The sequence below is a fragment of the Marmota monax genome, unplaced genomic scaffold (genome assembly GCF_021218885.2).
Source record: "Marmota monax isolate L192 unplaced genomic scaffold, Marmota_monax_Labrador192_F-V1.1 WCK01_AAM20220418_F8-fsc00442, whole genome shotgun sequence".
Taxonomy (NCBI): Eukaryota; Metazoa; Chordata; class Mammalia; order Rodentia; family Sciuridae; genus Marmota; species Marmota monax.
Genome location: NW_026692662.1, coordinates 290,703 through 362,791, shown reverse-complemented (window position 1 = coordinate 362,791; position 72,089 = coordinate 290,703). Strand labels below are relative to the sequence as shown.

The 72,089-nt window shown below is 44.9% G+C and overlaps 2 protein-coding genes and 1 pseudogene across 2 annotated transcripts; 2 read left to right on the top strand and 1 right to left on the bottom strand.

Moving 5' to 3' along the window:
* Window positions 1-46,540: 46,540 nt before the first annotated feature.
* Window positions 46,541-47,496, bottom strand: LOC124093895 (olfactory receptor 5AR1-like; annotated as a pseudogene).
* A 3,455-nt stretch (window positions 47,497-50,951) lies between these two features.
* LOC124093894 (olfactory receptor 14A16-like) lies at window positions 50,952-53,758 on the top strand. Its single transcript, XM_046446422.1, has 2 exons — window positions 50,952-51,045; window positions 52,893-53,758. The coding sequence occupies exons 1-2, from the start codon at window positions 50,952-50,954 to the stop codon at window positions 53,756-53,758; spliced, it is 960 nt and encodes a 319-aa protein (XP_046302378.1).
* A 1,212-nt stretch (window positions 53,759-54,970) lies between these two features.
* Window positions 54,971-67,728, top strand: LOC124093893 (ras-related protein Rab-12-like). Its single transcript, XM_046446421.2, has 3 exons — window positions 54,971-55,106; window positions 65,418-65,952; window positions 66,148-67,728. Exons 1-3 carry the CDS (start codon window positions 54,971-54,973, stop codon window positions 66,590-66,592), a joined length of 1,116 nt encoding a protein of 371 aa, XP_046302377.1. The 3' UTR covers window positions 66,593-67,728.
* The last annotated feature ends 4,361 nt before the right edge of the window (window positions 67,729-72,089 follow it).

Sequence of the window (72,089 nt, the reverse complement as noted above, 5' to 3'; positions counted from 1 at the left end):
TTTGCTAAGTCCAAATCTGCAAATTCTATCGAATCTCAGGAATGTTACAGGACAGAGCATGGTGTGGAGTCTGTCCTGCAGAGATGGAGGAAGCGGTGGGTTGGAATCAGGTGTGAGGAAGCAGTTGCCCTTCAAGGAGGCGAGTTCTCATACACACATCCTTGTCTGTCTGTCTGTCTCTCTCTCTCTCTCTCTCTCTCTCTCTCTATCTCTCTCTCATCTCTGCTGTTTAATTGACAAGTGATGCAAGGATTTGTCAGTCAAAAGGAAGGTTATTTATTATTGAAAATCCATGTGACAGTAGCCCTGGAATGGAATGTCCTGAAGTCTGAGCCTTCTGGTCCCTGAATGTGGTCACCTGGTCCCTGAATGTGGTCACTGATCACCCTGAGCACTCACTGAGAGGAAGCTGCCAATGTGCAGACAATGGTGGAGGATTGTCACACATTTGCACATCTTGGGGCAGGTGGTGGAAATGGAGAGGAAAGGGAATGGCAGGTGAGGGGTGCTAGGGCCCATTCCCCTAGAGGAGGAGCAACCACTGAGAGGGGGAGCCACATTCCTTACAGAGTTAGGGACCCAGGGGCCCATCCCTCTAGAGAAGGGGCAACCCCTGAGAAGTTGACCCATCCCTCAGGAAGGCAGAGAGCAGGCTCCCATCCCCACGAGGTGGGTCTCCCCCGGAGGAGAACCACATGCTAGAGAAGGGCTGTCCAAATGCCACAAAGCAGAACACCCCAAGGGATGCACCACATCTCTAGAGAAAGAGGGGTACTTGAATCTCCTAGAGATGGGGCACCCCTGGCAATAGGAAACCCATCCCTAGAGAAAAGGCTTTCAAAAATAGGAAGGCAGAGGGAAAGGTGACCACGCACAGAGCAGGCCCAGCGGCCTGCTGAGGGGCAGAGCCACCCCCCACCCCCCGCGCCTGCCAGGTGACCACCGACAGAAAAGGCCCAGTGGCCCGCGGCGGGACAGAGCTTCCAATCACTCCTGCAAGGTAGGCGGGCCTGCGACCCACCGGCAGAAGAGGAGCAGCGACCTGCTGAGAGGCAGAGCCGCCCCCCTCCCCCTGCACCGGCAAGGTAGAGGGAATTGTGACCACGCACAGAGCAGGCCCAGCGGCCTGCTGAGGGGCAGAGCCGCCCCCCACCCCCCGCGCCTGCCAGGTAGGCGGAACTGTGACCACCGACAGAAAAGGCCTAGTGGCCCGCGGAGGGACAGAGCTTCCAATCACTCCTGCAAGGTAGGTGGGCCTGCGACCCACTGGCAGAAGAGGAGCAGCGGCCTGCTGAGAGGCAGAGCCGCCCCCTCCCCCTGCACCGGCAAGGTAGACAGAACTGTGACCACCCACAGAGCAGGCCCAGCGGCCTGCTGAGGGGCAGAGCCGCCCCCCACCCCCCGCACCTGCCAGGTAGGTGGAACTGTGACCACGGACAGGAAAGGCCCAGTGACCCACGGCGGGACAGAGCTTCCAATCACTCCTGCAAGGTAGGCGGGCCTGCGACCCACCGGCAGAAGAGGAGCAGCGGCCTGCTGAGAGGCAGAGCCGCCCCCTCCCCCCAGCGCCTGCAAGGTAGACGGAACTGTGACCACCATCAGAACAGGCCAGACCTGCAACCGAGAGACAGAACAGGCCCAGTGGCCTGAGGAAGGGTAGAGCCGCCCCCCCCCCGCGCCTGCAAGGTAGGCGCACCTGCGACCCACTGGCAGTACAGCCCCAGAGGCCTGCAGAGGGGCAGTGCCGCTGCCTGCGCCTGCAAAGTAGACAGAACTGTGACCACGGACAGAACAAGCCTAGCGGCCCGCAGAGGGACAGAGCAGCCGCCCGCGCCTGCGAGGGCGACTTTGCAACTATACAAGACCAATATAAATATATAGGGGGAAAATTCAATAGCACAACAGTTTCACCAAGTAGAAAGGAACGCGAACAGTATGAAGAGACAAGGAAAGAAAGGACCACAAGCATTGCAGGTCAACTCAACGTTAGAAGAGGTAATAGCTGCAGCAGATGGAATGTCAGATAAAGAATTCAGGATATACATGCTTCAGATGATCTGGAGTCTCAAGGAAGACATCAGACAGCAAAATCAGACAATGAAAGATCACTTCAACAATGAATTACATAAACAAATCCAAGAAGCAAAAGATCAACTATACAGAGAAATAGAGGTTATAAAAAACAAACAAACAGAAATCCTAGAAATGCAGGAAGCAATAAGCCAACTTAAAAACTCAATTGAGAATACTACCAGCAGAGTAGAACACTTAGAAGACAGAACATCAGACAATGAAGATAAAGTATTTCAACTTGAAAAGAACATAGACAGCTCAGCAAGACTGTTAAGAAACCATGAGCAGAACATCCAAGAAATATGGGATAACATCAAGAGACCAAATTTAAGAGTCATTGGGATACAGGAAGGGACAGAGTTTCAAACCAAAGGAATGAGCAATCTATTCAATGAAATAATACGAGAAAACTTCCCAGACTTGAAGAATGAGACAGAACCCCAAATCCTAGAAGCCTACAGGACGCCGAATGTGCAAAATCATAAGAGACCCACACCTAGACACATTATAATGAAGATGCCCAACATACAGAATAAGGAGAGAATTTTAAAAGCTACAAGAGAAAGGAAGCAGATCACATTTAGGGGTAAGCCAATCAGGATAACAGCTGATCTTTCAACACAGACTCTGAAAGCTAGAAGATCCTGGAATAACATATTTCAAACACTGAAAGAAAATGGGTTCCAACCAAGAATTGTGTTTCCAGCGAAATTAAGCTTCAGGATGGAAGATGAAATTAAAACCTTCCACGATAAACAAAAGTTAAAAGAATTTGCAGCTAGAAAACCATCTCTTCAAAACATCCTTGGCAAAACATTACAGGAAGAGGAAATGGAAAATAACAATGAAAACCAATAGTGGGAGGTAGGACACTAAAGGGGGGAAAATAATCAAAGAGGAAAACAAACCATGTTTAGTAACATAAATAAACAAATATGGCTGGAAGAACAACCCATATCTCAATAATAACCCTAAATGTTAATGGCTTAAACTCAACAATCAAGAGACACAGGCTAGTAGAATGGATCACAAAACAAGACCCAACAATATGCTGCCTACAGGAGACGCATTTGATAGGAAAAGACATACATAGGCTGAAGGTGAAAGGTTGGGAAAAATCATATCACTCATATGGACTTCGGAAACAACCAGGAGTATCCATAATCATATCAAATAAAATAGATTTCAAGCCAAAGTTAATCAAAAGGGATAAAGAGGGACACTACATACTGCTTAAGGGAACCATACACCAACAAGACATAACAATCATAAATATATATGCCCCAAACAATGGTGCAGCTATGTTCATCAAACAAACTCTTCTCAAGTTCAAGAGTCTAATAGACCACCATACAATAATCATGGGAGACTTCAACACACCTCTATCACCACTGGACAGATCTTCCAAACAAAAGTTGAATAAGGAAACTATAGAACTCAATAACACAATTAATAACCTATACTTAATTGACATATATAGAATATACCACCCAACATTAAGCAGTTACACTTTTTTCTCAGCAGCACATGGATCCTTCTCAAAAATAGATCATATATTATGTCACAGGGCAACTCTTAGACAATATAAAGGAGTAGAGATAATACCATGCATCCTATCTGATCATAATGGAATGGAACTGAAAATCAATGATAAAAGAAGGAAGGGAAAAGAATACATCACTTGGAAAATGAACAATAGGTTACTGAACGATCAATGGGTTATAGAAGACATCAAGGAAGAAATTAAAAAATTCTTAGAGATTAATGAAAACACAGACACAACATATCGGAATCTATGGGACACATTGAAAGCAGTTCTAAGAGGAAAATTCATTGCTTGGAGTTCATTCCTTAAAAAAAGAAAAAACCAACAAATAAATGATCTCATACTTCATCTCAAAATCCTAGAAAAAGAAGAGCAAAACAACAGCAAAAGAAGTAGAAGGCAAGAAATAATTAAAATCAGAGCTGAAATTAATGAAATCGAAACAAAAGAAACAATTGAAAAAATTGACAAAACTAAAAGTTGGTTCTTTGAAAAAATAAACAAAATCGACAGACCCTTAGCCATGCTAGCGAAGAGAAGAAGAGAGAGAACTCAAATTACTAACATACGGGATGAAAGAGGCAATATCACAACAGACACTTCAGAAATACAGAAGATAATCAAAAATTATTTTGAATCCTTATACTCCAATAAATTAGAAGATAGTGAAGGCATAGATAAATTTCTTAAGTCATATGATCTGCCCAGATTGAGTCAGGAGGATATAGAAAACCTAAACAGACCAATATCAATTGAGGAAATAGAAGAAACCATCAAAAGACTACCAACGAAGAAAAGCCCAGGACCGGATGGGTATACAGCAGAGTTTTACAAAACCTTTAAAGAGGAACTAATACCAATACTTTTCAAGCTACTTCGGGAAATAGAAAAAGAGGGAGAACTTCCAAATTCATTCTACGAGGCCAACATCACCCTGATACCTAAACCAGACAAAGACACTTCAAAGAAAGAAAACTACAGACCAATATCTCTAATGAACCTAGATGCAAAAATCCTCAATAAAATTCTGGCCACTCGGATACAAAAACTTATCAAAAACATTGTGCACCATGATCAAGTAGGATTCATCCCTGGGATGCAAGGCTGGTTCAATATACGGAAATCAATAAATGTTATTCACCACATCAATAGACTTAAAAATAAGAATCATATGATCATCTCGATAGATGCGGAAAAAGCATTCGACAAAGTACAGCATCCCTTTATGTTCAAAACTCTAGAAAAACTAGGGATAACAGGAACATTCCTCAATATTGTAAAAGCAATCTATGCTAAGCCTCAGGCTAGCATCATTCTGAATGGAGAAAAATTGAAGGCATTCCCTCTAAAATCTGGAACAAGACAGGGATGCCCTCTCTCACCACTTCTGTTCAACATAGTTCTCGAAACACTGGCCAGAGCAATTAGACAGACGAAAGAAATTAAAGGCATCAAAATAGGAAAAGAAGAACTTAAATTATCACTATTTGCAGATGACATGATTCTATACCTAGCAGACCCAAAAGGGTCTACAAAGAAACTATTAGAGCTAATAAATGAATTCAGCAAAGTGGCAGGATATAAAATCAACACGCATAAATCAAAGGCATTCCTGTATATCAGCGACAAATCCTCTGAAATGGAAATGAGGACAACCACTCCATTCACAATATCTTCAAAAAAAATAAAATACTTGGGAATCAACCTAACAAAAGAGGTGAAAGACTTATACAATGAAAACTACAGAACCCTAAAGAGAGAAATAGAAGAAGATCTTAGAAGATGGAAAAATATACCCTGTTCATGGATAGGCAAAACTAACATCATCAAAATGGCGATATTACCAAAAGTTCTCTATAGGTTTAATGCAATGCCAATCAAAATCCCAACTGCATTTCTTGTAGAAATAGAGAAAGCAATCATGAAATTCATATGGAAAAACAAAAGACCCAGAATAGCAAAAACAATGCTAAGCAGGAAGTGTGAATCAGGTGGTATAGCGATACCAGACTTCAAACTATACTACAGAGCAATAGTAACAAAAACAGCATGGTACTGGTACCAAAACAGGCGGGTGGACCAATGGTACAGAATAGAGGACACAGAAACCAATCCACAAAACTACAACTACCTTATATTTGATAAAGGGGCTAAAAGCATGCAATGGAGGAAGGATAGCATCTTCAACAAATGGTGCTGGGAAAACTGGAAATCCATATGCAACAAAATGAAACTGAATCCCTTTCTCTCGCCATGCACAAAAGTTAATTCAAAATGGATCAAGGAGCTTGATATCAAATCAGAGACACGCCGTCTGATAGAAGAAAAAGTTGGCTACGATCTACATACTGTGGGGTCGGGCTCCAAATTCCTCAATAGGACACCCATAGCACAAAAGTTAATAACTAGAATCAACAAATGGGACTTACTCAAACTAAAAAGTTTTTTCTCAGCAAAAGATACAATAAGAGAGGTAAATAGAGAGCCTACATCCTGGGAACAAATCTTTACTCCTCACACTTCAGATAGAGCCCTAATATCCAGAGTATACAAAGAACTCCAAAAATTAGACAATAAGAGAACAAACAACCCAATCAACAAATGAGCCAAGGACCTGAACAGACACTTCTCAGAGGAGGACATACAATCAATCAACAAGTACATGAAAAAATGCTCACCATCTCTAGCAGTCAGAGAAATGCAAATCAAAACCACCCTAAGATACCATCTCACTCCAGTTAGATTGGCAGCCATTATGAAGTCAAACAACAACAAGTGCTGGCGAGGATGTGGGGAAAAGGGTACACTTGTACATTGCTGGTGGGACTGCAAATTGGTGCAGCCAATTTGGAAAGCAGTATGGAGATTTCTTGGAAAGCTGGGAATGGAGCCACCATTTGACCCAGCTATTCCCCTTCTCGGTCTATTCCCTAAAGACCTAAAAAGAGCATGCTACAGGGACACTGCTACATCGATGTTCATAGCAGCACAATTCACAATAGCTAGACTGTGGAACCAACCTAGATGCCCTTCAATGGATGAATGGATAAAAAAAATGTGGCATTTATACACAATGGAGTATTACTCTGCATTAAAAAATGATAAAATCATAGAATTTACAGGGAAATGGATGGCATTAGAGCAGATTATGCTAAGTGAAGCTAGCCAATCCCTAAAAAACAAATGCCAAATGTCTTCTTTGATATAAGGAGAGTAACTAAGAACAGAGTAGGGTCGAAGAGCATGAGAAGAAGATTAACATTAAACAGGGATGAGAGGTGGGAGGGAAAGGGAGAGAGAAGGGAAAATGCATGGAAATGGAAAGAGACCCTCAGAGTTATACAAAAGTACATACAAGAGGAAGTGAGGGGAAGGGGAAAAATAATATAAGGGGGACAAACGAAAGTCAGTAGAGGGAGCAGAGAGAGAAGAGGGGAGGGGAGGGGAGGGGAGGGGAGGGGGGATAGTAGAGGATAGGAAAGACAGCAGAATAGAACAGACACTAGTATGGCAATATGTAAATCAATGGATGTGTAACTGATGTGATTCTGCAATCTGTATATGGGGTAAAAATGGGAGCTCATAACCCACTTGAATCAAATTGTGAAATATGATATATCAAGAACTATGTAATGTTTTGAACAGCCAACAATAAAAAATTAAAAAAAAAATAGGGGGACCCTGATGATAGAAGAGCAGCAACCATCCAGTAAAAGAGAGATAACCCCAGAGAGCGGGAGACCTATCCCTCGGGGGGTCAGGGGTGCCAGGACCCATCCCCCTATAGGAGGGGCAACCCCCTGAGAGTTTCTGATTTGGGCCAGCCTGACATTACCTCATCTTGTACATCAGCTCTGGCCTTCCAGTAGCCTTGGGACATGAGATGTAAAATGGCATGCAGGAAGTCCTAGCACCAGGGATCAGGACATGATCTGGAGGCCTCGGCTACTCAGGAGCCCTGTCCTCAGGATCTAAGGACTTCCATCCTCCCCGGTCCCTCACTCAGCAGTGCTGTGATTCTGCAAGTCAGCTGCCATCTGTGGGTGTCCACACCCGCAGGAGAAGAACAGGAGGCCACCGGTCCCCAGGCCACCTCACTGGGCTGCTGTCAGACTCAGGAGATGAGGCCCGACTTTCTACACCAGCTATGAAGGACCAGACTCGGGTGGGATGGAAAAGCAAATCCGTTCTCCACTGCCCTGGCGCCGCCCACACCTTGCTCTGGGTCCCCAACCCCCAAGGGTCTCCCTCAGTCCTTTTATACTTAGTGGGCAGGCAGAGCGCCTCTGAAGGACCTGCCTTCCTCTCCGGTCATCATCTGCATTCACCTATTTACAGGCATACAACATAATTATTATAAGTAGTGCATATTCAGAATTTAATATGGAAGTGTGATAAACCCAGCCTAATTCTTAAGATCAGGAGCCATCTTGTCACAAGTTTTAAAGGATTCATTTCTGTTTTCTGTAAAATATTAGGATTTCTGTATAGAAAATAAATTTTGGCCTTCCTCATAAATCTTGGCCTTCCCTGGCCAGGTAACGACCCTCTCTGAGGCTCTAATGACCTTCGTAAATTTGACCTTCATAAATTCTGATGTTGGGACCAGTAAAAATATGAACTAGCCTTTGTGTTACACTTGTCAAAATCTTGTTATCCTAAGTTCTCAAACCCCCTTTGTGTAACTTTCTGTGCTATAAAGCTGTACTCCTGGAGAAGTAGGGGGCTGTCTCCAGTTCCTGTGGTTTTTAGGAGACAGCCTGGCAGTTTGAAATTATAAGCTTCCTTTAATTTGATTTCAATTGGAGTCGGTGGTCTTTTCTTTGCATCGTGGTCTAACAAGTGCAGGGAACTGAGGAGTGAGGGATTATGTGAGCTTTCCAGGTCTCTGTGGTTCTCAGTGAGATCCTGACCAAGTGCATCAGGCCCTGGTACCTGCCTGTCATTCCCCTGCCCCACGAACTCTCTCTGTTGTCCCCCCTGCATAAAGACAGGGGAGTCCTGAAGCTATTCTGTGCAGCTTGTAAGTAATAGAACAAAAGTTGAAAGTTGAAACTCAGCAACAATTTCATCTTGGATTGAAGATTTTGTAATTTCCAACCAAAATGAATGTGACAAACATTTCCTTGAGGAAAATCTTCTATATTCTCCACAAGTGCCACATATGGTTGATTTGTGCAGAAGTGCTGCACAACAATGTTTCAGTTTGGATCTGGAATTCCACCTGAAGGCCCCTGTGCTGAAGACCTAGTCCACCTGCAGCACTTTTCAGAGGTGTGGATGCTGGGGAATGATGGGGTCATGTGAGTGCTCATCAGTGGATGGATCCATTGATGGGGCCATATTTGAAAGGACTGTTAGGGGTGCAAACTGTAGGGGGTGGGGCTTGCTGGAGGAGGTAGATCATGGGGGGGAGGCAGGGAATGAGCTAGAAGGTTCAGTCTTGTCCCTGGCCCTTTCCTCTCTCTATCTTTCTTTATCTCCCTGCCCCCGATACCATGATGAGATGAGCATCACTCTGCCCCTTTTACCACCATGTCCAGAAACAATGGACTTGAATCAACATGGACTGGAATCTCTGGAACCATGAGCAGAATAGACCTTTCCTCCCTTTAAGTTGGTCATGTGAGGCTTTTTGCCACTGGAATGAAAAGCTGAGCAACACAAACACGACCTGACCCTCCCAGTGTTCACTGCAGTCCCAGGTGGACACCAAACAGGAGAAAATGGCCTGCATTCTGGGATCACTCACTTGCTTAGGAAAAAAATCTAGATGAAGAGAAAGTTGGACTTCCCTGCTGGCATCAGCATAGAGAGCCACCCAGAGACTGAGTCTGGAGTGAGGACGGGGTGCGGGGTAAGGAGCCATTTTCCAGGTAAAGACCTTTGGCCCCCACTGCACACAAATACTGGTATCATTAAATCATAACTCTGTGTGGAACCCTCCTTTACTGGAAATCATCTATCCCTAGACTCAGGGGGCCTCCAGACTTGTTATCCCACCCATGTTGAGCAATGGTTCAGTGTTCTTGGCATTGAAGACAACACAGAACTTTCTAGAAATGTTCCTGTGATAATGAAAGCTATGTTCAGACTCCAGACCTCAAACAAGGAAGGTGCATTTCAACATCATTCCAACCAAAGAACCAGAGGGTGCTGAGGGTAGCCAGCTTCAGGAAAGTCCTGTCCCTGTGACAAGGTCACCCCACTTTCCGGGAGCAGCCTAAACACATTCACACTGTGCCCCAAAGAGCATAAGAGAGGTGCCCAGCAGGCAGTGTGGGTCCTCTGAGGCTGAAATGGTCATGAGAAATCGAAAAGACTGTGGCCACTTAGCTGGAGCTCAGCACATTCAGGAGGACACAGGCTCCTGTCATTGAATAGTCACACAGATGTGCTGTGAGTTAGGGAGCAAACTGTGAGACCACAGACAAACCACAGAAGTAAAGCCCCGAGCCCAGCAGTCCTACCAGACCCTGACCAAAAATATGAGAGGGTCAGGCTGCCCTTGGGAGCTCGGTGTCCTTGTGTGCTGCTCCTGCGTACCCTCCTTGTGCCTGGCTCTGGTCCCACCTGCTCTGACCCCACTGCCTGCCCATGGCAGCCCCCTCCCTAGTCTCCAGTGTCCTCCTCTTTGCATAATAGATACTTCTTCTCCCCTCTCACTACCTCTGTTCATGCAGGGAGTTAGATGATAAGAAAGGGCTCTGGGAAATGCAGTGAGTTAATCCACTGGGACACTGATTCCACTTTCCCATCCCACTTCTGAACTGGCACCTAGGACCCAGGCACAGAGGTGTCCCCTAGCCCTCTGATCAGTCACTGCCTGAGGAGGGCAGTCTGAAGTCCCCTAAGGACATGGACTCCTAGTGCAGCATCTCTCTCTCTGCTGTGTCCCATGACCACTCTTGAACCTAGACATGGGACCAGTCCCTGGATGGTGGGGACTGTCAGTGCCTTACAGGGTGGGGCTGTGCCTGTCACAAAGGGCCTTCCATCATGGAATCTGAGGAGAGAACTGTGGGAGGCCCTCTGGCAAGGGTCAGTCACTGGTTGGCCAGTGAGTAGCTAGGACTGTCCAAAGACATGACTAAGAAGCTTCCTCCCGTGGATAAAGCTCGACGCCCGCGCCCCCCTCGGGCGCCCCCACCCTCCAGCCCCATCACCCGCCTCCCTCCCCTGACCCGCCAGGCTGCCAGCCCTCAGCCTGCTCTCCAGCTCAAGCCCTCCCCTTCTGGCCTCTGCCCCACCACTTTCCCTCCTCTGCCTTACATGGTCCCTTCCCAACACCCTGCCTTGAGGGGCCCCGTGCCCAGCTCTTCCTCTCTTGCTCCCAGACCACCCACTCGCCTCCCCCCTGTTCGTCTGGCTCTCCTTTCCCGTCACTCCCCCATCTTTACCCCCTCTCCTCCCAGCTCTCCTTTCTAGGTCCCCATAATCCAGTCCCACCCACAATCCAGCCTCCCCAACCAGGCAGCAGGGTTGACACACTCATCCAGGGGAGATGGATTCCCCACTGTGGGTGCAGGTCACAGTCCCTGGGGCTGTCTTCCCAGCAGCCTGAGCAGGTGGACCCAGGGGACACAGAAGGATGACAGCCCTACACTCAGCCTGGAGCATTTCTGAGGTCAGTTGCCAGACCCCTGGCTCCCCGACCAGATCCTGGCTGTCCTACCGCTGTCTGTGCTCTCCCTCACTCTGTCTTGGCACCATGGCAGAAAGAGCTTCAGCAGGGCCCTTTTTCCAGAGTCCTTCCTTCCCTCTCCTGCTGAGCAGCCAGCTGCCGGAGCCTGCAGGAGCAGCAGGCATGAGGTCAGGAGTCACCCAGGACTCTGCAGAAGCCTCCACACAGCCAGCGTGTCCAAACTGTGGTCCCTGCCCTAAGCCCTCCTGGACACTCCCTCTCACAAATGCGTGAATGGACCAAGGAGAAGGTCCCCAGTGGAGAGAGCACAGGCTGTAGAGTCAGGTGAGGTGCTCACAGGGCAGGGGGCCTCCCTCTCTGGTTGAGGCACTTTGGGCTCTTTTAAAGTGAACTGTTGCATAAGGCGTCCAGTGGGGTGAATCCAGACACAGAATGGAGAGGTGGTGGCCAGGGCTGGAGGAGGGGAGAGGAAGCCCAGCTCAGAGTGTGAAGCAGCTCTGGAGATGGGCTGCACAGGGTGTGAACACACTCGGCACCACCCCAAGGCCGAAGGTGGGAAATTTCCCGCCATGTGTATCTTACCACAGTTAAAAACACTAAAGTCCCAGGAATTTCCATAGAGAATGGGTGGTTCTGTCTATAACCACACTGGACAGAACATGTTCTCAAATGGAAAACTGCCAGCCCTGAGCGTGTGTGTGTGTGTGTGTGTGTGTGTGTGTGAGCTAGCCATAGGTCATGATTCTGGGTATCTGTTTCAAAGTGGGAGAGCTTCCTGACTCCTCCACAAATCTTTTTAGGGAATGACTGGCCAAGGTGAGGTCCAGCCATCAGTCCCTTACCTGGGCCTGTGACTGGACCTGGAGCCCTTCCCTGATGATGTCCTAGGGCAGCTCTAGTACCCAGGTTCTGACCTGAGAAGATGGGACGGGTGAGTCCAGTGCCTGCCTGGGGCCCTGGGAGGAGGGATTTGAGGGCAATGGGTGGAGTTGGGGGACTGGGCCGCCCAGGGGAGGTCCAGGGCTGGAGACTGGAGCATTCCAACCAGGACTCTGTTGCCAGGAGACAGCTGGGATGCTGTTGCCTGGAGATGGCAGAGGACCTGGCACCGCCCCAGCCAGAGGGCACTTAGAGAGCACATAGCACCTGTGTGACCAGGCCATGGCTGGATACCAGAGGAAGAGGGAGATCCAGGACGAGGTTCATCAGAATCAGTTCCTGCGGGAACAGTACCTGCGAGAGCTGCGCATGCAGAAGCTCTGCACAGAGTACCACGTGAATCCCCTGCGCAAGGGTGAGGACCCAGCGGGTAACAGACGTGGGGCAAGGGGCCATGCAGGCAGCAGGGAGAGGCCTGCCCTGGTCTGTTCTCCAGGAAGGGTGGATTCCAGGGCTGCCGGGCCTCCTGAGATATATCAGGTGCCTTGAAATGCATCCATGTCGTGATAACTTTGAATAAAAAAATTAATTTTCACATAAAATATTTTTTTAAGTAATTACATTTTCAGGGTTTTAAAGTTTTATGTTATATTTTGGTTTCATTTTCATATACTAAAGTGATTTTAGGCTTTTATATCATTATAGCCCTTTCTCTGGAAAGTTCAGGAGAATAGGCTCTGGGCAGTGCTCCCTGTCATCCACGTAAAAGCACCCTCCCCTCCACTCCTCTCACCCTGCACACTCCTGTGAGATCCATCTCATCCTGCAGCATCAGCAGCCCCTAAAGGACACTGGGCCTCAGATGAGCTCCAGATCTGCCATCTGACCACCTCCCAGCTACCTTCCTTGGGCTCACCATTAGGAACCTCAAACTGGCCCTCTGGAAAGCTAGGGGCTCTGAATCCCTTGCCCACCCTCTGCTTCTCCAGAAGACCCTGTGGCAGCACAAGGCAGCTGGGCCTTTCCCTCCCAGGTGAGAAGCCTGAGTCAGCCCCGACCTCCGTCCCTCAGTCCACACACCTGGCAGTCACAGAAGCAGAATGGCTGCTGCTTCACATTTCCCCTGACCCTTGTCTGTTCCTACCTCAGGGAAAGACTCCATGGTATGCTGGGGGGGAGTGTCCCCACCTCTCACTTAATTCCACCCTCTGGATAGTGACTGACCTGCCCCTCTCTAGCGCCTCCTGCCCTGGGGGTACCTGTCCACGTGCTCCTCCTCCCTGAGCATCCTCCCTTAGCCAGTACTCCTGAGGCCTGGATGTCTGCAGGAGCCTCTGGCAACAAAAACACTCAGGGTCACTCCAGGAGAACTGGGCTGTGTAAAATAACCACACAAGAGACAGAGATACCTTTATCTTTGGGGGGGTGCTGTGATGGCTCCTCTGATCTTAAGGGTCCGCAAAAAGAGAGTGAGCCTGTGCTAACCCCTTTTATTGAGGAGAAGCCATTCAAATGAGGCAAGGGGTCAGGTTTCAGGGGGCTGAGTCTAGTTTCATGATGTCTGCTGTCAGTAGGTTGACTGACATCTAGGAAGGCCACACCCAAGGACAGAGTAAGAGAAGGGGACACACAAAGGGTGTTTCCATGGAATATTCTATCCCAAACAGGGCAAAGGGGTAATAGCACAAAGGAACAGGTGAGCTTAGTTTGACCCATGGGGCTGCAGGAAGGCACGCCTACTCATGAAGACACATTTGTTCCATTTTTACTACTCTCAAGATTGGGGCTACCATCTTCTACAGCCACTGGAAGTGACCGACAGTGCCTCAAACCAATCAGGAGAGGAAAATGCTGGTCACATGACATGGCAGCGTCCACAAGACTCTGTGGCTTCATTCTGCTTAGAAGTCTCCTGGCTGTCTTCTGTAGCCCCACCACTGATTTCAGGAGAAATGTTACTGTCCCTCTGTTTATCAATCCTCAGGCCAGGCCACATCCAGCATTTCTGGGAAAAGAGATTTCTTCCAGTTCTTTCCCTGAGCACAGGATAAATGTGGCCATTGGGGTAAAGTGAGGAAATACTGTAGCTTGCATTCCGGTTTCCTTTTCCTATAAAGAAGCTATCTTTGATGGTAAACTGATACTAATATAGAGACATATAAGTGCACTTGTCCTGGGAACATGCTTCCAAGTGTTTGTGCTGGTCAGTTTGAGTTTGCCCACAGGACTCCAGACCTCTCCCCATGGCCCACGCTCTTCCCCAGCTCCCCTTTGGTTAGAATAGTGACCTCCTGCTGTTCTCTCAGAAGTCATAGGAAGTTACCTCTCTACCAAAATGTTCAACGAGATTGAAATTATAATTCAGGGGAATTTTGGTATTGGGGCAGTAGAGCTATTAGAGCTTGTGTGTGTGTGTGTGTGTGTGTGTGTGTGTGAAAGACACAGTCACTTTTAGCTACTGATTCAATTTACATACTACCTGCTGAACTATTTAAGCTTTGTTTTTACATGAATCACTTTCAGCATCTTTTTCTTAGAACTTTGTTCACATTTTCAAATACATTGGCATAAATAATTTCATAATATTTTTTTTTATCTGAGATACCTCATTAGGACTTCTTTTTAATTTCTTAAATGAGTTTGGGACTTCTTCCTTCCCAGATAAATCTCACTACTGGCCTTGCTTTTCCCCATGGTTCAGGTTTTCCCGTGTTGCTTTTCTCCATTGATATCTTGGTGTTTAATTTCACCAATTTCTGTCAGCACCAGCGGCTCCTCCATTGACATCACCCTCACATCACTCTGGTGTTACACTTCCTAGCTTAATTTGTATTTCATTCACCAGTTGGCAGCCTGCTACTTTTTCTTTTGTTGGCTTTTAAATTGACAATTGTTTTGTTTTTATGAGGTTCTGATATGAATGTTCCATACAGCGTAAATAAACATTGCTATACGTTCCTCTCAGAATATGGAGTTTGCTGGTGTCTGATAAATTTTAGAGTTGCCAGTTTTTACCTTCATTAATTACTAGTGTGATCCAGTCTCCACATGGTTTTTATGGACACCTGAATGTAAAAGTGTGCTCTGAATTTGCATATGCACCCCAAACAGCCCCTTGTGGGAGCCCTTTCATATTCTGTGTCCCTCTACCTGAAGATGGACTTTGCAGTACAAGATTGTTAGGTCACACGCTCAATGCCCAGGAGGTGTTAATGCTGGACTTTGACCAACGCCTCTGCATGGGTGCAGAATCACACTTGCCCAGCAACAATGTGAGCACGGAGTGTTAGCTTTTTATAACTTACCACCACACCTGGCAAGAACAACTCAGAGGAAGAAGAACTTGTCCGGGCTGGGGATGTGGCTCAAGCGGTAGCGCGCTCGCCTGGCATGCGTGCGGCCCGGGTTCCATCCTCAGCACCACATACAAACAAAGATGTTGTGTCCGCCGAGAACTAAAAAATAAATATTAAAAAATTCTCTCTCTCTCTCTCTTTTAAAACAAAAAAAAAAAAAGAAGAAGAACTTGTCCTTGCTCACAGTTTCAGGGGTCTCAGTCCATGGTCGAGCTGCTGATTCCATTGCTCTGGGCCCTAGGTAAGCTGGAACATCAAGGCAACAGGGCTTGAAACCTGCTCAGCTCCTGGCAACTAGGAAACAAGGAGAGGACAGGGCAGGGACATGTGTATTTCTCACGGCCATGGCCCAGTGGCCTGCTTCATCCAGCCCTGCCTAGCCACCTACAGTTAGCACCAAAAGTTCTTTCCTATATCTATATATTAATCTAGATCCCTAATCACTGCCCCAAAGCCTCACCTTGCTGCATTAAGAATCATGCTTCAAAACATGAGCTTTCAGGTGACATTCTAGATCCAAACTGTAACATTCCATCTCTGACCCCGAAGAACTCATGCCCATCTCACACTGCTAAATGCTTTCATTCCCTTTCTAAGACCCCCATAGTCTTTAAATATGTGGCCTTGCTCAAAAATGCAAGTTCGAATGATCCTCCAGGCCTAAAGGCAAACGCTTATGCGCGAGCACACCTGAAAAAATCAGAAAGCAAATTCTATGTTTCCAATATACAATGGCACAGCGTAAACATTCCCATCCCAAACAGGAGGGCCAGAGGCAGGAAAAGAAGGGATGGGATCACAGCAAGACCAAAACCAGCAGGGCAAAAAAGTCTAGTAGCTCCACATCCAGCTTTCGGGGCACAAAATGGCGAAATGTGACTCCCAGGGGGCTTGGACAACTCGGCCTCTCTCGTCTTGCCAGATTTATCCCACATGGCATCTCTCCGACTCTGGCTCTGCTGGTTCTCTGCAGTTTTTCCTGGCAGATGTCCCAGGCTTAGAGCATCTTTTAATTCCTGGGATGTCCCTGGCAATTCTGGCTACACCCACAGCTTCCCGCATTGCCCATTCAGGGGCTGCATGCAGGATTACCACGGTACCACCATTTGCCTGGCCTCTTGGGCCTGCCTTGGGAATCTCATTCCTGCAGAACCAACACCATGTCGATGATGCTCAATTCTAAAACCACCAACACCCCCAGGTCACGGCCCAAGTGCTGTGCTCCTTGGAATGTCTTCCTCTAGATTGGCCCATCAGCTTTACATTTAGTGTCACAGAAAATCTCAGGACAAGGACCAAGAATTTCTTTGCTGGAATCTGGCTTGGATGGCCTCTAGCCCACTTTCCCAGCAGACTCCTCCCTCCTCCCTGAAAACTCCTGAGCATGCTCTTCCCTGCCCATAGTCCCATGGACATTTTGGCCTTCTGAGCTGCCACCAGATTCACCCATTAAGCTCTGCTTGCAAAATTATAAGGCTCCAATACTCTGCATCTCCAGAATTTTTCAAACTCCTCCTTCAGACTAATTCCAAAGGCTTCGAAACCACTGGGTCATAGATAATAACCCAACTTCTCAGTACCCATTTTTGCACTGAGTGTTAGACAGCTTTTCTTTCCTGTGACCAAACACCTGACAAGAATAACTCAGAGGAGGAAGAACTTGTCTTGGCTCACAGTTTCAGAGGTCTTGTCCATGGCTGGCTGATTCCACTGCTCTGGGCATGAGGTGAGGTGAGGTGGGAACTCTTGGCTAAAGAGCATGGAGGAGGAAAGCTTCTCAGCTCATGAAGCCAGGAGGCAGGAAGGGAAGGGAAGGTGTCAGGACAAATATATTCTCAAGGCCTGTCCCCATGACCGGCTCCTTCCAGCAACGCCCCATCTGTCCTGTCAGCTCTCTGTGGATTACTCCAGGAAATGCCCGGTCCACTGCAGAGTCATAGTCCTGATCACCACCTGGACATCGCAGCCCTCCACCTCCCGCCTTAGGATGCTGCTCCTAAAGCATGAGCTTTCAGGGGACATTCCTAGCCCCAGCGAACACACGGCCAGGCTAACACAGGTACAGGGACACTATCAATGACACTAGCAATGCTGCCACTGACAGATGGCAACTGGCGTCTTAGAACCATGTTCATCCAAAACCCTCCTTTCCAGGTGAGGTCAGAGCCTTTCACTGTGCTCTCCTTGAACTCTGTGCTCAGTGCTCTGTCACCTGTAGGAGTCCAAGGCGGGCTTAGAGAGGGGACGAGGTGTGGGTACTCCCCTCCCATGTGTGAGGGTTCCCAGGTGTGGGCACTCCTCTCCCATGTGTGAGGATTCCCAGGTGTGGGCACTCCCTCCCACGTGTGAAGGCTGGTGTTCCGAGGAGGCTGGGGTGTGATCCTAAGCAGGGAGCCACAGTAGATTTGGGTGATGTGGAAGATGTTTACAAATGTCCCTGGAGATCAAGTTATGGTAAACTGCTGGTGCCTGGAGGTCAAATGTCCCTCTTTGTCAGGGTGTAGCCATTAATCACTTGTGGGCACCGTGTGCAAGCTCTGCAGGTGCTGGCAGCTTAATGACCATGACCCGTCTCTCCTTAGCACCATGGCGTGCTCTGTGGTCTCTGCCTGGAGCAGCAGGCATGATGTGACTGCCGTGTCCTCAGGGGCTCCCTTCACCAAGGCTCATGGGCCCTTTCGGTTGCCCGTCTCAGCTGCAGCAGGCTTGCCTGGGGTGGTGGTCACCCCTCATTTCCTATTTTCAGAGACTGTTATGTGTGGAGTCATCACCATCCTGTGACAAGACATTCTAGTGTTTTTTCACTGGGTCATTGTTCTTTCTTCCTTGGGTGAACTTTATGGGTACAGAAGTTCTCTCTTCCTATGATGATGGTCTGTGTCTGTCCTCAGGGGCTCTTCTAAGTCCTGGAAGTGGCTGGGGCCTGTCTCTCTAGTAATTTGCTCTGCTAAGGAGCCGCCAGGTTCAGCTGAAATAAGGGCTCTGTCTCCAAGTCTTGCTCAATTTGTTGCATTTGTGTTTCAGGTGATGCTGAGGAATCCCGGGCTGTCAAGAAGGCTCACTTGGTGCTTTGCAGCATTGGGTCCCACACTGGTCCCAGAAGGGACATGGCCCTGAGAAAGAGCTGAGGGGAAAAGTCCTCAGGGAGGACCACAGGGAGCGCCGGGCTCTGGCAGGGGATGCCCTCCAGGACTGGTTTGCTGGAACTCTGGTCCCAGTCCCCGAGACACTTATTAAGCAGAGTACTCTTATTGAGTTTGACTTTTGCCCTTTGTTTCTAATATGGTTTGTTTGCTGATGATTTGTAAGGAGCTGACGATAAAGAAAATTTTCCCTTTCATCGTTACTTTGAGTGGTTAAGAAAAGACAGGAGCTGATGGATGAAGAAGCTGGTGAAGTGCCCAGGTGTGCTGTGTTGCAGGAGGGGTGGCCTGGTCCTGCTCTGACGGCTGGCTGGGCCTGGACTGCCCTTGTGCTCTGGGCTGTAGAACTGCCACTGGCAGGAGGTGCCGGCTCTGCCCACTCAGGGGCTCCCCAGCTGGGACACGGACTGCAGCCTGTTCCTCATGCCATGGTCCTGGCTTCTAGGCTTTGGAGGACAGAAAAAAACATGCTAGTGAGTAAGGATATCTGGGACCTTGAAAACCCCATTGCAATTCTTTACAAGGATTATTGGAAAATGTTGTAACTGTTTTAAATAAAGTTACCCCTTCACACTACAGGAGAACCCAGAGACATTCATTATGAACATTGCTCTAGAGAGATATACAACATGCCATAAAATTCACCCCATAGAATATAAAACCTATGGTCACCCCATATTTTCCCAGAGAGCCACAGGTTTGGGAAGCAATGACACAATTTAATTTTAGATTTAGATCTCATTTATTGGTATGTTTACTTGAATAATAGAGGTATATAATTTAATGGTATATTAAATATCATATTATATGTATTTTATTGTCATGTTATTATATTATATATTTACAGGCATCCACATTTTTCTTTGTCTTTTTAAATTATGTCCATGTGGGTTAATATAGATTTATAACATCTCCTCATTTCATGAAATCAAAATATTTTAAATAAATTACACAAGAACCTAGTATCTGGGCTGGGGATATAGCTCAGTTGGTAGAGTGCTTGCTTCACAGGTACAAGGCCCTGGGTTCAATTCCCAGCACCATAAAAGAAAAAAGAATTGAGTATCTCTCTTGTTATTGAGAATTCAAACTGTGCTTTGTGCTGGAGCTGAATTGCTTCTCCTCATCCCCCTTCTTAGCTCCCACAGATGCCTGTGTAGATGTGCTCATGTTGTCACAGTTAGAACAAGACAGCCGACTGCGGCTCACCATGGGTACGCTCTGCAATGTGCAAAACAGCCATATGGTAAGACCCAGAGACACAGATCATGCTTTCCACACCAGCAGTGCGCAGCCCCACTGCCTCCGCAATTCTGTCAAGTACTGTAAGCAGAAATGTGCTTGTCCTTATGTAGAACTTTAGTGACTACAGGGGATACCACCACACCGTTTCATGTGGCCAGGGGAATCCTGGCACCAAGCTCAGCACGACATTATGGGGAATGGGAACTAAAAGCCAAATGTTTCTCTGCTACTGAAATCCAGGACCATATATGCCCAATCTTGATTCAGTGATTGTAAAGAAAAATTAAATTTTTTCATAGGAATTCCTCAGGGTTCATAATGACAGATCCCTGCTCTTTGGATCATCAGTCGAAGAGTTGAGAGAAGGAACAATACCACTGGGTTAGGAGACAGGACATTTATTGAGAGAGGGATGGTGGACCTGGGTGCTCCTCAGGGACAGTCCTGAATTAAGGAACATGGTCTGTGGCTCATAAGAAGTCCCTCAGGGAAAAGACTGGACTGTGTCTCCTGCCACTGAGGGGTCTCAGGAAGGATGAGAGTTTGCAGGCCACCCATGGTGAGGAAGTAGTGAGCAGGGAGGGCACACTCAGAGCAGCCACAGCCCGTGTCCATCAACAGCAGGACTTGGTCCAGTCTGCACAGACAGTTCTCAATCCAGGTTAAGTGACACAGTGAGGACCACAGACCTACTTCAGAAGACACAGAAACTCCATCCTAGTGAAACTTACCAAGGAGTCACCAGGAACTGCTTGCCCAGCCTTGGTCAGTTGAAGGGAGTGACTCTTAGCAGTGACAGTTGGTTTGTAATGTCCTGTGTTCTGATTAAGTTGGAAAGCCAGGTGGACACTGGTCCCCTAAGTGCTGTCCTCAACACTAGGAAGGTCCACCACAAGGTAGTTGGCACTGTGAACTTGCTGAAGTGTGGCCTCACATCTGAATCTCATCTTGTCCTCCAGAGGAGCTTCTTTGATGTAAAGTGCATCTCATTTGGGGTCAAGGACTGAACCATAATAGAGACAGAGCTGGTCAAGGACCTGAGCCCTTGTGTTCAGCCACCTCTTCTAAGGTGTCAGCTGTTCTCCATGCAGAAATGCCTGGTCATTATGTTTGAGGAAGAGCTTGGGGGGAGCTCAAGGTTCAGTGGCCCAGGGTGTGACTAGGGGTCTCAGGATTTGGTGGTCTCTGTCCTCAGGGAAGCAGCTGCATTCCTGTCCCAGGTCTGCTATCTCTGGCATGTCCCTTCTTATAAATACAAATGTCCTCAGCTGTGGAATCTCTCTACTCAGCTCATGTCACAGGTCGACTTGGGGATCACAAGCCATGATACAAGAGCTCCCAGAAGCTGCAGATCACCACACCCAACAGTGGAGGAGAGGAGCCCTCCCCCCTCCCCTGCTTTTAACCACCAACTCCCTCCCTGGAGGCAGCCACTAGCCAGTGTGTGGCTTTCTCTCCCAGATATTTAAAATTGAAAGGCCACACACATTTATACTGAGCCAGCCATTTTATGCTAAAGCTTTACCTGCATCTGGTTACATTCAGCCTCATGATACCAATAAGGAGGCACATTTCAGTGTTCAAATGACAGAGCAGAGGACACAGGACACAGGATTGCATGACATGCCCAGGTTCAAATGGCTCCAGCTGCTTTGAGCTCAGGCCCTCTGCATCAGCACCCAGGCATCCAGGCGCTAAGGCCCTCTGCTCTTCTTCTGGCTCTGCACTGTCTCATCTACAGGAACACGGTTCCCACTCACCCTATCTGCAGGTGTGTTGAGGGCCCCTCTCCATGACTTCCTGAAGCCCCACTCTGACTCAGGAGGCTCTATGGGGCACCAGTGAACACTGGCATCCAAATTTAAACTCTCAGTCTCAGCAGCAATTCCACCCTGGACTAGGAACTTTGTATGGGCCACCAGGAGGAATGGAGTCATGAGCGTCCAGGAAAGCACAGCTCACAGGCCAGCGCCATCTGTGGACTCAACATTTCAGGCTGACCCAAGTGTCCTTCAGCTGCACAGCTGAGGACCTGAGCCCCATTCCTGTCCTCTCCTCCCTCTCCAGGCTTCTTCCGCCCAGGACGGTGGCCCAGCAGCAGCTCCGTCCAGGCTGGTGAAGCAAACTCCTCCATCCACTCTGGTCCTTTATCCACATGGAGCCAACTCCCTGAGGAATTCATGAGCAGCCCCACCAATGTGCTTGCTGACAGGTACTCTGTGTTCTCCTGGCCTCCTGGGGCCCTGCTACAGGAAGAGGCCCCTCTAATGCCAAGGTAAGATGGGAAATTGCTGGTTTATCTTATTTTCAAATGAACTCGTATGGAAATCTGACATCGCACATGACAGATGACATGGAGGTTTCCTTGGTGGGGTGGACTGCCTCTCTCATCATGTGACACTGGGCCAAGGGGGCATGCCAATGGCAGCACGAGCCTGTCAGCTGTGTGGGAGGGACATGTCCTGAGCCCCCATCTTCCTCCTGGATCAAGAGGCTTGTAATTTTCCATCAAGACACATGAGAAAGGGTGACATCCCTGACTTTCTTTAGGGGCACTGCACCTGCCTTGGGGCCTTTCACTGGACAGGAGAACTCAGGCCTAGGCCCACCTTGCCCAGCCTCCCCTGAGTCTCATTGTTTCCTGTAACTGCCTTGGTCTCAGGATCAACTGTAAACAAGAAGGATCTGGAACCATCCTCACTGAGGGAAGCCCTAGGTGAGGAGAAAGGTGGGCTTTCCTGCTGGCTCTGGCCTGGGAGCCTCCCTCCTGCTGGCTGTAGCTGGGGAGGGCACGAGACTTGGGGACAAAACTGACCTTGCAGGTGAGGGACCCTGGCCCTTGTGAACAGGCTTTTGGTCCTCTGCTGTGTGGGTGTGTGCCCTGGTGAGGCCTTTCCATGTGTGAGTCTGTGGGAGATGTGTGGACCTTTAACAATGAAATTGCTGGCATCTACTCCAAAAGTAAAAAAAAAAAAAAAAACAACATTGTCATGGCTTGGGGTTTGCCCTGTGTGTACAGAATGTGCTGAGAGTTACGGTGACCTCCTGCTCTCCCTGGGGGTCTGCTGCAGGAGGAACCCATCTAATCCCAAGGGAGCAGCATTTCTCTTTGCTTGCAATAGATGCAGCTGTCTTCTGGTTTATCCTCAGACAAAATCACACACCAACATCACAGATAACAGGTGCAGTGTCCCATATGAGGTATGTCACAGGTCAACACCTCTTCACTGCTTCAAAGTGCACAGTCCACTTTAAATGTGTGCTGTTCACACTGGGCCACACATATCAGTGGACTGAGGAATCCTGCAGCATTGCCTAAGACCTGAGAAGCAGCACCAGCCATGAGCATTAGAATAGTGCATTATTGCCACCATGTGGTGTCAAGAGGAGTTTCACATAAGGCTGCTTGGCCTCTGCCCAGGTGGCTCATGCTCCTTCAGTGCAATGTTGATGGTCATGAGGAGATGAAGTCTAGCCAAGGCCCAGGGAGCTGGAGGATGGAGGCGGCCACACTGGGGAACTGTGCTGCAGGCAGGTCCTCACCTCCAGGTCCCTCCCACTCTGTCACAACCATCATCCCTTACAGGGCTCAGCACCCATTAAGATGTTCACCCCTGGGCCTCAGTTCCCCATGTGGAGTGCTCTCCAGGACTGAGTCTGCAGGATCCCAGCATCCTTGCTTCTCCATATAATGTGACATCCAGTGGTGGGGTCCCCTGGGGCCTCACACCTGCCCCTTCCCTCTTTCCCTGAATGTGGTTTTGCAGGAGGGATCAGAATGCCCTGCCCTAGTCTTGAACACCTGGAGAGCTGGGCAGGGCTCCTTCCTTCTGCAGCTAGACTCAGGGCAGCACCTGCCACCCAGCCCTGGTGGGGATCTGAGAGAGGAGGAGCCTGAGGAGGCCTGGGGAAGCTCACTTCACCTGAGCTGTGACTCTTCACTTCATGTCACCCCAAATAAAAAATGTCACCACATGTGGACAGTCTTCTTCCCATGTCTGGCACCCACCGTGGTGTCTGTGTGGTGCCAGAAACACTGTGACAAGCAGAGGAGAGAGGCCTCCTTCAGGGGCTGAGGGTCAGGGTGGGACATGGCCTCCTGCCTGGGAGGAGGAAAGGAAAGGCAGGCTCTGTGTAGGAGGGAGGGCGACCTCAGCCTGTGATAGGACAGTCCCCAGTGTCCCTGTCCAGCCTCTCTGAGGAAGCGCATCCTGGGCTCTTCTGAAGGACTGAACAAAGGATGGTGCGTGTTTCAGGTAAATGTAAATATAAGTGGACTCGGGTTTGGTTTCCCCTTTGCATTGCCAATTCCTGGGGAGTACATTATAGTAATTAGCACCTGATGGTCTGCAGAGGTCAGCACAAGCTGAGACCACTGGGCTGGGAAATGCCTCCTGTTGGCCCAGATCTGCAGCTCCCTTCTCATGGCCACACTGCCCTGGAAGTCCTTTTCCTCTGGATCCTAGGTTCCCAGGGGCACTGAGGGGGGGGGGCTGCTGTGTGGGATTGACATGTAAATGGGGGCACCTGCAGGCAGCCCCTGGCCTTGGGCTGCAGAGGGAGGATTTCTAGGGGCAGCAGGAAGACAGCAGGACACCTGGCCTGGGAGGGGAGGTGGGGGGGGGTTCCCTGTGCTAAGAGGAGGAGATGAGCACAGCATGGCCTGCCCCAGCCCAGGCTGTTGGTGCCTGGACACTGTGTCCCTCCCTAGGCACAGGGAGCAGGGGCAGCCCTGTGTCTGCTGTGAGCACTTGTGCTAGTCTCCTTTGAAGCCTGGAGGCTGGAGCTTGCTTCCTGCTCCTCCCCTCAGGGCCACTGGCAGAGGCAGGGGATGCAGGTCAGGTCAGCAGTTCTCTGATCAGAGGGGCAAGGAAAGATGGGTCACCAGGATGGGACAGAGACAGAGACCTAGTCCTTTTCCTCTGTGGAACCCAGTTTTTGCCTCTAGCTAGTCTCGGGTCTCCTGCCAATCATTGTCCATACAGCATGGATCACTGATTGGCCCAGAATGGTGTCTGTTTGGAGAGACCACACCCAGGTGGCCAGGGCAGCCCCAGCACATTCTAGTTTTCATACAGGTGGGGAAGGCAGGGACCCAGTGCTGGTTGAGCTCAGCAAGGCAGGGCAGACCCCAGGGTGAAGCTGGTTCTGGTGCTGCTCTTGGCACAGAGGTCATCAGTTTGAAGGTTTCTCTGAATCATCTTGAAATGCTCAGGTCCAGAGCTCAGGTCCTCTCTTTGCTGGATAGATGAACTGGGGCCATGGTGGCCACTGCATAGGCAGATACTATGTCCTCATTATTCCTCCTCATCCAGATCTCAGCCCTGAGCATCCCATCTAAGGCTCAGGGCAAGTCTGATGATACACCCTGTAAACATCTGGTCCAGCTCAGGTGTGAAAAGGACCCTCCTCAGCTAATCCAGGGTCCTGCTCAAGGTGTGATCCAGGGTTAGGGATGGTGAGGGGACTCCTGGACAGAGCATTGTGACCCCTTTCCTGCTCCTTCTGCCCCCATCCAGCTCAAGGGTGGCTGAACCCAGATCTTTATATCTGTACAAATGTTCCCCCTGCTGCGAAGTCCTCTAGGACCTTGATGTTGACCTTTGTGTCCCCAGGCCTCAGAGAGAGGCAGGCAATTCTGCACTTGCAAGCTATTGATAAATACCTGTAAGGAATCAGGGGAGGAGAGGTCCCATCTTAGTGTCATCTCCAGAGGAGCCCTCCCCTGAGTGGTGGACATGAGGCAACTATGCCTGCTGAATTCACATTAATTACCATGAAACAAAGTAACCATCCCAGTCCTTCCCCCAAACTAAACACAGTCCAGGGTCCAACAGTGCTGTTCCCATGCAGAGGAAACTCCCACCCTCTCAGAACTGTCTGGTGGGCAGAGGTCTGGGCCTGGCCTGGGTCCCTTCCTTGGAGTCCTTAACACAGTGTGTCCATTGCAGCTGCAGCTGTAGCTCACAGGACTGGCTCTGAGGGCTGCAATGATCCTAGGCATGTGGGAGTGTCACCTTGAGTTGTGAGGTTTTGCAGATGTGAGCCTTGACTGCTGAATCTCTGACCACACAGAGCCCAGGTGAGTTCTGAGAAGCCAGGGGAGGAGCAGGGGGAGGTGTGGAGAGTGTGTCCTCCCTGCAGCTAACGACTTCCCACTGTGTCTCTAAAGGTCCTCTGTCAATAGAAGATATGATTCCAGTAGTGACCATGAAGAAACTCCAAGTAGATTCCAACAGTGAGACAGGACCCAAGGGAAGGGCATTCCTGGGAGTCACTGAAGTATAACTGCTCAGCTGGAGACAGAGCAATCAGAAAGAAAAAAGAAATGTGACTTTTCACCTTCAGCAGCTAATGGTGCAGTAAAAGAGCTGTGATGTCTATGGGCTTTGAGTGCTTGACTCCCAGGCATCTTGCTCTGCTGTCAAGGTGTCTTTCCCACCAGATCAGTTGTCTCCTGAATCTGCCTCTGACACATGTCAGCCCTGGGGTTGCCTGGGTAATGCCTGTTGAGAATGGAGCATAAAATCTTTGGATGGGGTCTGGTGCTGACCTCCAGTGCAGGTGTCTCATAGACCTGGATCTCTCATGGCCTGGATCTCCCGACCCTGGATGTGGAGGGGATGCTGTCCCAGGGAGCTAAGGTGTAGAGTGGTAAGGAGCCCTCTTCTCTGCTGGACCTTAGGTCTTGCTCAGCAACCTCAGGGTTGTCTTCTGGCAGTTTACTCCTGGTGCACTGACGCCCTCGTGGTCAGGTTACCTGAAGAATCCCCTAAGTGTGGTGAGGTTGTAGCAAACTCAGCCACGTGCACGGTGAGCCCTGGAGCTGGTATGGCCCCAGGTCCTGGAGAGTGTGCCAGAGCTGGAGCTTCTTAGCTGTGCTCACCCCAGATGCTGAATGCAGCTGTGCACATTCAGCTGTGAACCTGGAGAGAGCCCTCAGCCCCGGCAAAGGCCACTAGAAGTCTCTGTGTACCCCTCCTGGCTGAGTATATTCAGCCTGTTTAGGACAGACAGCCATCATGGGTGGACACCATTGTATGTATAAGGCCCAGCCCTTGAATTGTGTTCACCTGTTTCATGGAATGAGCCCTAAGAGAAGCTCCTCTAGGAATACCATTGCTCTATTTTTCTGGGGGACATTTTCAAGAGGGCAGAGTGGGAAGGACCACAGGCCCTGGTGTCACAGCTGAGCTCAAACTGGAACTGAGGCCAGCCGTCTCCAGTACCCATACTACAGCCCCTGGCCAGAGACAGGATATTTATGGTCCCTTCAGGATCCTGTTTTTAAATCTCAGCATAACTTTAGGATGTGTACAAATGTTCACCTGGGTGGTGGGGACATGAGGGCAGGGCCATCATAAGTGAGTCAGTGCCCTCAGAGAAAAGCTATAGGTGTTCTTGACACTTTCATTCTCTTAGAGCACAAGAGGAAGGACCTCTCAGACATTGACCATGGACTTTCCTGCTCCCGAACTGTGAACAGTAAATCTCCTGTTCATGAGCCATCTGATGGTGGCATTTTGTGACAGCCTCCTGAGTAGGATAAGAACCTATTCACCTCTGCTGAGCACCTTGGCCTGTCCAGGCGGCTCCCTGTTGGTGACGGCTAGACCCTAGTGGTGTCAGAGCTGTGGCCACAGGCGCCACTCACCATAATTCCCATGTAGAAAGAGCCCGTGGGAGTCAATGACTTTCCTGTGTCCCTGGTGGAACAGCAGCTCTGTGCCATCCTGATGGTGGGCTCACCCATCCCCGCCAGTTCAACAGCGTCCTTTTCTACCTGCTTGTCTCCTGTAAGGAGGGTATCATTGACTGTGGATGTGGACATGGGCTTCATTGGTGTCATGTGCTGTGTCTCCTCTTGTGTCCTTCCCATGTAGGAATCCTGACCTTCAAACCACACAGCCGGGCCCATGAGGACCACAGGGCAGGTGCAGAGCAGGGCCTCTCCTGCTTGAGCCTGTAGGACAGGGTCCACGTGGACTCACCTCAGCACCCTCCTCCACAGGACGGCCCAGAGCTGCCTGTGCACGCTCTCAAGCAGGACACCAGCCCACAGGTGGCTTTTGGGGATTGGGACCTCTGCTGTACCTTCCCCTGCTGTGACCCTCACACCTTCCCTATCAGTGTTCCTGGGCTGTACGTGGCTCCCCAGGCCTCTGCAGCTGAGGCTCAGCCCTAAGTGGTGACAGTGTGGAGTTTTCTAATGGCCCTCCCAACTGCAGGGGGAGGTGTGTGGGTGTGCAGCAGTGCCTGTGTCCACCCGAGGGTGCTGAGCTGCAGTGGCTAGAAGCCACGCTCCCTGGGACGCTATGAGCTCATGGCTCCCCACCACAAGCTTCCTCCCTCTGACAGAGATGTGCTTCCTTTCTGGGAGGCAGGAACTGAGAAGGCTGGTCCTGGGACCTGGGAGGACTCAGCTCTGGGTCCACATCAATGGAGCTGGCAAAGCTGGGCAGGGACCTCTGTGGGGAGACAGGGGGCCTCACGTGACCACACTTAGTGTCCTGAAGCATAAACTAGCAGGTCTCTGCTTTATTTTATACTTCTTGTATTGTTCTCAGAGAGTTTGTATTGGTTTTCCGTGTTTGAGACTTTCTTTTTTTCAGTTTTTTTCTTAAATATTTCTTATTTTATTCAATTACATTCTTCACAGAATAAGAAAAACGATTCCTATGCAAGCTCAAAAAAGACCCCAAATATCCAAAGCAATTTGGATTAAAAATAAAAAAGTGGTAAACATCACAATCTCTCATTTCCAGACACAGCAGAGTCAACTAAACAGCACGGTACACAGACCAGTGGGACAGAACTGAGTTGCAGAACCAAGCCCACAGAGACAGCCAAGTGGCTCCCAATAGAGGTGCCAAGGACATACGCTGGAGAGAACACAGTCTTATTTTTGACTAGCTGGTGGCTTATTTCTAGGAAACAGTTTCTTTCTTCATGTTGGTATTTTTTTCCACAAAACTAGTTGAAGCACTTAGAGGACTTTTGGGGTCATTCCTCGAGGCTGACTGAGGAGTAGGTGGAATCACCTCTTTTTGTTTTACTCCAAAGTGTCCTTTGGGAGATTTTGATCTCCAAGGATGAAATTCCTGCCTCTGAAGTCTGGAATCAGGCAGATGCTGGTGATAGAACAGTCCACATTTTGAGCTAAAGGTCTGTGACGTCATCAGATCTACTCTGCCAAGGAAATCAGGGTCTAATATGACACAGAAATCACCTCCTTAGAGCCCGCTGAGGGCTGCCTGCAGCAGACCAGGAGAGTGCAGGGCAGCTGATCCCAACTCCCCCATGGCTCTGGAGTACCATGATGTCCTAGGAACCCAGCTTGGAGGGCTACAGGAACAGTGGCCTCATCCTCCATCTAGAGCCCAGAGGTCGACACAATACCTGAGCTCACCTGCACATCTTTGGATCAAGAGAAGTGCCTTGTCTGCATCTGTGTAGTTGAAGAGGTACCTGGGAGGGCTCCCTGGCTTCTGCTGGAACCTGCATGTTCTTCAGTCACCCAGGACTGAGGCCACTGCTCGGGTGCAGGCAAGTCTGACCCATGCTCCAGGGGATGCAGAGGGGGAGGAGGGCTGAGCCCGCACAGGCTGGGGAGGGACCTGCAGACCTCAGGGGTGATGGGCCAGCACAGGCTGGGGAGGGACCTGCAGACCTCAGGGGTGATAGGCAGCACAGGCTGGGGAGGGACCTATAGACATCAGGGGTGATGGACCAGCAGAGACTGGGGAGGCATCTGCAGACAGATACTTAGGGGTGATGGACCGGCAGAGAATGGGAAGGGACCTGCAGATAGACACTCAAAGGTGATGGGCTACCACAGGCTGGGGAGGGACCTGCAGACAGACAGGAGTGATGGAATGGAGGCCAGAGGTAAACTGCTTGGTGGTCTGAGGCAGAGGAGCTGACACATGCTGAGGCTGTCCCTGTCTCTGAGGCCGGCCTGACCTGTCAGTGTAAGAGGAGCACAGGAGGAGGGAGTCCAGGTGGAATCAGCCCCCTGGAGCCCCAGAGATGGGCTGGGTGGCTCAAGTCACTCTCATCTTCCCCAGTGGCCTGAAAAAAGACCACATTTTGAGCTAAAGGACTATGATGGTCCATGAAAAACTGATTTCCACTCTTGGTGATCTCTGCTCCATGCAGGAGATGGAGCGTCTACACACAGGGTGCTGATGGGTTAGTTCTTCAGGTTGGCTATGGGATGGCCAAGGCAGCTGCTGGGACCTTGCACAACAGTGAGCAGGAGACTGTCCAGTCCAGAGGGGCACAGCTGGTGAGTCCCTGTCAGCAGAGTCAGGCACCCACATTCCAGCCCTGGGGATTTGGGAGGTTGCACAGCAGCAGCAGCCCCAGTGCACAGACCCTGGGAAGAGCCACAGTGCCCCCTGCTGATCACCAGGCAAACATCAGTCTTGTGGAAATGGTGTCAGGAACATAGCTTGGGAAAGCTGGCCCAAGGATGTCCATGGGCCACACTCCCCTGTTCCATCTCAAAGTCACTCATATGAGTAAGCAGCATTTGCCTCTGGGGAACTCCTGGACTCCCAGGAGGTTAGGACATGGGGAATGTGGTCGTCACAGCACGTGAGGAGGTTGTGGGGAAGGGGTGAGAAAGCCAAGGGGGCTCTGGGAGAAAAGAAGAAAAGACCTGGGCAGTGGCTTCCTCAGGGAACTGGGAGCGGAGAGAGAGAGAGAAAGCATGCTTTGCTCACCAGGAACAAAATATAAACCCCAAAGGCGCATCCTCCAGCTGTTGGAATAACTTTCAGTCACAGCTAGCAGCTACGAGCAGCTTGGATGTGCTTGAAATATCCACATTCGTTCAGGCCTGACAGGAGCGCCAGCAGGATGGGGTGAAACCACATCCTCAGCACTTGTGGTTAGCGTTGCCAAACTACTGGGCCAGGAAACTGAGAGTCAGCGGCTTCAGGGCATGAAAACCCTGACTCATTAAGCCCCCTCCCTTAGGGATAAAGACCCTTCCAGATTTCTTTCCACCAGGACAGCGATATTTAGAGTTTCCTCACAGTTCGGTTACACTAGGCAGAAGATGATTGGCTCGTGGATATTATCTTGCTTATGTATGATTGACGGGCATGCCCCACTCAAACCCTATAACAGTTGTATGCATTCCAAAAATAAACTGAGCTAGTCGACAACGACTTGAGGTGGTTCTCCAGCCAGTTCTCTCACCAGCTCCCGAAGTCTGTGTGTTGATTCTGAGTCTCTACCCCCCGTGACAAGGTAGTTGAGTGACCATCGACCAGGAAGGGACATAGGAACTACATCCAGCCACACCCCACCTGCCTATAGTTACTGCAGATAGTCCATATCAGTGGATTAATTTACCAGTTAGGTAGCACCTCTCATAAGAAGGTGGGTTTAGCATGTGTTCTGACTTCCCTGCATCACCTACTGCCTCTCCTGAGCTTCAGGGCAGACCCAAGGAGCACAATCTGGACACATGGGTGCAGCCAGCCCTCACAGAAGTGACATCTGTGGAGAGCAGCCAGGTAGGAGACAGTGTGACCCTGGGGCCTGTTCAGCAGGGGATGTGACCCCAGGGCCAGGACTTCTACTCACGCTGCTGCTGCTCTACAGGGATTCCCTGAGTAGGCAGGTAAATACCAGGGGAATAGAGCCAATTAGCCACCACACTGCCCCTGGTGGGAAAGGGACTTCGCAGGAAGCACCTCCTTCACTGGCCCAGTGGCAGCAAATCTCCAGACTGGCTACTCAGGCTCCTTACTCAGCTGCCATGATTCTTCCTTTTGTCCCTCTTCTTTATTGGTCCCTCTTAGTTATACATGACAGCAAGATTCATGTTGATATAATTATAAAGCATGGAGTATACTCCGTCCTCACTCCCCTCTCTCCTCCCTCCCCTGCCCCTCCCTCTACTCTGCTGGTCTTTCTGCTCTTTACTTATGGGTCTCACTTTATAGGTTTACTTATGGGTGTTTGCATGATCATCCATGATCCTCTGTGATACACGTCACTTGTGCTGACTCTGCTGGGAGCTGAATGTGATGGTGAAGGACAGTGAGTGTCTCCAGGGCTTGATAAACAAGGGTCTCCAATTTGATTTCAACCAAAGTTGTCAGAAATTATAATCATTTCCATAGATTCTCAGGAACAATCTCTACTTAATATTCCTTAAGTTTTCTGTATCTGAGCTTTGGTTCGCTGGTATAGGAGAGTCTGGCTCTACCTTGCAGTCCTCTCTCCCACAAAGTGATGGATACTTTCTCTCCTTCTAGAGAGCACGTGCGATCCAATATCCTCATACTGGTTACTGTTTGGAGAAGTCCTACAGACAGGTGGACATAATGCAAACTAGTGTGCCATCAAAAGAGGGAACACTTAGCTCAGGGGCATCCACAGTTTTTCTGGAATTTAAAAAACTGAATTTGAAAGTGAAAAAAAACAGGTTCTAACATATTTGTTTTCCTGAAATGTCTTTTTAATATTTTTGGTCATATCTTGTTTTTAAATCCATACACCTGAGTGTTAATGCAATTAATACATTGAAAGTCACAGTAATGAATTCTGTCTACCCACAGAGAACCAGGTTGACCCTCCAAAAAGAACACCTTACTGTGCTTTAAGGCTTTAGGTGAAGCCCCAACAGGGTGGGCACTATTGACACAGATGGCAGAGTGTCTGCCTAGTGCCCCTCTGTACCACCCTTGCCATCCTTGCTCCTGGGTGCAATGAAAGCTCCATTTCAGTGAAGTGGATCCATATAGAAGTAGTTAATTGTTTTCCAAACACATAACAATGGTTTTAGATTTACCATATTTTGCCAGAATTATTAATTAAAACAGGGAAAAACTTCTTAGTAAAGTACTTGTTTTCTTTAATGTTCTATAAATCACAAGGCTATAATTGAGAAATTTTTATTTTCTGAGCTATGGAGCTAATATTTTTCCAAGAACTTTTTTCATTTAAAGTTACATGATTTTTGTAGATACATTTCAAATTAGTCTTTGCCAATTAGCAACTCTGAAATGTATGTCATCTCAAAAATAGAGGGAACCAGATGTTATATATTTCCATAATTTATTCTTACAAGTCAGTTGCTCATCCTTTTCTGAAAATGGGTATACATAGTCCTTAAATAAAGGAAGCGGACTATGCAGAAATCTTGTGATATGAAAATAAAGCAGTCATCCCCAATTGTTCTGGATGCTGTGGGTTAGCCGTAACATCCTGGCACCATTTGTTAAACATTGTCCATTTATCTTTTTATTCCATTATTTAAATCTGAACTATTTCAGTATTGCTATGAGGCAATAAGTTATCTCTCTCTCTCTCTCTCTCTCTTTCTCTCTCTCTCTCTCTCTCACACACACACACACACTCACATACACATACAACCCTGGGATGTGAGAGTAAGCATGACATTGACCCTGTCACCAAGGCTCTTACATACATACAGAGGCAAAAAATGATACTGGCTTAATTGATCTGATAACAGAAAAGTGCTCTGGGCCAAACACCAGAGTAATCTGTACTGAGTCCTCCAGAAATGAGAAGCCAAACCCAGATGAATAAAGTCACACTTGATATAAATGCAGATGCACGAAAGTTTAGCTGCTTTAATATTTAGTATTTTCATGAAAAGTTTAAACCCCTTAAAACAGAAAAAAATAAAATCAGGAAACCTGTTATCAAATATAGTTCCACTAATTTATGTGATGATAGGAAAGTCCTTATAAATTTTATGAATAACAATTTCTTCACTCACAGGTGTGGGTAATATGAATTGCAAGGGTCCTGGTTAAACAGTTTGATGATGTATGTGATAATTCGCTTTTTGCCATGATAAAATATTCACTAGTAGAAAATAAAATTGCTTTGGGACCAGCTTGGTGATAAGAAACCCTAACTGCACTGCATTTCCAATCAAGTGTTCCCTGTGATGCTTCAGAGAGAGCATGCTAAGAACATGCACAGGTGGCTGATTCTGGGTGCCAGGCCTCCTGCTTCTGCACTTACAAATGTTCTGTGCAGAGGTCAGCATCCAGGAACAGGAACCAAACCCCGTCCTGGAGTTTCTCTGTGAGGCTGTGTGAGGAGACCAGCAGCCCCTCCTGTTCTTCTGCTTCTCTCTGTCTGCCTGAACAGCATTGCTGGAAATCGGCTGACAGCCTAGCAATCATATCAAATGTGTGTTTTTGCTCCCCCAGGTATTTTTCCCCTTGATAATTTTACCCTTGAGTGGCATCTGCTTATCTTCTACTCCAACTCCCAAAAGCTCCTAGACATACAGAAAGGAAATTCTACCCTCTCTTTCAATAACTGTGATGCAATTTGCCCTTCAGGGCTGAAATGTCTCTTCTCCCTATTGTGTCCCATCACTGACTTGTGACCATCTGCCATCTTTGTCCCACTTAGCCTACATGACTCCCAAGTTCTGGGCTCCTCAGGGGACTGGCTTCTGGAGGTTTGCAATCTTGAGTGCCCATGTACACACCATCTTCTTGGGTCAATTATCCTTCTGGCTGCATAACAAAATCCCTCAGTTCTTCTGTGACACTGGTCCTTGCCAAAGTTTCCCCATTCAGATGCCGTACCAGTGAGGTACTATTTTTATTGGAGGGAACCTGGTGGTGGAGGTGGGCTCATCTGTGTTAGCTCCCAGCATCCTGACAGCTCTACTACAACCAGGATGCCTCAACCATAGGAAGTGGACAGCCTCCTCCATGTGCCACCCCACGTTTCGGAGGTCCTCTTGATCTTCCATGCAATAGCTCGTGTCTTGTACACTTGCACTCCCCATGTGACTGAAAGAGAGAAGGCAGCTGTCATGTGCACTGTGGTTGCTCCATGCTGAACCTTTTCATCTATGGTCCAAGGAGGATATTGGGTCTGCAGTGTATTCCAAGGTGCGGAGAATTTCCAGGGAGAAACACATCAGTGGCCGAGTGTTAAGTACCTTCTCCACCTCACTGTGGGACTGCAGTGTCTCTCAATCCACTTCACTGTGGGACTACAGTGTCACTCTATCCACCTCACAGTGGGAATGCAATGTCTCACCATCCACATCACTTTGGGGCTGCATTGTCTCTCTATCCACCTCATTGTGGGACTGCAGTGTCCCTCTATCAACCTCACTGTGGGATTGTGATGTCCCTCTATCCACTTAACTGTGAGACTGCAGTGTCCCTCTATCCACTTCACTGTGGGACTGCAGTGTCTCTATCCACCTCACTGTGGGACTTCAGTGTCTCTATCCACCTCACTGTGGGACTGCAGTGTCTCTATACACCTTAATGTGGGACTGTAGTATCTCTCTATCCACCTCACAGTGAGACAGAAGTGTCTCTCTATCCACCTAACTGTGGGACTGCAGTGTCTCTCTATCCACCTCACTGTGGAATTGCAGTGTCTCTATACACTTTAATGTGGGACTGTAGTATCTCTCTATCCACCTCACAGTGAGACAGAAGTGTCTCTCTATCCACCTAACTGTGGGACTGCAGTGTCTTTCTATCCACCTCACTGTGGAATTGCAGTGTCTCTATCCACCTCACTGTGGGACTGCAGTTTCACTAATCATCTCACTGTGGGACTGCAGTGTCTCTATCCACCTCACTTTGTGTCTGCAGTCTCTCTATCCACCTCACTGTGGCAATGCAATATCCCTTTACCCACCTCACTGTGGCAATGCAGTATCCCTTTACCCACCTCACTGTGGGACTGCAGTGTCTCTATCCACCTCATGGTTGGTCTACAGTGTCTCTCTATCCACCTCACTGTGGGACTGCAGTGTCCTTTTATCCACCTGTCAGACTACAGTGTCTCTATTCACCTCAATGTGAGTCTACAGTGTATCTCTATCCAAACACTGTGGGACTGCAGTGTCTCTCTATCCAACTCATTGTGGTACTGAGGTGTCCCTTTCCACCTCACTGTGAGATGCAGTGTCTCTCTATCCACCTCACTGTGGGAAAGCAGTGTCCTCTATCCACCTCACTGTGGGACTGAAGTGCCTCTCTATACACCTCACTATGAGACTACAGTGTCTTTCTATCCACCTCATTGTGGGACTGCAGTGTCTCTATCCACCTCACTGTGGGACTGCAATGTCCTTCTGTTCACTGTGGGACTGCAGTGTCCATATATCCACACACTGTGGGACCTCAGTGTCTCTATCTACCTCACTGTGGGTGCAGTGTCACTGTATCCAACACTGTGAGACTGCAGTGTCTCTCTAACCCCCTCACTGTGGGACTGCAGTGTCTCTTATCCACCTCACTGTGGAACTGCTATGTTTCTCCACCAACCTCACTGTGGGAGTGCAGTGTCTCTCTATTCACCTAACTGTGGGACTGCAGTGTCTATCCGTCCACCTCACTGTGAGAATGCACTGTCTCTCTATCCACCTCACTGTGAGTATGAATTTTTATCTCTATCCACCTCATATTTGGGACTGCAGTGTCTCCATATGCCCCTCATTGTGGAACTGCTGTGTCCCTCTATCCACCTCACTGTGGGACGGCAGTGTCTCTGTCCACATCACTGAAGTTTTGCAGTGTCTCTCATTCTACCTCACTGTGGAAGTGCAGTCTCTCTATCCACCTCACTGTGGGACTGCAGTGTCCCTCTATCCACCTCACTGTGGGACTCCAGTGTCTCTATCCACCTTACTTGGGGCTGCAGTGTCCCTCTATCCACCTCACTGTGGGACTGCAGTGTCTCTCTATTCACCTCAATGTGGGACTGGAGGGTCTCTCTATTACCATGTGGGTATGCAGTGTCTCTTTTTCCACCTCACTGTGGAACTGCAGTGTCTCTCCATCCACCTCACTGTGGGAGTGCAGTGTCTCTCTATTCACCTCACTGAGGGACTGCAGTGTCTATCCATCCACCTAAAAGTCGGACTACAGTGTCCCTCCATCCACCTCACTGTGGGACTGAAGTTTCTCTATCCATCTCTCTTTGGGGATGCTGTCTCTCTATCCACCTAACTGTGGCACTGCAGCATCCCTCTATCCACCTCACTGTTAGACTGCAGTTGTCTCTGTCCACCTCACTGTGGGACTGCAGTGTCTCTCTATCCACCTCACAGTGGGACTGCAGTGTCCATCTATTCACCTCACTGTGGTACCACAGTGTCTCTACCCACCTCACTTGGGACTGCAGTGTCTCTATCCACTACACTATGAGACTGCAGTCCAACTCACTGTGGGACTGCAGTGTCTCCATATCCTCCTCACTGTGGGGCTACAGTCTCTCTATCCACCTCACTTTGGAACTACAGTCTCTCTATCCACCTTACTGTGGGACTGCAGTGTCTCTATCCACCTCACTGTGGGCCTGCAGTGTCTCTCTGTCCACCTCACTGTGAGGCTGCAGTGTCTCTCTATCCACCTCACTGTGGGATTTCAGTGTCCATATATCCACACACTGTGGGACTGCAGTGTCTCTATCTACCTCACTGTGGGACTGCAGTGTCTCTCTATCCACCTCACTGTGGGACTGCAGTGTCTCTATCCACTACACTATTAGACTGCAGTGTCTCTCTATCCAATTCATTGTGAAACTGAAGTGTCTCTATCCACCTTATTATGGGACTGCCGTTTCTCTCTGTCCACCTCACTTTGAGGCTGCAGTGTCTCTCTATCCACCTCACTGTGGGACTGCAATGTCCCTATATCCAACTCACTGTGGGATTGCAGTGTCTCTATCTACCTCACTGTTGGACTGCAGTGTTGCTCTATCCAACACTGTGAGACTACAATGTCTCTCTAACCACCTCACTGTGGGACGGCAGTATCTCTATCCACCTCACTATTGTTCTCTATCCACCTCACTGTGGGGCTGCTGCCTCTCTATCCACCTCACTGTGGGACTGCAGTGTCCATCTATCCACCTCAAAGTGGGACTGCGTTGTCCCTCTATCCACCTCACTGTGGGACTGCAGTGTCCATCTATCCACCTCAAAGTGGGACTGCGTTGTCCCTCTATCCACCTCACTGTGGCACTGCAGTGTCCCTCTATCCACCTCACTGTTGGACTGCAGTGTCCCTCTTTCCACCTCACTGTAGGACTGCAGTGTCTCTATCCACCTCACTGTGGGACTGCAATGTCTCTATCCACCTCTCTGTGGGACTTCAGTGTCCTTCTATCCACCTTACTGTGGGACTGAAGTGTCTCTATCCACCTCACTGTATGACTGCAGTGTCTCTCCGTCCACCTCACTGTGGGACTACATTGTCCTTCTATCCACCTCACTGTGGGACTGCAGTGTCCCTCTATCCACCTCACGGTGGGTCTGCCATGTCTCTCTCTTCACTTCACTATGGTACTGCAGTCTCTCTACCATCTCACTGTGGGATTGCAGTCCCTCTATCCACCTCACTCTGGGACTGCAGTCCATCTATCCACCTTACTTTGGGACTGCAGTCCCTCTATCCACCTCATTGTGGGAATGCAGTCCCTCTATCCACCTCACTGTGGGACTGCAGTGTCTCTCTCTATCCATGTCACTATGGGACTACAGTGTCTACCTATGACTTCGTCACTACAGTAGCAGTTTATGTTTGTGTAGCTAGAGTTCATGAATGAGACAATTTTATCACAAACACCAACAGATATTTTGAGTGTGTGATTCAGTTTTAGTGTTACAGATGTTGTAAGCAATACTATATTCTAATTTCTACAAACTTTATATTTTCTCAAATGTCACATGAAACTAATATATATGTGTCAAGATTTATTTATCTGGATTGATGAAAATTTCCCCTGACTCATGAAAAATTAATGATAAAATTTGTTTAATGCTAGTTTTGATAGTTTTTTGTTGTTGTTGTTGTGTCATTTAGATTTTCTAATTATATGGCCATGAAAACATAAATATATTGTAGTAAGTAGAAGATATATATCTTATTGCATATTAAAATTTGCCGATGATTTTCAATTTTCAGGACTCATATTTTTTATTTGGATTGCATTGGTCAAGAATTCCAATGTACATTAAAAATAATGATGTAGTAAGCATTCAAGATTACTTATAATTTAACAGAAATATTTCCAATGTTATCTAGTCCTCAAGATGCTGGAATGTATATATATATATATATATATATATATATATATACATATATATATATATATATATATATATATATATATATATGCCAACAAAAGGGTTTATATATGTGTATATACACACATATATATAAACCCATTTTTGAGGGTGTATATGTGCATATATATTAGTGTAGAGTAGTTAGCAGTTAGTGCAGAATTTAGCAGCTCTCTTTTCAGCATCTGAGAACTTGATCATTTGACTTTTATTAATAGATCTAAAATAGTTAATATGGGGCTGGGGATGTGGCTTAAGTGGTAGTGTGACTGCCTAGATGTGTGAAGTACTGGGCTTGATTCTCAGCACCACATAAAAATAAAATGGAGGTATTGTGTTTACCTAAAAATATAAAAATATTTTTAAAAATTAAAAAATAAAATAGTTAATATGAGTGGATTTATAATATTTATTTCTGTTTAAATATGTTGGAGTATGTCTCTATGTCACCATCCATCACATCAATGTTAGATTTTAGAAAATTGCTGCTCTTATGGTATTAGAGTCAAGTCTGTGGCATATACTAGAGATTACCCAAAAAACAGACTTCAAAGGCTTAATTAATGTGTGATGCTTCCCAACTAGTAAACAAACAGCCTCACGGTAATTTCAGAAGCAAATTTCATTTCAATTCTATTATGAAGATATGAGTGTTCAGAAGAAAACAATGTAATTTAAATTCACTATGGATATGCCAGGTTCCAGATATTTGCATTTATTAATAAGCAAGTCGCTGTGAAATGGGTATTGCCTAATGTTTCCAAAGGGTTACACCAAGATCAAGGTAGATGAGGACAAATAATTTAAGATGCAAAAGGAACCAATTAATTTGAACACGGAAAAATCCATGAACATGTTGTGTGAAGAGATCAAAGTAATATTTGAATCTCTGGTGAAACTTGCATGCTCTCAGGATATGAAATGTACATTTTAAACATATACTTCTTAGCCAGAAGTGGTGGTACACCTGTAATCCCAGCTCCTCAGGAGGCTGAGGCAGGGACCATGGTCACACCATGGGAAATGCTAGTGGTATAGTTATCAAGATGTGATGTTCAGGGCAGGTGTAAGCAGCAAAGTAGGAAAATGCTGGCAGACTTGTAGAATGTGTCTTCAGACATTGCTTCCATGAGTGGATGGCAGCAGTTTCTCTAAAGTTAATTCAATGTCCTAATAAATTCCATTTCTATGTATTTATAAATAATATGAAAACTGATCCTAAAAAGCTTTGCTTGTATGCAAATATCCACAGCAGCTTTGTAAACAGAGACTAGTGTCCATCCTAGTTTATCCTGGATAAACAAACTGGCAAAACAAACAAAATCAAACAGACCCAATTTCACAGGCACAGCAGTAAACAAGCCCCAAAGAAAGACAGCATGCTCCTGATGCCATTCATCCAATGCTCCAGGATGGGCAGAGCGTGCTTCTGGGGACAGAAATCAGAACACTGGTCGCCTTAGGCTGGGAAAGTTTGCTGGACGTTCCCACTGGGCAACATTAGGAGTGATGGGGATGTTCGGTGGTTTGATCGTATCATCTTTTTGCTAAAACAATCCGACTTTGGCTGTAACTGACATCTCCCCACAGTGGCTGTGCTGACTTCCATTCCCCAGCAGAGCATGGGGCCACGGGCTCCTCTGTGTCCACATCCCACCAGCATCATTGTTTGCTTGGTTGTTTTGATTAAGCTATTCTGACTAGGGTGAGAAGGAATCTCAATATAGTTTTATTCACATTTTTCTGATGACTAAAAACATTTAGCTATTTTCAAATATTCATCGATCATTTACACTTCTTTTATAAGTGTTCAGATTATTTTCCCACTTGTTTTTTTTAGTTGTTTTAAATTTTTATTGGTGCACCATAATTATACTCACAGTGGGATTCATTATGCCATGCGTTTGCTCATTTTTTTATTAAATTACTTGTTCTTTTGTTGTTACTTTTCTGCTTGTGTTTTTGTCTCTAGTTCTTCACATGTTCTAGGATGGATCCTGCCATTGCAGATAGTCTTTCGCTTTCTTGGTGAGGTTAATTTCTAGCTATTTTTTGTGGCTATTATGAATGGGATTATTTCCTCAGGTCCTTTTCCAACAGGTCAACTTGGGTTGTACAGCAAAGCTACTGGGTTTTATGTGCTGATCTTGACTTCCTGTTCTGCGGGGTTTATCAGCTCCACCTGTCTGTTAGTAGCACCTCAGGGTTGTCTAAGGACTCATGTCATCTGGAAGCAGGACTAAAGTCACTTCCTCCTTTCCTGTGTGTGTCTTTCTCTTGCTCAACTGTTCTGCCCGAAATATTAAGTACCATATTAAAGAGGGAGGATAAGAGTGGACAGCTCTGCCCTATTCCTGCTTCTGGAGAAACTTCTTTCTGTTTTCCCACTCAGTACCATGTTGCCGGAGATTCGTCCTGTGCACCCTTTGTGTGGTTGAGTGGTGACCCCTCTAGACCTAGCCTTTCATTGATTGCTTAGGACTCAGACCATGCTCCATCTCAAAGATGGCACTATGTGAGTTTGTATAGACTACATATTCTTTTGACATCAGTCAACATTGTCTATAAATGTTGATTTGATTAATGTGGTCAATAGTGTTTTTCAGATCTGTATTGGATTATTTTATCTGCCGAATTTATTAATAACTGTCATAAGGGTGTTGAAGTCTCCTAATAAAATTGTGAATACGTCTATTTCTCCTGGAATTTTAGTAGTTTTTGATGTCCTTGTGTCTGGTGTGTACATATTAAGGAATTTTACATCTTTGCAAAATGACCTGTTTCGTATTATCTAATTCCATTATCATTCTTGATTACAAAAGTCCTTATCTGAACTCAACACAACTGCCCAATTTCTTTTGTTTAGTTTCAGCATGGTGGTTCTTTCTCCATTTCTTTACTTTTAATCTACCAATACCTTTATATTTAAAGAGATTTTTGTGTAAGTAGCATATAGTGATTTTTTATAATCAATTCTGACAATTTTTATCTTTTAAGTGTTCTGTTTTGAACATTTATATTTAAAGTAACTATTGAAATTAATTCAACATCTACAATGTTTTTAATTCTTTCATATTTGTTTTTTTATTTGTCTCTTCTTTCTGGTTTTTTTTTTTGTACTGGGGGTTGCACTTGGGGGTACTTGACCACTGAGCCACATCCCTAGCCATATTTTGTATTTTATTTAGAGACAGGGTCTCACTGAGTTGCTTAGCACCTTGCTTTTGCTGAGGCTGGCTTTGAACTATAGATCCTCTTGCCTCAGCCTCCTGAGCTGCTGGGATTACAGGCCTGCACCACCACCCCTGGATGCTCTCTGATTTTTTTTCCCCAGAATTTTATGTGATTTAATTTGTCATGTCTTTTAGCATACTAACTATGCATCATTAAAAAAAAAAAAAAACTTTAGTGGTTGTCCTTGAATTCTAACATTCATATTAACTAACTTAGGCCCACTTTCAAATAGCACTGTGTCACTTTTTGTGCATTGAGAAACCTTAGAGAATGAAGTAACTCATAATATTCACACAATAACTGCCCAAACAATACCGTTGTGGGAAACAATAGCCTGCTTTATGTTTATTTGAATTTTGAAAGGTTACTAATCATCTCATTCCCCAAATTGTGATTGTCAGTTCTGCATGTCATTGCATCCTATTATGTAGATCACAAGGAAACTCTTTAATTTATTTTAATTAACTTGATGTTATTGCAAAGAAGGAGGTGTCAAAAGCTAAACCATGTTTAAAATCAGATTATTGGGTCTGGGGTTCAAGCTCAGTGGTGGAGTATATGAATAGGTTTCCATTTCCATTTCTATTTCAATATGGCTTTACTTTTTCAACAACTTCAAATTCTCAACTCTTTCTTCTCTACAGCTAGGGCTCATTTATTTTGTTTACCAGATTATTTATTTAGATTCCCCATTTTCCCTTAATTTTTTCACCGATGAGATCACATTGAATTTTTTGATATTTCCACAGTGTGTATAGCACCCACCCAAGTCATTCCTTAACACCCTCAGGCTGAGCCTACACATGTCTCTAAAGCTCCAATTCTACATTTTATTGGATTTATTCTCCTTCATATTGACACTGTGCACCTTTTATAAAACTAAAATAGCCATCTTCTAAACCCTACAGACTGATCTCTTAATCAATTAGCACCTGCAAGAAAACTAGATGATGAAAATCCATTCTACATGCACATGCTTCCTAAGGGTTTTTTACATAAAAACCTAATTTTTATGATAATTGCTTGAGGTAATAATGAGAAATTCCACCTCACAGATGGGGAAATGTTGTTTATGTTTACACAAATATGCATGATTATATAGCTGGTGACTGATGATAAAAAAGTATTATAATTTAGGAGGAATGAAACACTGGTGTTTTGGTTTTGGTTTGCATTTGTTGTTTTGATTCAGAGGAAATTCAATGCACCATTTCTTTTTGTTACTTCTCTTTTCAGTTTAAGCAGGCAAGTAAGATTTGGCAATGTAGAGTACTTTCCATATTCTAATATCCTTCAGGTAACAAATGACCATGAATTCTCATCCTTTTAAAATTAATAACAGTGACATTCAGTTACCAGGAGCAAACATCATGGCTAATTACAAAATGTGACTATGATCATAAAGAAAAGATCAGATAAGGAGAGTGGCCTAAATCAGAAATCAGGAGGAAAAGGTGTGCTACAAGTTGTGCCCTGATAGAGCAGTGGGTGCCAGGATGTAAGCACTTAGTGGATGTCAGCCTCAGTGTTGTCATGCGTGAGGTGAGGTTGTTGCAGCGACGGACTGCTCCTGCGAAGTGGAACTATGCATCATGACTGCCGGGCAAACCTTTGACTCAGAACCTAAAGTCCAGTGGAGCATGATGGACAGTGAATGGATGGCCACCACAGGAAGACACTGGAGGTGGCCAGCACAAAGCATGCCATGGAGCCGCTGGAGTGTCCACATGAGTGGAATGAAGATGGGTTCTGAAAGCTGGAGGAGATGGAAGTGGCCACCTGGGTGACAAGCTGTGGGAACCGGGGAGTGACAGCCATGGTCTCCAGTATTCACACAACAGGAAACATAACCAACTAGAGAGCAAGGGTGGTGAAACAGGAATCTACACCAACAGGTGTTGGTCAAATGCACCAAGAACGTGAGTGGGAAAGCAGAGTCTCTTCAACCAGTTGTGCTGGGAAAACCACACAGCCAACACAAAGAATGACAGACGCTTATCTCTCACCATGGACAAAAATCAACCTGAAATTAATCAAAGACCTAAGACCTGAAAGTATGGGTGAGGGTTTGGATCTTCCAGCATTTTATATTTTTTAAGGCACAGAAGTCGGTTCCACATGAAATACGTGACAATGTCTCAGAACAAAGAGATAAGATGATATCTGGATGTCAATCATGCCCTGCTGATTGCTGCAGATTAGCATTGTTTAGAACAGAAGAAGTGATGCTGAAAGTCCAAGTTCTGCTGATGTGATTCTGCAATCTGTATACGGGGTAAAAATGGGAGTTCATAACCCACTTGAATCAAAGTGTGAAATATGATATATCAAGAACTATGTAATGTTTTGAACAACCAACAATAAAAATTTAAAAAAAAAAAAACATAAAAAAAAGTCCAAGTTCTGATTGCTCCATGTGGTGCTAGTCACAGAGGATGAGAATGCAGAAGCAGTCCTGGTGCCTTCAGTGTGGGGTGTGTTCAGGGCAGCAGAAAGAGCATGATGTAAATGTGCTTCAGAAGATGAAAGATAATGGAAATCATGCTGAAAATCTTGATTTTTCAGAATAGACATGGCAAGAGTTCCTGAAGGATTTTTTTTTTAACCTAGGAGCATGTAGTATCCATGTGTTTAAGGAAATGAACAGACACTTCACAGAAAAAGAGATATGGGTGGTCAACAAATACATGAAAAAATGTTCAACATCTCTAGCAATTAGAGAAATGTCAATTAAAACTATACTGATATTCCATCTCACTTCAGTCACAATGGAAATAATATTAAGAATACAAGTAAGTACAGTAAACGTTGGTGAGGATGTGGAGGAAAAGATTCACTCATACATTGCTGATGGGACTGCAAATTGGTGTGACCCATCTAGAAAGCTGAATGGAGATTCCTCAGAAAATTTAGAATGGAACCACCATTTGACTCATTTATCCCACTCCTTGGTATATATTCAACAGATTTAAAATCAGCATGCTACAGTGACACAGCCACATAAATTTTTATAGCAACTCAAATCACAATAGTTAAACTATGGAACCAACCTAGGTGCCCTTCAAAAGATGAATGGACAGAGAAATTCTGGTATGTATACACAATGGAATATTATTCAACCTTAAAGTACAATGAAATTATGGTATTTTCTGGTAAATGGATGGATCTGGAGACTGTCATGCTAGGTGAAATAAGCCAATCCCCAATACAAAAGGTCAAGTAACACACAAGTAGTAACACACAAGTAGTAACACACAATGAATGGGGGGGTGAGGGGCAGAAGAGAAGTATAATAAAATATACAATGGGGAATGGAGGGAAGGGAGGGGGATAGGAAAAAGAAAGACAGTGGAATGAGTCTGGCACAATTTGCCCTGTACACATATGAAAACAACACAGTGAATCCACCATCTTGTACATCCACAGAAATGGGATCCTAACTAGAATAATAGATATTTCAACCTCGTATAATAACATCAAATGGATTCTACTGTCATGCACCACTGAAAAGAAACAATAAATTTTAAAAAGATTTTTTTTAAAGGTAACCTGGTACATTACTATCGATGATGAAGAAAGGAGACAGCAGAAAGAGGAACCAAAAGAGTAGTTTAATTCTGCACCAGGGATGGAATTCTAAAGATTTCCCAAAAGGAAAACCATATAAAATAATGGTGGTGGAGAAGGACAGAGTTTTGCTTCAGCACCAAGGCCACCTACTGACCTCCTTAACCTGTTCTTTCTTTAGGAAAAAAGGGTGCTGGGAAAGTGACTGAATTGAGGACATATTGACTGTAGACAACAACATCCTTTAGAAGGATAAAGGTGAAATGAGAATGGGTTCTACTCTTTGGATTTCTAATCAGATGATAGGCTGAATAGTAGAATCAGGAATGGTCAGGCAGTTTGAAATAGAAGGAAAGGAATAAGTAGATTGTAGACAGGTTAAAAATGTGGTCCTTATGTTATATTCAGGGAAATGACGTCAAGAGAAAGATGGAATTAGGGCCCACAGCATGAGAGTGATGAGAAAGATTTGAGAATAACATTCAAGAAAAGATCAGAGGGAAAAAAACATGAATTCTTACAGATATCCTGAATGGAAGAATTATTTTTATATGATTTTTATGGTACAATCTGAAGAAATCAAGATTTGCATGTTTCTGTGGTGGAATTGTGTGTAAAACCACTGAAATAACTTCTGGGGAGAGAGGAGAAGCAGCAGGTGGTGGGTGGGGACGTGGGCAGGGGGAGACTCAGCAGGAGGGCAGGAGAGGGATGGAGGAGGGTGTCTGCACCCCCTGGGCATCAGATCCCTGGACCAAGGCCAGCTGTGCAGCACCCAGCGCTCAGACTCCGCTGACAGCTCAGCCTCTGCAGCGCGACCTTCATGTCTCGGTTCCTCAGAGAGTAGATGACGGGGTTCAAGGAAGGGGTGAGGATGGAGTAAAAGACGGATGCCAGGCGACCCTGGGTGGGGGAGTCCTGAGACGCAGACCTCAGGTAGGTGAAGCTTCCACTGCCGTAAAACAGGAGGACGGTGGTCAGGTGGGAGGAGCAGGTGGACAAGGCCTTCCAGCGGCCGTCCCCTGAGGGCATCCACAGGAGAGTGCAGAGGATGCATATGTAGGAGAGGACGGTGAGGGCGAAGGAGCTCAAGATGACACAGCTGCCCATGGCGAAGCCCACCTGGGGTGGAAGTCAGCACAGGAGAGCCCCATGAGAGCGGGGATGTCTCAGAAGAAGTGCTCCACTATGTTGGGCCCACAGAGGGCAGGGAGAAGGTGTTGATGGTGTGGAAGACTGAGTAGAGGGCCCCGCCGGGCCCCGCCCACCCAGGCCAGGACCACCAGTGCCCAGTACCGCCTGTTCTCATGATGGTCCCATAGAGCAGGGGCCTGTAGATGGCCACGCACTGGTCATAAGCCATAGCGGTGAGCAGAAAGCACTCATTGAAGCAAGCGTGAAACATGTAAAGCTGAGCCACACACTCGAGGTAGGAAATGACCCCAGGGCCCTGTAGGGTGGTAGCCAGGGATGGTGACCGAGGTGTAGCTCAGGTCCAAAAAACACAAATTCTTCAGGAAGAAGTACATGGGTGTGTGGAGGCGGCTGTCTCTAAGCACAGCTGTGATGATGGACATGTTCCCTAGGAGGCCAAAGGTGTAGACCAACAGGAAAGAGACAATGACCACTGGCCTCCATTCTAGGATGTCTGAGAAGCCCCTGAGGATGAACTGAGTCACTCTGGTCTTATTGGACATTTTTCCCCCTCTGAAGTTGTGCTCAGATGCAGTGGCCACAGATAGCTAAGAGGAGGTCAGCTGGGAACATGTCCAGGGAGGTCCGTTGTCTAGAGAGGTTCATCTTCTCTCAATGGAAAAACATCCTAGAAACAGCTTATATAAGAATCATAATCCAGGAAATTGTATTTTGATGAATCACTCTACAGCCTGTGCCCCAAGTCAACTGCTCCGATTACACTGCAGGAAAACAGTGTCTCATGGAAGAGAGGAGAGGAGGGGAGGGAGGGTAAAGCAGAGAGGAGAGGATAACAGAGGAGACAGATGTCTGACAATTTTTCCTCCCATTCGTTGTGGGGGCTTCAGGTAAGAGGTCTCATGTATTTACTTCATGCATTGACCCAGGTCATCACTTGGGGTGTTTCAACATTAACCCAATTGGTGATGCTTTAGTGAATGGAGAGATGGGTCTTTTTTAACCCCTTCCTTCCTCATGGTGCGCCTGCCCATAGATTTCCCCAGCCCTCCTAGGTTTTATAATACTTTGGAATAATACTTTGGAAAACACTAGCTATAATAATAAAAAAACTAGGAATGAAACCCTGATATGACACTGCTGTCCCACTCCTTTGTATTCATCCAAAAGAACTAAAATTGGCCTAGTATAGTGACACAGCCACATCCATCCACGTTTACAGCACAACTCCCAAGAGCCAAGATAGGGGACCAGCCCAGGAGCCTGTGAAGAGATGAATGGATCTAGAAAATGTGGACTAATATGGCTGAGTTTGCTCAGCCACCAAGAAGAATGAAATGATGTTATTTACTGGTAGGTGGATGGAGGTGGAGCAAAGGGATGGAGGTGGAGAACTTCATGCTGAGTGAAATAAGCCAGAGTAAGTAAACCAAGGGTGGAATGTTTTCTCTCTTATGTGGGTTATAACAAAATAAGGAATGGGGAAAAGAGTGGACCTCAAGAAGGAAAGAGAGTGGGAGAGGAGGAGCTGAGAAATGAGATTCACCAAACTATACTGTGCACATGTGTAAACCCCCAGGGAAGGCCGCCCTTATGTTTATCTGCACAGTGCTAATTTAAAAACAACAAATAAATAGAAAAAAAAAAGGCCTTTACAACAAGAAGGAGGTCAGAGAATAGGAAAGGGGAGGGGAAGGGGAAGTACAGGGGGCTGAAAGGTGGCAGTTTAGTTTCATGCACATACTAATATTTTGAAATGAAACCCGCTATCATGTATAACTATAATGCACCAATAAAATCATTAAAATAATTTAGTAAAAAAATCAGTGTCAAATTTCTATAAGGAAAGTCTTACATATATACTTTATTAATTTAATTTAAAACATGTAATATTTAATATAATTCACAAAATCTTATAGACTGCACTTACTACAGAATAGCATATTTAGTAAATGTGGATAAATTTTAAAACAAGGAAGAGCAAAAACATGCACCTAACAAATCTGAGGTTCAAACACGTTTTTAAACAGCTGCTTTTCTCTGCACAGATGTGTCCAGCAGTGCCATAGTGACGTCCTGGCTCCTGATCACCTGAGTGACTGACAAACCTGACTCAAGACTTGGCTCTTCCAGCCAGGCCCTATGACAAAGCTCTGACAGCTGCCCATCAGCAACATTTTCAATAGGGAATTCTTATTCACTTTGGAAGTTGGTTAAAGTTGGGAAATTTAACTTTATTCCAACATCCAATATAATTTAAATACATCCATGCAAATTATTCTCCACTGTCAGCTCCTGTGGAGGAGTCCTAGAATTGTTTCCTATCCTCAAATACATTGAGGTCAAGTTGAACAAACATATTGGAGTTAGAGGGATCTTTTTAAAACAGCTCTGCTAGGACCCAGGGAAACTGACTTTGACTGAATGCAGAAACTTAACATAAGCCCTTGTGAACAAAATCCCTGCTCCTAGGGGTCTGGTTAGCATCTGTTTCCTACTTGCTGTCTTCTCCCTCTGCGGGCCTGATCCTCCAGAGCAGGACAGGGCCTCTTTCCCTATGTGCAGTCTGTGCTCAGTGGAGAATAAAGGAGGGAGCAGCCTGAGTGCAACCTGGTGGAAGTTGCCCTTCACACACTCGGCTTTAGAGGTGGTTCCGCAGGAACTCACTCTAGCATTTCCAGCTGTGTGAGTGTGCAACCTCCTGCATAGGACAGTCAGGAACCCTGCAGTCATCATAACCCCAGGATGAAATATGCTTGTGACAGTTATTGAATACTATTGCCTGGTAGAAGCTCATCTGCTGCTCTGAGACCTTCCTTCCCCAATTTACCCAAAGTCCAGAGAAGACATTCCCTATATGCTGCAGAACTGCAGAGCCAAGGTCATGGCCCCATCCCTGATTCCCACAGCTCCTCTCAGTATTCAACATTAGTAAGAATTGAAAGAGAACAGTTGGTCCTCCTCCCAATGGTCAGTGGGTAGGTAGAACTGGACTTGGAGGACACTAAAGAGCATTGATAGAGGTGAGGATGCTGCTTGAGTTACAACTCTGGGAATCTGTTGGAGGCAGTGCTGGAATTTTCCTTAGGACAGAGACATCTGTGCAATACTTGGGAAATGGCAACTTGCTCAGAGTTCAACCACTAGAATACCTATAGTGTGGAGAAGGTACTCCAGGGTCTTCTCCTACCTGGAATTCCTGAGGCAGCTTGTCACATAATTCTCTGTCAGATGAAGGCACCTTCCTGAAACTTCTATCCAGCAAGGTATTGAAAGACTGCAGAACAAGGAGGTGAGATAAAACAAGAATATGCATCCATATAGGACAGGGAGAAAAGAAATTCTCATTGTTTGCCGAGGACACAGGTAATATATAGAATTCACACACATGCACACACAAATTGCTAAATTGATAGCACTTTTAATAAAGTTGACAAATACAAAATAAGCATTCGAAAAGTTGAAGTGTGCTGTAACTAAACAACAAACTATCATAAAAATGAAGATGAATAACCCATTTATAATGGGTACAAAGCAATATGTAGTGATAAATTCAACCAGGAGTTTAAAGAAGTTACTGAGAATTAAAAATTTTCATTGAAAGAATGAATACATTATAATATATATACAACCAAAGGTCTGCAGATTTATGAAATCACTGTATAAACTCTCCTTTTGCACAGAGAATAAACCATTTTAAAAATCATGTGCAAACACACACACACACACAAAGAAAGGAAATAATGAGCTAAAAACTACAAAGCAGGGCAAGCGTAAGATCTTATTTCTAACCCTACCACAGAGCTGTACATAACTAAAATAGCACAAGACTTAGAAAATCTGGGTCATTTGGACAGTGGACCAGAACCGAGAGCCAGAAATGAATCTACTCATGAAGAGGGAATTGGTTTTAAAAAAGTATGTCTCTACTGCCATGGAAACAGGGTAGTGATTCCAATAAAGAAGGCTGGGCTAGTCTCTCTGGATTTACAGAGAAAGCATGGCCGTGGCCACAGACAGCCTGGTGAAGGTGGACCTGAACTTGACAGCAGCCCTGGGGAAGCCTCGCCCCGGTCTCTCCCGCAGGAACCTCAGTGAGTGATGGAGTCCCAGGGCCTCACTGGCCTCTCTGGACACTACTCCAGGGTGGGAAGCTGTTCCTTGAGAGGGCTGTCAGGGGAGAGGCACTGTGGCCACATCAGGGACAGCCAGGTGTGTCCCTCAGCCACTGGGGGGAACAGGGTGACAGTCACAGTAGAGGCAGCATCTCCCTCTGGACCCATGCCAAGCTCAACCTTCGGGTCAGGGCAAGACATAACCCCCACCCTCCTCCTGGTGCTCACTCCTCTCCACGGCCCTGTTGGCAACGCAGGCAGCAGGCAGCTCAGGGCTCCGCACCCCCAGAAGTGAGGGAAACCGGAGCCTCTGCCCACCACCAGTAAGTTCCCCAGAGCCTGCAAGAGCTTCGGACTGCTCCCACCTCCTGCAGGACAAGGCCTTCAGTGAGTTACGATTTTCCCTTATACTGTGGCTGACTGTAATTTTTATAAGACTTTCATAGGTCTGGAGAAAATTCTTATCCAAATATCCTAATAAGAAATGTTTCTTGGGTGATTAAACATCAATTTTAAGATCTCTAAACCTAGTCTCCTTAATACAGGTGACAGGGCATAAAACAATATTTTCTATGCTAATTTCTGAAACATGAACTCAGGATTTATTTCAAAGACTCCACTTTATTGTAGAATTTTGGCTTAAGGATATAGCAATTTTCAAAGCAAATATCAACAATCTCATCATGCAAAACAGGATACTAACAACAGGTAATCAATGAATAGATTATTGAAAATATAAGGGAAAGTTTAATTCACTTATGAGGAAGAGAGTAAGACATGATAGAAATTAATGGTGAACTTAATAAGATTTGTTTAAATCACCAGTATGTGACCAACTAAAAAGAACCGAATAACAGTGACCTTAAGTGGTACAGTATCATTCATGAACAGTTATTATTGTTGGTTTTGTGACAGATTAGGATGCTGTGAATCAGCATTTAAATTAAAGCCTGGCAGAAATTTCTGCCTCTGTTGCCCTCTTATTTATGTAGAAATATAAGTCTCAAAATGCAAGCTGTAGCCGGCCCTCCAAAGAAAAAAAGAAAGAAACAAAAATCACAGGAAAATAAAAGAACACGAAACATGAGGAGAAAAGGTGAAGAAACAAAGCCAAGGGCAGGATCTGGGTTAAGATGTTTAATTAGTCACCAAGGTGACCAAATGGACTCAGAAAGTTAATGGAGGAGGAAAGCACATTCACACAGAGAAGACAGAAACACACATATTCTTACAGAAACTGACACAGTGGAAGAATATTAGGAATCAAAGTCCATTGACTAGGAAATAAGTGTGCAAAGCACCTGGGACTAGCCAGGGCACGTGAGTAGTGGACAGTGCACATCCTCACACTTCAGCAGGACCATTGTCTGGAGGCCCAGGCTGCTTGGCCCTGCTCCTGCGACAGTGTCTATGTGCTGCTGCATTCCGTTAGGACATTCAGACTTTATGAAGAGAAACTCAGAAAACATGATAAGACACCATGGAAAATGTGACCAATGAACTGGAATTTTATAGGAAAACTTTATTGTTAAAGCCAACATTGAATCCCCTTTCCTGCCAAGATATTTCTCTCTCTCTCTCTCTCTCTCTCTCTCTCTCTCTCTCTCTCTCTCTCTCTCTCACACACACACACACACACACACACACACATACACACATTAAATAAGAACAAATATCAAGCCTGATCTTTCCACCCCACTTGCCCTTTTTATTGCAGAACATTTCATCAAGAATGAACAGAACGTCAGGGCTCACAGGCTTCCTTCTCCTGGGTTTCCCTGGCCCGTGCAGCCTTCAGCTCCTACAAGCTGGGGCTCTCGCTGCAGCCTACCTGGCTGCCCTGGTGGGGAATGGCCTCACCATCACCATCACCTCCCTGGACCCGGGCCTCCACACACCCATGTACTTCTTCCTGAGGAATCTGTCCCTCTCTGATATCTGCCTCATTTCTGCTGTGGTGCCCCAAGCTGTCACCAACTCTGTCACCCACTGCCACTCCATCTCTTTCCTCGGCTGTGTGGCCCAGGTCTTCCTGGTGCCTTTCTCTGCATTTGCAGAGCTGAGTCTCCTCACAGTGATGTCCATGGACCGCTATGCTGCCATCTGCCGTCCCCTGCACTATGAAGCCATCATGAGCAGGGACACCTGTGTGCAGATGGCCACTCTGTCCTGGCTCAGCAGTGGCTTTGTATGTGCCATACACACTGTGAGCACCTTTTCCTTTTCTTATTGTGGAAACCGTCAAATTCAGCAGTTCTTCTGTGACATTCCGCAGCTGTTGGCTATTTCTTGCTCCCATAACATGACTGCAGAAGTCGTGCTCATCTTCATAAGTGCCATCCTGGACACTGGCTGCTTTGCCTGCATCGTTGTCTCCTACGTCTTCATCTTTTCCACCGTCAGGCGGATCCCGTCCACAGCAGGGAGGGCCAAAGCCTACTCCACCTGCCTCCCCCACCTGGCAGTGGTAGTGCTTCTCCTCTCCACTCCCTTCACTGCTTACCTGAAGCCCCTCCTAGGGTCCTCCTCCTCCACTGACCTGGTGCTCTCTGCGGTCTATGTTGTGCTGCCCCCGACCCTCAACCCCATCATCTACAGCCTGAGGAACAAGGCCATGAAGGCAGGATTGGAGAAGCTGGTCACCGGGAAGCTCCTGACAAAGCAGCACATCCTCCTGTTCCTCCACGGATAGAGCAAATCCCTTTCCATGTTTGTGCATGTCCCAGGCTGCTCTAAGCTGACCTGTTCTTTGTCTCAGGGTTCCTGCAACCTTGGTGCTGATCGTGATTCAACTGGAGTGAAAAACGATGACGGGTTATCACTGAAGGGGGGCGCCTGGTCTGACACACTGCAGTCCAGGAGAACTGCCAGGGGAGCACTGGGGGTCTGCCCCTCTTCCCATCATGCTCTCTTGTCTTCTACTTCTTGGATGAAATCATATATATTGGATTCAGATATTTTCAAGTTAGTTGTTTAAATGTCTTACTCAACTAAGGCTGTGGACTCTCTGGTGTCACTGATTGAAAGCCAAAGAGGAAACGTGCCCTGGGTGACCTCAAAGTCTTCTGGTGGATGGGCAGGAGGTCTGACCTCTTCCCGCTGCAGAACCCTCTTCATGGGTTGCACTATGTCCTTGCCTGGCAGCAACTCTTTCCTGAGTCATTTCTAGAACCTTTAGATGCAAAACCTCACCAAATGAATAAAATACTCCTCAGCTGAAGAGCATATCCTTAAATACCATGGAGCATAGAGTAGGGGGTAGCTGTGACTGGGAGACCTGTTCTTCACACAGAGACAGCTTTCCCACCACTACAGGGGTGTTTAGCACAGACCATTCCCCCTGGTCACAGCAGTACAAGATTTTGTGTTGTGAAAAATGTGAAAAATGTTTTAATAAAAATGTTTTGTGCAAAAATAATGGCTATATTAAAACAATTCACTTTTCTTAACATTTGAAAATACATTTACTTCTTTATCCCATTGACTACTACATGAAACTCCCTGGAATGAAACTGTTAAATATGTGGCTTATTAGTATCTTGTTTTTATCACTGATCTTTCATATCTGTCCATTATACCTCCAGGGAATAATGGGTACTGCTAACCAAGCTCAGTAGCTCAGTGATTTCCCAGATTCTACATGGAGAGAGAGAGAGAGAGAGAGAGAGAGAGAGAGAGAGAGAGAAATTTTTCTGTTCTTTATAATTTTCTGCCTCATGACTTTAGAAAAATTACAATATACAGCAATAGACAACTTCATGAAAAGATGCCTTAATTAGAGATCATGGAAGAACAAGGGAAGATTGAAGAATGCCTCTTACTGTCGTTTATTATCTTCAGAGATCATATTATCTCTCTACTTTTATTATCTTAGCCTCAAATGATTTTTAAATACAATTACCGTATGCTGCAGCAGAGCCCCACTGAGGACACAGGCAAACGCAATGGCGTCAGTGTGAGGAATGAGTCAGCGGGCCATGGGACTGCAGTCCATCAGAGCATGCTAGAAATGGATGCCAGAGTGTCCACCAAACCCCTGAGTAATGGGTCAGGCCAGGAGGTGCAGCCCATGATCCAAACAACCTGGGAGGCCGAGGCAGGAGGATAGAAATTTCAAGCCAACCTGGGAGACTTAAGAAGACCTTGCCTCAGATGAAAAATAAAAATGTGGGAATGGAGATATAGCTCAGTTTTAGAGCATATCTAGGTTCCATTCTGAGTACAAAAAAAATGATGAAAGGATAAAAGAAGTGGTACATTTTAAAACAGAACGCAATTCAGCCATAAAATGATGTAATGCTGGGGCTGGGGCTGGGGCTCAGTGGCAGAGTGCTTGCCTGGCATGTTTTAGGCACTGGGTTTGGTCTCAGCTCCACATACAAATAAATAAAGAAATAAAATAAAGGCCTGTTGATAACTAAAATAAATTAATTAATTTTTAAAAAGATGTAATGCTGTCATTGTGGCCCCTTGAGTATAGCTGGAGATCTCAGTACTATGTCTAATTTTACCTTTTTACATATCAACTAAAAATAAATTAATTCAACTTTACAAAATAGCATACAATTGTTTACTCTGGCTTGGGGCAGTGCTGTCTGCTATCTTTTAACCACTATTATCAGTCACTCATATCCCTGGTGCAGAAAGAAAGTTAAATATAGATGGAGAACTTCATCGTCTTTAGATCTGTAGTAGGTCAGTGCAGGCGTGGCTTGGCCCTTACTGGACTCATTTCAGGCTTCACATTGCACCTCGGGTGTTGGTTCATCATCATATGTACAGATGCTCATGCTCATCGTGGAATCATATTCAATGCAGCTGAATACAGCGTGAGTTAACACAAACTAGCATCTCTCCGTGTCCGTCTTCAGCACTCGATGCTTTGCTCACTCCATGTCACATGGAAGCCAACGAGGACCAGAGTGTCTGTTCTCTTTTCCTCCTGCTGCCTCCTCACTTTGTTTCTCTGGAGATGCCACAGGTTGCTCTAAGCCTCGGTGCTCAGGTCAGTTCTGATTCACTGTAGCCTCGGTCCCAGGGTTTGCAGGGCTGGCACCTTCCTGTCTCCATGCACCGTATCCCTATGATCCCTGTCCCTATGATCCCTGTTCCTGGGCACCTGGTCACTCACCAAGGGGCAGCACGGACCCCAGGTTATTCAGTCAGCACATCTTACCGGTGTTGTGCATAGGGGTGAGCTAGTGATCTATAAAGTCTGAAAACCCTTTTAACCCAGAAAGGTTTTCCAGATGAAACTTACTTGAGGTCATAGTTTAGTCTTTCAATATGGAAATCCTATCAAAATCCTATCATTACTTTGAGACATACATTTATTGCATTTTGGAAGCCAACAATAAATATGCACAGTCGTGAAATTCCCTACAAAGACACACAGTGTACATATAAAATGTATCAAATGACAATGCATTTTATAGCAAATAAGAGAAACTAAGTAATTTAGGGAATTAAGTGGAAATTAATATATTTACGTTACATCATGTGTCCAATATGTTTATTCATGACATAGCATCACACTTTAAATTTGTGTTACACTTCTTTGATAACATAGAACATGTGGATCATAAGTACAGCATCCTGTTTAAGTTTAGGATGACAAATTTAATATAAAGCATCTACTTCAATATTTTACAAGGAGAAAACTGTGAGTTACATACAAAATAAACTTTTGATCAATTTAGACTTCAGAAATTTTAAAGAATATAATGAAAGAACTAAAGTTGAGCTTTAGCCTGCTCCCCACTAAAGTTGAGGAAAATATGCTTCCTCCTTACTAACCATTTCCTCCACAGTGTGAGCTGCAAGTGGGCACCCATTGACACCACCAGTGTGACCCATCCTGGCCAGTAGCTGGCCTCATGCTGTGTGGTCCAAGACATCTCTTCCTATCTCCTGTTTCTAAATATCTGAAAAATTTCTGCCAAATAACCTATAATAAATTGCATTTATAATACTAATTCCTTCTCAAAAAATTCATTCCTGACACCTATGTGAAACTTTGAATTTGCTTGCAGCTAAATACTGATTTTGATGTAGACTATAATGTTCATGTGAAGTTCATTCATGAACTGTTAGATACAATAATAAAATCTTGATTTTTTTATTTTTTGATGTTTAATATCAACATTAAAAAATAAAAAAAAATTATTTTTTTTAATTTTTATTTTTTCCATATTAAAAATTTCTCTCGTAAGTGGCTGGAATTTTATTTTACTTTTCGGAAATCTTTTTTTAATATTAATGTGTGCTATAATTTCCCTACTTACACAATGCCTAGGATGTAAAGATTGCAGCAAATATGTTAATCATATAAATGACGATGGGCATGTGTATCCTGAATTCACATGATTTAGAATTTGTTTACCTAGAAAATTTGAAGAAAAGCAAAAGACCTATCCCTGAATATTCTCAAACCTGCATCAACCAAGGCCCTTGTAATCTACTGACAGGAGTGAGGAGCTGCCCCTTCCCACGGGAAAGCGCACACCCTGACAGTCAACACAAGGGGGCGCAAGCACTTGGCACTGGCCTAGACTTTATGTCTAAATCTCCACTAAGCAAGTTTCTAAGCAGTGACTTGAGACTGCACAGGTTATTTGATTGTATAAGTGTCACCACTTATTTTTGGCCTCTCATTTTACCCACAGGATCAAGTGATAAGCTCATACCCCATGTTTAGAAACAAGCAAGCACAGTGTCTCTGAAAAGCTGTATCAATAATGCATGTGCCAGGAAGGAGCCCTCAGCAAATGCTGTTGATCACCCCTCAACTGTCATTGACTGGGAACCTACTGCTGTGCAGACACTGCAGATGAAGCCACCATCACACTGAATAGATTTATGCAGATTCTACTCTGGGTGCTCTGTGATTTTAACTAATGTCTTCCCATATAATCTTCCTGAGCAGAAAATAAAAACTAAAGAAAAATAGGAACCCCCTGGAGCACTCCTGTGAGTGCTCACTTCCCAGCGAGCAGGGGAAGGTGAGGCCCTGTGCTGGGTGCCCACACCCCTACAGGGGGTGGCGCCCTCTACAGGACTGGTCTTCAGCAGACTGGCTTCCTGTGCACCAGTGATCAGGGCTCTATTTTCACATATGGCCCAATCATTAACTATATATTCCACTTGACACTTATGTTTATATTTTCAAACAGTGAAATAAATATATTATAAATATGAAAAAAATCAAACATCTCAGATGCAGCAATTTGTACACTTAATGAACATTCAATTATATTAAATATCACCTTTGCTAAAATACATGAAGATTAAAGGACTAATGAAAGTGAATGAAAAAACATGTGTAACCAAAGAGTAGAGATAAAAATTCATAGAAGAAAATTACAAAAATATTCAGGCAAAGACATTTTTTAAACTATATTTTTATTGGAAAAAAATCCATCTGGTGCAAAAACAAATGAAAACAGGAGAAACAGCAACTGAAGATAATGACTGACAGCCAGAAGTATCCCATGTCCTAAGTCCATGGCTCCAGTCCAGCGGTTATAGAGCTTCATCAAATGCTTTTCCTTCAAAATACAGGCACTAGATGTGTTTTTGCACATGACAGTAAATTGGAAAGGTTTCTTCAAACATTAAATGTGACTATAGAATCCTGATATCCCAATGAGACCAGATGATACCCAATATATAAAAGTATATAGGGAAGAAACTCACTTATGAGCATCAGTAGAACATTCTACCAAACTTCTAAATAAAGTGGGGGATCCACAATGACTCATATACAGACAAATAACCACACACACACACACACACACACAACAATGAATTGGAGATTAATCTGCAAAAAGAAGAGGTGGCTGAATATAGAGCCCAATACAACATGCCCAGTGTCCCAAGACTGGAACAGCAATCTCTCTTCACCCTGAGGATGACATCACAGGAATTACTAAGGACAAATACTGAGAGGGGTACAATCTCAATTGAACTTCCAGCTCCTTTGAACATACATGTATGAATTCCAGAAAATAAAAACATTTAGATATTGCATCCAGAAGATGTGTTGCAGGAAGTTGTGGGAACAACCAGCAAGCAGAATCAAAGCTCAGACTACAACCTCCATGTGGGTTAATCTCAGGTTAACTTCTTCATATTCACTTGCTTTACCTGCTACATGCCACAATGACCCTTCTTTAATATTCAACAATGCACAAGTAAAACTCTTATGTGGAATTTAAATTTTTTTAAATGAAAGATGATGGGTTTATTTTGTGCATGTCAAATATCATCTACATTGCTGTTACTTTTCATTCATTTCTGTATTATAATTAAAAACAAATAATGCTCTGTTTTGAATGCCTTTTGAGTATTTCCTTTAAGGTTTTATGTGCTAGAGAATGGTCCCCAGTTTAACAGTATGGGCGGTGTTTACCCTAAAGCATTAAAGTCAGCATACTGTACTGATACATGCATATCCATGTTCATAGCAGCACAATTCACAATAGCCAAACTACACAAATAGCCCAGATGTCGGTCCTTGGATGAATGGATGAACAGTATGTGGTAATACACATTTCTTTTTTTTACTCAGCCATAAAGAAGCATGACATTATGTCATCTGCTGGAAAATGAATGGAGCTTGAGAAAATTAGATGGAGCAAAATAAGCCAAACTCATAAAGTCCAGAGTCATATATATGATCTCAGATGTGGAAGCTAGAAAGGACAAAAAGGTGTGTGGGGTGGACCTCAGGAAAATCACAGGGAGACAGTAGAGTATAGGAAAGTGTCCAGTGGAGAGAGGAGGAGAGGGAAAATGGAAAAGTGGGATGAATTACATTGTCATATGTGCACATGTATGAATATGTAACAATGAGTCTCATTATTCACCACTCTAATGCTCCAATAAAAAATATGGAACAAGAACATTCCGGAGGTGTGTCAAGTGGGTGGCGATGACTTAGAACAAAGCAGCCCATGCTGAAAGAAACATCAATCAGGCGCCTACAGAAACGCCTGTCAATCAGCGGAATCTCCTGGCTAATGCCTGTCAATCAGCAGAACCCCCTGGCCTATCCTGGAGTTCAGCCAACTCCCCTGACCAACTTCAATGGGACAAGGGACTCTAAAACACCTTTTCCTGTCCCAAGCCCTTCCCTTCCATTTCTCCTCAGACCCTCCTCCTGTCCACTTGTCGGTCTAATCAAGTTCCGCCCAGGAGTGATGTCTCAATAAAACCTCATTTGGTGGCGTTTTTAAATCTGCCTCCTTTGGTCGCTGCCCACCTCGCCTGATCTTTCAAGGTGGTGAGGCCTTGAATGATTCCACACAGAAGCAGCACCATTGAGAGACTAGTGCGGCTCTGATAGGACCAGATCCGTTCCTGTCAGACCAGGTTGTTGTAAAGGGTGACCAAGGACTTCCTCCCTGTCCTCATGCCTCCTGGCTCACACAGTGCTCCTTCTTCACATGGCCAGTTCTCTTTTTGATTCTCCATTGTTTTACCATATTCAATGGTGGTACTGAAGCCAGATTTAAGGATAGGTAGTTAGTGTAGTTAGGTAAATCGGCCAATACAGAGTAAGATAAATAAAATGGAGACCATTATTGAGAGTGGAGTCCAGGAAACCAGAGCCGCTCTTGGGGAAATTGAAATGTTAATATCCCCAAAGCCCAGAACGCATACTAAGGAACTGTTAATGAAGCAGCTCCCAGTAAACAGGGAGGTGCTAATCAAACCACCCCAGGCCTTCCTGCCCAGGTTGCTCCTCCAGCCCACCTATCTCCTGCCCACCTATCTCCCACCTTTTGGCCTTCCCACCTGTATTCTATTACTGCAGGATAAATGGAAACAAAGGACAGGAATGTGGGAAGACTAAAAGACCTTAGCTATAAAAAAGGGAAGACCTTGCCCTTCCACAGATTCCGCCTTTCGGGTCCCCTTCTTCTTCCAGGGAGAAGTCTTCTCTGCTGTCCTTTAATAAAGCTTCCACTGTCCACTCTCCACTTGCCTCGATGTGCTTCTCTGGTGTTATACGTCAGCATTGGGGAAGCAAGGACTCATCACCGGTAAACAGTGGTAACAGTACCATGATGTTTGCACTCACCAGCCATCAAAATGGTCAGACAAATATTCTTTTTTTTTTTAAGACATTACACAAAATTAGGTATTCTCTTCTGGCTACACAAACACCAGGAAAACTCTCCTTTAGCCAAAATTATAGGAAGTCAGCAAGATTGTGGGCTAGGCAGTAACAAACCATCAATCCCCATGGAAATATTGAAAATCTATAGATTGGCTAAAATAGCCTTTTAAGAACTATGGACACTCTTCAATGACCCATATGAACCCTCTGGATTTCCAATCAACAAAAGCATCCAGTAGAGAAATTTGTAGAATCATTATTTCTTCTTCTTCTCCTCCTCCTCCTCCCCCTCCTCCTCCTCCTCCTCCTCCTCCTCCTCCTCCTCCTCCTCCTCTTTATCACACTTGTACATCATGACACAAACAAGAGGAAGTAGTTCTATTCTCAGTTTCCTCCCTTGGGATGGAGGGAAAAGAACAGAATTTGATGCATTCTGTCCTATCTGTGGGACATCATAGTAGTTATTTCTGTATCACTTGACTTAGATTTCAAACAGCAATAGCAGCAAATTTGGCTCCCAAAGTTGGAAACTGCCAAATTTCTGTGGCAGGCACCATGGGAATGAAAGATCAAAGGATATGTGAGACCTGCAGATATGTGGGGGCAAGAGATTTTAGGCCAAGGAACTAAGTTACTAAGAAGAAGAAGAAATAATAATCTCAGGAAAGTGAAGACATATAAAACTTCCAAGAACTTGGGAGGATTGTGGGGGAGATACATGCACAGGGAAGGGAAGATATAGGCTGAGAAAAAAATGCCCTCAGTGAGCTTTCAGATCAAAAAGATGGTTCTAGCACATAAAGAGATATTCTTCAATGACAGAAGATAGTTGATGTCTTATAAAAAGCCTCCTCCAATAAAAGATCACAAGACACACAAAGAAACAGGTCAATGTGTCTCATTAAAGGAAAAATGTAAATCTACATATACTAATCTAAAGACACCAACTGCAGATTTACTAGACAAAGACTTAATATCCATTGCTTTAAATACATTCAAAAAGCTAAATGAAAATACTGAGAATGAAAGCAAAATAGAAAAATTGTACCTTTAAAAAATGAGAGTACCAACAAAAATATAGAAATTGTAAAGAAAGCAGGAAAATTCTGAAGCCAAAAGTTAGAAATGAATTGAAAAATGTACTTAAATGTTCAATATCAAACTCAAACACACAAAAAGAAGAATCAAGAAACTGGAAAACAGATAAAATTGAAATTATCAAGCCTAACAAAAAGGAAAGAAAATGAAAAAAAAAGTTAATATTCTTAAACACTTATATAAGGATGATGTCAGCTTGCGGAGAAAAATTGTAAGACCTTTTGTAAAAACATACAAAAACTTTATATACTTAAATAAATATATATGCAAATATATCTGCAAATCCAATATACTTGGTGTACTCCAAATAAGATAAATCCAAATAAATGAAGACAAAGAGTCATAACTATCAAAATTTCTAAATCAAAGGCAAAGAAAATATTGAAAGGCATCACATCAAACTAATCCTCAAGAATACTACTGGTCAGTCTCTCAGAAGAAACTTTGCATGCTATGGAACAGAAGTTTGATATATTTAGCATTGGAAAAGAAAAACTATCAGTTGAGTATTTTACATATCACAAAACTATCCTTTAAAATAAGAGAGAAATAATGATATTCCAGAAACAATAAAAACTAAGCAAGTTAATTAGCACTATACATGAAATGGTTAAATTAAAGTAAAAATGACATTAGAAAGTGATATGTAGTCATATAAAAATAAAGTTCTCTGGTAAAAGAAAATATGAAAGCTATTGATTTTTTTTCAGTTTATACTCCACATTTAACTTTCTTTATTGTTTAGAAGAAAAATGATTTTAGGTTATTAATTGATAGACAACATATTAATACACAATGTGTGACATCAATAATGTACTGTGTAAGTTCAAATCTAAGAAAGTAGAAATTTTGTGCATGATCAAATTTGGTATTTTTTAAAGCAAAGTGTTATGAACCAAGATAAACTTAGGTTGATAGATGTCATTTCCAAGTTAACCAGACATGCACACACTCACACAAAACATGTATTTATATAGCATTAGTACAAATGAAAAGTGAATCAAAACATCACTAGAAAAAAAATAATCAAACACAAAGGGCATCAATAAAGAAATGAATAAGAATGAAACGAGCTCCAAGACACATAGAAAACAACAACTGACAAGAAGAAGTCCTCCATCACTAACATCATTAAATGTAACTGGATTTGATTTTCCAATCAAAATGCACACATTAGCAAATTGGATTTTTTCTTTTTTTTTGGTACCAGGGATTGAACTAAGGGGCACTCAACCATGAGCCACATCCCCAGCCCTATTTTGTATTTGATTTAGAGACAGGGTCTCAATGAGTTTCTTAGTGCCTCATTTTTGCGGAAGCTGGCTTTGGACCCTAGATGCTCCTGCCTCTGTCTCCTGAGCAGCTGAAATTACAGGTGAGTGTCACCGCACCTGGTGAGCAAATTATATTTTAAAAAATCATACAACATTTTTCTGTCTCCTAGAGTATTAACTCAGATTTTAGTACAAACATAGGCTAAAATCAAAAGGATGAAGAAATGCATTCCATATGAACAGCAACTGAAAGAGATGAGCATGCTATAACAATATTAGAATGCAAATTAATTCAAAGTCAAAAGCTTTTAAAAATACAATGGCCATTACATAATGATAAAAGATTATGCATATGTGGGATTAACAATCATTAGCACATTTTCACCAGATATCAGAGCTTCATAATAATTTTAGAAAAATAGCAAAAAAGAAAGGAAGAGACAGCTCTGAACTAGTATTTATATACTACAATACACAACTGTATTTACTATTACTATATACACAACTGTATTTACTACAATACACAACTGTATTTTACTATTTATTTAGTAGCTACAATAGAGAACAGATAAGAAAACAGAAAACTAAAACATCACTACATACCACCTGGACCAATAGACCTACTATATACATCACTCCACCAGTGATAGGAAAGGGATACACTTGAAGTACTCAGTGGGTCGAAACTCATGAAAAATACAGAATAAAAATGGTAAATACACAAACGTGTAAATTAACATTGTCTCATGAGAAAATAGGCAGTTAAGGAAGAAATTGCCATTGGTATCAGAAAATTTATTTATAAAAATGAAAATAAAAGCAGAACACACCAAAACTGAAGGGATGCAGTGAGTCCAGTGGAAAAGGAGAATTGTATTTGAAAATACTGACACTCAAAAAAAAGAAAGACTTCACATCAACCATTTAATTTTACACATTGAAGACATAGAACAAGCAAAACAAATTAGAAGCAAAGTTAGCAGTGAATGGAGTAATTAGAGATAAAAGAAAAGGAAAACAAAATAAAAAAATATAATAAAAAATCAAAGAAATGTAGATTTGATTCTACAAAAGTTTAAAAGAATGACACCAAGCTCAGCAAAACAGCAAGACTTTATCTAAAAAAAAAAAAGAAAAAAGAAAGAAAATTAAAAACCTGAGGATGGATCTCAGTGATAAACTGCCTGGGTTCAAACCCAGTACCATAAAAAATAATAACTTTTACAAAACCCTTAAAGAATAAAAGATAGAAAGTATATCCTAACTCATTTTTTGAGACTAGCGTTACTTCATACCAAAGCCAAAGATAAAAATAGAATATTAAACACAAAAACAGATATCCCTGGTGAGTATTTTTAAAATAATACTCCTTGGTATTGATCCAAAAGAAGTAAAATCAGCATACTACAGTGAAACAGGCTCATCAATGTTTACACTCTGGCCAGTCATGGTCTAGCCCAGAAGCCTGTCAGTAGATGAAGGATTAAGAAAATGCAGTACAAACACACAATGGGGTTTGACGCAGCCATAAAGAGGAATGAGATCATGGCCCTTTCAGGAAAATGGATGGAACTAGTGAACATCATGCTAAGTGAAGAAGACAGACTCAGAAATCAAGGGTTGAGTGCTTTCCTTCATGTGTGGCAGAGCAAAACTAGGAAAAAGGGAAGAAATCCCAACAAAGCAGGGAAATCTGTGGAATAGAGGAAGGGAACTGAGGAAAAGGGAAGAATGATGGGAGAAAAAGGAATGGTGGAATGAATTGATCAAATTGTTCTATCTACATATATGAGTATATCAGTGAATTCTAACTTTATGGGTATCTATGGAGATGAATTTAAAAGATACTTAAATAGGCTCACCTGGCGGCAGCGGCGGCGGCGGCGGCGGCGGCGGGGAGCGGGGCGCGGGAATCCGGCCCGCGGCGCAGCTGCAGCGGGGAGCCCGCGGGCCGGCGGGGCCGCTCGAGTGGGCGGACGCCGAGCGCGGGGCCGAGGCCCCGCGCGCGGCGGAGGCCAAGGGGGCGCCGGGGCCTGGGGCGCACGGCCGCGAGGCGGGCGGGCGGCTGGCCGAGCGCGAGCCGTATGCTTGCATGGATCCGGGTGCCGCGCTGCAGAGGCGGGCCGGGGGCGGCGGCGGCGGCGGCGGCCTGGGCGCGGACTTCGCGGTGCTGACCGGCGGCCAGGCGCGTCGGAGGAAACAGCCCCCCAGGCCGGCGGACTTCAAGCTGCAGGTCATCATCATCATCGGCTCCCGCGGTGTGGGAAAGACCAGCCTAATGGAGCGTTTCACCGACGACACCTTCTGCGAGGCCTGCAAGTCCACCGTGGGTGTTGACTTTAAAATCAAAACTGTAGAGCTAAGAGGAAAGAAAATTCGATTGCAGATCTGGTTACCCTCAGCTCTGTCTGTCTGTCCACCGTCTGTGTGTGTTTGCTTTCATCTTCGTTAATCGCTGCTTCATCTGTGGCATCGCCGGTCATCTAACGCTTGAATGTTAGTGCCATGTCTCCATCCTTCATCCATGTCCCTGTCTGGGGCACTGCTGGAGCTGAGCCAGCATTGGTCGCCTTCCGAGTATCTGAGGGACACAGCAGGTCAGGAGAGATTCAACAGCATTACCTCAGCTTATTACAGAAGTGCCAAGGGGATCATATTAGTATATGATATCACTAAGAAGGAGACATTTGATGATTTGCCAAAATGGATGAAGATGATTGATAAGTATGCTTCAGAAGACGCTGAACTTCTCTTAGTTGGAAATAAATTGGACTGTGAATCGGGCAGAGAAATCACCAGACAGCAAGGTGAAAAGTTTGCACAGCAGATAACTGGGATGCGGTTCTGTGAAGCAAGTGCCAAGGACAACTTCAATGTGGACGAGATATTTCTGAAACTTGTTGACGATATTCTGAAAAAGATGCCTCTGGATATTTTAAGGAAAGAGTTGTCCAATAGCATTCTCTCATTACAACCAGAACCTGAAATCCCGCCAGAATTGCCTCCACCAAGACCGCAGGTCCGATGTTGATTTGCTACTTTGAAACAAGGTGGAAAAAACATTCTATTCTGCACTACAATCATTTTGACAATTTCCTTTCGAACTTTGTATTCCAAGTCAGAGCTATACACTAACTTGTAAATATGCAAATATGCAATCCTGGGTAAGTTTGGGTTATAAATTACATATTTCCCTCCAAATTATATTTCATTCATAGCCCCAGTGTCTAGTGTACATACAGTGGGAAACATAGTACTTCTAATATGAAGAATGGGAGAGAAGAAAAGTATAATGTTTCTTAAATAATATAATTGTCCTTGTTAATTATACTATGAGGACAGAAGATATTCTGATAAGAAGAGAGAATGTGGTGCTTTGCTTACTGTTTTAAAGAAAAATTGTAAAACTAAAGACTTTTTGAGGAAAAAAAAAAGCTACGTTAAGTGCTTTATTCTTTATTTACAAGACATTTCCCCAGATGTAGCATCTTTGGAGTGTTTCTGCCACAAAGCAAAGCTCCACTCATAGCTGTTGTTGAAGGTTATTTATTAATGTTCTGTAATGATAGGATATTCCTAGCTAGAGGGTTGGATTTGACTTGGTACTGAGGCCACAGACTCTCTCATGGTTTCCTGATAGATGTATCCTATGCTTTTAAGAAAGACAAAAATTCAATAAAGAAGTGTTTTGAAACTATAGAAAAAAAGATTTTAAAACAACGCTGCTGTCCTAAACAAATCCTGTTTAAAGGAATTTTAAAGAGATTCATTTTATTATATCAAAGAACATACATGTATTAGCCTAAACATCCTGTATCTTTGTAATGATAAAACTTTTCCCCTTTATGGTGAAGCCTACTCCTATTAAGCATAGACTGTATTCAATATTTGTTGGGGTTTTTTTTTGTTTGTTTGTTTGGTTGGTTGTTTGGTTGGTTTTTTTCAATTTTTTTTTCTTTGTCTGATAATGAATTTGTGAACTCTATCTTTGGTATATCTTTTATTAAACTGCACTGTTGTGTTTAGTCAAGGTAAATAAGTAAGTATGTATTTGAATAACTTGGCGTGTCCTGAGTGTTGTGGTATGAGAAGCATTGTGGTCTTTCTACACTAATGAAGTGCAAATAAAATTTTGTATTTATGAAAAAAAAAGATACTTAAATAGAAAGAGCATCAGAAGAGGAGAGGAAGGGGAACTAGGGAGGGAGGAGAGGAGGCAAAGAGGAGGCACTGGGGACTGGGTTAGAGTAAATTATGTTCCATGTTTGTATGACTGTGTCATAATAAACCCAAACATATGAATAACTAGATTGTACGAATAGAACATTGAAATGTACTGTCTAACAGAGTTTAACAGCACACTGAAAGTGTTATACAGCATAAATAACTGGTACTTATCCCAAAAAGCAAGAGAGTTTCAATGTACACACACAAACATAATCTATCATGTCAAATACATGCTAGCAGGAATAAGGGAGATAAATCACTGATGATCCTCTCCACTGGTAGAGAAGAGGCACTCTGTAAAACTCAGTATAGTTTCATGATAGGATATTAAACTGGAAATTGAAGGAAATGGGAATCCACTTAGGGAAACATTGGGAACAGGGAAAGAATTTGAATAGAATGAATAGTAAAAAGGAAACTACCTCTAAATAGTCAGAGTCTTACAGTAAATCTCAAGGCAAAGACAATGACCAATGATGAATGTCTGAAAGTTTCTTTCTAAGATCAGAACAAAAAAAAAATTCCTGCTTTCACTACTTTTATTTAATGAAGTATTGTATGTCACAGCCAAAATAATGAATTAAATTTAAAAAAAATAAAAGACATCTGACAAGCTCAGTGGTAGAGCGCTTGCCTTGTACATGTGAGGCACTGTACAAGTACAGCACTACATAAAAAAAATGAGTAAATAAAATTAAGGTATTGTGTCCATCTACAACTAAAAAAAAGTTTTACAAAAGACATCTGACAAAATAACTGACAAAGTAAAATTATCTCAATTTACCAATAGCATGATCTTATCTGTTTAAAAAAATCATGAAGTTTCCCCAATAAACTGCTATAATTAATAAATGAGTGCAGCTAAGATGCAGAATACAAAACCATAGAAAAAAGACAAGTGATTTCTATAACATAACCATGAGCAATTGGAAGAGATAAAGAAAAAATTCCATTGGTAGTAGCACCAAAAAGAATAAATATGATTGTCTTTTGCTCTGATTTCCTTCCAATGTGGATTTGAGGTCTCTCCCTTGATAGTGGCCAGAGGCCAAGGTGGGCACTCCCTGGAGGAGCTCTGACTGGGGAACATCAGGTTCAGGTATGTCAGACAGAGGGAAGAGGAGGAAGCAAAAGCCCAGTGCTCTACACAGAAGAAATGTATGGCTCTCCTACGCTCATGTCCCAGAGGTGTCAGAGGTGACAACTGAGAGTTGGAGGTGACAGGGAGAAAGAGTTAAGTTTGGGGAGAGAAACCATAGGACTCTGCCTTCATCAAGGTCCATGGGTGTTATCTTTAGGCTTTCTCAGGGAACTGGCTAATGTAAAGAAAACCCAACAAAGGGGGCACTTATATACCTCGCTGTGGTGCTGGCCAGCAGCTGTGGGTGTTGGATTTGTGCTCAGTGAGATGGGAAACCAGCTGCTTCATCTCCACAGTGACATGAGAAAGGCTCGCTTCACTCAGGCCAAAGGCAGTGGGTACAGCTTGGCTTCAAACCACTTAGGTGGGGTCTGTAAATGGACCCTAAGGAAGCAACTCTATTAATAATCAAGAACATGACATTAAAACATTCAGGAATTAACTTGGACAAGGAGGTGACAGACTGGTGTACAGAAATCTACAAAACACTGCAGAAAGAAGTCACAGCAGGCACGGATGAATGGAAAGGTATTCCACACATACACAGTTGAAGACTTGAGCATTCAGAAACCTGATAGAGATGTTCGAATAACCTAAAGACATTCCTGTAGGTGAGATACACAGAGGAATTATGCAGAGTTCAAATAATAATAAATGTTGGAGAGGAAGTGGGGAAAGAAACACTTTTACACTGTTGGTGGGACTGTAAATTAGTACAACAACTATGGGAGTCAGTATGGAGGTTCCATGAAAGACTGGGCATGGAGCCACCATTTGACCCAGCAATACCACTCCCCAGTATTTATAAAGAATTAAAGTCGTCAGACTACAGGGATACATGCAGATCCATGTTTATAGCAGCACAATTCAAAACAGCTTCCAACTATGAACCAGCTTAGGTGTTCATCGACGGATGAATGGATAAAGAAAATGTGTTGAATGTATACAATGAGGTTTCAGTTAGCCATGAAGAACAATGAAATTGTGTCATTTTCAGGAAAGTGAATGAAACTTGAGATCATTATGTTAAGTAAAATAAGTCAAACTAAGAAGGTCAAGTGTATAAGTAGAAGTAGACAGAGAAAAGAAAGAAAAGATAAGGAGTCTCCTAAAAGTAGAAATGAGATAAGTAAAGTTTGAGGGGGAGGGAGGAGGTGAAGAAAAAGGGAAGTGCTGAGGAATGATATTGGACAATTATATTGTTATAGTGTGTGCATGTGTGAATATGTTACAATGAGTCCCACTAGTATGCAAAACTATAATGCACAAAAAATGCACACACAAAAGAAGAAGAAATAATACATTATAAAGTCAAATACAAACCCAATTTATAAAAGGATATTTAAAATCCTTATGAAGAAAAAGATTACTATGTTATTTCAAAATATAAAATATTCTTTGGTATTATTAAAAAGAAGACATATGTCATAAGGAAATAGGTAAAGAGGACATCAGGGTTTCACAAGCCTAAAATGAATGAACATCAAAAACAATAACAGAATAATGTTACACATGTAGAAATATGTAAAAGGACACATTTTGTATTAACAGAGAGTGAAATGCATGACATCATTTAAAACCTTTTTTCAGGGGCTGAGGATATAGCTCAGTTGGTAGTGTTTGCCTCACATGCACAAGGCCCTGGTTCAATCCCCACAACAACAACAACAACAAGTCTTTTGTTAAAATAATTCAGTTATAATACACACAAGTTCTAAGGTATTAGTATGAGCATCAACAGTTGTACATGGATGTTGGAATGACTTTCAGTTTACAGCTAGTAGCTAGCAGCTATGAGCAGCTCCGAGTGCTTGAAGAATCTATACTTGTTCAGGCCTGATAGGAACAGGATGGGATGTTCTGCTCCAGTGAGCCGTTAGTGAAACCACATCCTTAGCACTTGTGGTCAGTGTTGCCAAGCTGCCAGGCCAGGAAACTGATAGCCAGGGAGCTTCAACATGGAACTTCTAACTTAGAAACCCTCTCCCCTAGGGACAAAGACCCTTCCTGATGATAGGAATATTTAGAGCATCCTCATAGTGTGGTTACATTAGGCATAAAAAGATTGGCTTATGGATACTATCTTACTCATGTATGATTGACGGGCATGCCCACTCGAACCCTATATCATTCCAAAAATAACTGAGCTACTGGACAACAACCGAAGGTGGGTCTCCAGCCAGTTCTCTCACCAGCTCCCAGAGTCTGTGTGTTGATTCCGCATCTCTACCCCCCACGACTAAGCAACTAGTTGACCAGAACCACAACAATTTGGCACCTCAATGTGTCTGCTCGCACCCTTGCACCTCGGGACTGGCCATCCGGTTGATTTCAGGTAAGGTTTCAGGTAGGATTTCAGATAGTAAACCCCATATGTGTTCTGTGTGTTGTCAGTTCCTTGAAGGTGAGCAAGGAACCCCCTCCTCTACCCCCTTTCCTTGTCCTTGTGGTACTGTTGGTACCGAGAGTTGAGGCACACACAGTCATAAGGTTTGGCGTCACCTTATGACCCCTCCTTCCCCCTGGTTTACCCGGAAAATTCACACAAGGGACTGGTCCTCCCAAAATTCGGAACCTTGGTTTTCTCTGTTAAAGGGAACTCCACTCCGGAGACACCATGTGGGCATACGACCTTGATCTGACAAGTCAAGGAAGTTCCCCACTAAGCACAACACATTGGACCCTAAACACACTCTTATTTGTCCTACTTAGGGACTTCCATGTCTGATCCGTTGCCCCTGCATGTGCGCTGGGCCCCTACTTTGGGCATCTTCCTCCTTATTAGTGCTTGGCTTATTGGTGCTTGAGATACTTCAGGAGGCCTCTGATAGGCCCACCAATCAGTCATGGGCAACCTTCTCCCCGTTCAACGAGTCCCACAATTAGCTGCACTGAAAGCACTGCTTTCTCAGCGTGGACTCAAAGTGAAACCTAAAGACATTGATCAATTCTGGCAGGAAGCTGTCCTTGTAGCACCCTGGATTGGCCCTGAAAACATATGGGATCCACAAATTTGGATGAGAGTCTTATACTCTGCAAGAAAAAAGGAGGTCCATGAGGGACACATTCCCCCTGCCTCTTTCATCCCGATCCTTCTTGCCATCAGTGCCAGCCTTCATGGCTCTTCTGCAGAAGATGTTGTCAAAAAGCATAATGAGTC

Coding starts and splice junctions, on each gene's coding strand:
- LOC124093894 (XM_046446422.1), top strand. CDS start 50,952: ATGGCCGTGGCCACAGACAGCCTGGTGAAGGTGGACCTGAACTTGACA. Junction 51,046..52,892: donor TCTCTCCCGCAGGAACCTCA/GTGAGTGATGGA, acceptor CTCTCGCTGCAG/CCTACCTGGCTGCCCTGGTG.
- LOC124093893 (XM_046446421.2), top strand. CDS start 54,971: ATGCTGCAGCAGAGCCCCACTGAGGACACAGGCAAACGCAATGGCGTC. Junction 55,107..65,417: donor AGTGTCCACCAAACCCCTGA/GTAATGGGTCAG, acceptor ATACTTAAATAG/GCTCACCTGGCGGCAGCGGC. Junction 65,953..66,147: donor AAAATTCGATTGCAGATCTG/GTTACCCTCAGC, acceptor CGAGTATCTGAG/GGACACAGCAGGTCAGGAGA.